Below are 60,948 nucleotides of genomic sequence, written 5' to 3' on the forward strand. Positions count from 1 at the left end.
CGGGGACGGCGTCACCGAGGGGCTCGGCGGGGGGGGTCCCTTCCATCCTTCCCACCCCTGGGGGGATTGGGGACCTCATTGGGGTCGGGGAACTCAATGGGGTCGGGGACATCAATGGGGTCGGGGAGCTGCCCACGGGGATGACCCCAGCCCGTCCCTGAGGATGACGGAGCAAACGTCCCCCCCCCCCGTCACCCACTGTCCCCAGCACCCATGGGTGGCACCCAGGAGGGACCTGCGGGGACAAGGTGTGGGGTGGGGATGGAAGGGGTTGGGGACAGCGCTGCGGGACGTGGGGACACGTGGGGCCGAGTCCCCCCAGGAACCCCTCTGAGGGGACCCCCAAAAAGGGGATCCCCAAAAAGGGGAATCCCAAAAAGGGGAATCCCAAAAAGGGGAGCCCCAAAAAAGGGGAATCCCAAAAAAGGGGGATTCCCAAAAAGGGGGGATCCCCGCCAGGTCTTTTCCTACAGGAACACCCCAAAAAAAAAAGTGAGTTACGAACTTGGGGAGGGGACACCGGCACCTGCTGCCACCTCCCCGAGCCCGCCTGGGCCGTTGGGGACACGGGGACAGGAGGTGACCGAGGCTCTGGGGGGGCTGAGACCCCCCCTGGGGGGGTCACCCCATACCCCAAACCCCTGCCAAAGCAGGGCCAGCACCCCCCAAAACTCTGCGGGGAGGGGAAACCGAGGCAGGGACGGGCACGGGATGCACCCTCTGGCGTTACGGGGACCCTGGCACCCAAATTGGGTGGGGGGGCGCACTCCTGAGCCCCCCCCCTTTTTTTCCCAGAGCCTCTTTGGGTGCTGGAAATGAGCCGTGCAGCAGCCCCAGCTGGTGCGTGGCCGTATTTAGCGACAGGGAGATGCTGGCGGCCCCGCGCTCGCCCCCGCGCCGCTGGCACGCTCCCCTCGGGGGGGGGGCCGCGCGCTCCCCAGAGCCAAAAAAAATTTGAAAAAAAAAAAAAAAAGCCAAATTCCCCACTTTTTCAGCACCCCGGAGCCGTCGCACAGGGCTCCTCGTGCCCGGTTGGTGAGGGCACGTGGTGGTCCCCAAACCCACCTGGCCCCGACGCCCCCCACCCCGTGGGATTTGGGGTCCGAGGGGCACCCAAGGGTGCTCGTTGCGGGGTGGGGGGGCCCACAGAGGTCCCGGGGGAGGGTTCCCAGCCCCGAGCAGCGCGGCCGCGGGCCCCTGGCCATGCAATACCTGCTGCTATTCTGGGGCCACGCACCGAGCCAAAAAGGTTTTGCAACGGGCCCCCATGCCCCCCCCCCCGTGCCGGCCACCCTGTGCCCCCCCCTCAACCCCCAGGGTCACCCCACAGAGCTTGGGGGGGGGGCTGTGGGTGAGCCCCCCTCGCCCTGGGGCCCGTTGGAGCCCCTCCAGCAGGGGTTGAGCAATCTTGGGGGGGGGTGGCGTGGGTGCTGGGGGGGGGGCCCCGTAACCCTACACCCACCCTGCGGGGTGCTGAGCCAGCCAAGGGCTCCGGGACGGCACCCTGAGCCCCTCACCCCCCCCCACCACCACCCATGGGTGGCCCCCAGCCCTTGGGGGGGCTCCTTTGGGGGACAACGGGGTGCGGGGGGGGGGTCCCCAGGGTTAGGGCCTGTCACCGGGGTTGGGGGCGATGCGGCCACGCCGCCCCCAGCCCCACGCACCCCAAATCGCTGTGCCTGTCCCACGCAGCACCCAGTGCCCCCCCCCACCCCCCCAGCACCCACACTGCTGCACGGCACCCAAGGGTGCACCGCGCCGTGCCCTGCACCCCCCGGGGACAGCACAGGGTCCCCTCCCTGTCCCCGGGGGGGGGCTTCAAAGCACCCCACGGCCCCCACCCAGTGCCCCCCCAATCTCTCAGTGTCCCCCTCTCCTCGGTGCACCCCTCCCTCAGCGCCCCCCCCCCCCACTCCCCGGTGTCCCCCTCCTGGTGCCACCCCCCCCGGTGTCCCCCCCCCTCCTCCGGTGTCCCCCCCCATCCACCGCCCCCCTCCCATTCCCCCCCCCCCCTCCGTTGTCCTCCCCTCCCCATATCCCCCCTTCCCTGTGCCCCCCGTCCCCCGGCGTTTCCCCTTTCCCGGTGCCCCCCCACCTCCCGCTGTCACCCCCCCGGTGTCCCCGCTGTCCCCCCCCCCCGGTGCCCCCCACCTGCTCCGCCGCCTCGGGGTCGAGGTGCGGCTCGAGGAGCGGCACCGTGAACTGGATCTTGCGGGGGCTGTTGGGCTCCATGGCGGGCGGCTCCTCCGCCGCCTTCCCGGTGCTTTACCGGAGCCTCCCGGAGCCGCCCCGAGCCCGCCCCGGGCCCGCCCCGGTTCCGCTCCCCCCCCAACCCCCCCCACCTTCCACGGGGAGCGTTTTTCCCGGAGCCGCCCCCCCCCAAACCCTCCCCACCCCGCCCCGGTCCCGGTGCTGCGCGCTCTGCGCCCTCCCCGCAGCCTCTCCCGGTGCCGCCCCGGTAGCGGCGATTGGGTGGCGGAGGGACAGAGGGACACCGGGAGGGACAGAGGGACAGCGGGAGGGACGGACGGACGGGCACCGGGACGGACAGACGGACAGGGGCACGGACAGACGGGCAGCGGGAGGGGCAGACGGACAGGGGCGCAGCGCGCACGGAGAGGGGCGCAGCGCAAGGGTGGAGAGGTTGGGGGGGCTGGGACGGACAGACGGACAGACGGACAGACGGACGGACACACGGATGGATGGATGGACGGACAGACGGATGGAGGGGACAGACAGAGGGACAGGCGCAGCCACCGGGGCAGGCGCAGAGGGACGGGGATGAAGGGGAGCGCGGGGGGGGGGGGGGGACAGACGGACACCGGGACGGACACACGGACAGGGCACAACGTGGAAATGGGGACAGACTGACGGATGCTGGGACACACGGATGGTGGGACACATGGACAGAAGGACAGATGGACAGCAGGACACACGGACATTGGGACACAGGGACAACAGGACACACGGACACATGGCACAGACACACGCCCACACTGGACACGGACACCAGGACGTGGCCATCAGGACCCCCAGGGACAGACCCACGGCCACCCCCTCGGAGCACGTGGCCAGGACGGACAGACGGACGCGGGGACAGACGCCCGGACAAGGACAGGCCCCAGCAGCCGGGTGCACAGAGGGCACGGCACGAGCAAAGTCCCCACGTGCTGCGCCCCGGGCCCGCTGCCCACGGGGGCAAATTCCCCTGGGGCATCGATCTCTGCCCCCACCCCCCCAGCCCCCACGGGGACCGTCCCTGCCTGCGGAGGTGGCCCCGTGCCCCCCCCCCCCCGTCCCCATTGTCCCCTGTACCTGCAGGGGGGATGTGGTGTGGTGGCACGCCCAGGGTGGCTGCGTCCCCAAATTTGGTGGCCCAGAAGGGGACGTTGGCAGGGAGGGGGTGGCAGCATGAAAAAAAAAAAAAAAAGTGACAGATTTAGGGACAAGGAGGGGACGAGAGATGCCCTGCACCCAGTGCCACCCCCCCATGGGTTGGGGACACCGGGGCACTGCCATGTGGCCGCCCCTCAAGGTGGGCACAGGGCCACGTCCCCGGTGTCCCCGGTGCTGGGGGGTGTTTTGGGACTGTCCCCAAGCCTGTAGGGGACACGGAGTGAACAGTGACCCCCTCCAGGCAGGGTGGAACCCCCCCTTGGCAAGGTGTGACACCCCCCAGAGCGGTGACAGGGACATGGGTGACCTCTGCTCTGTGCCATCGGCCACCCCGGGGTGGACGAGGACAACCCCGAGCTTCGCCCCCGTGCTTGGAGAGATGAATTTTGGGGCCCCCAGTACCCGGTTCCAGCACCCTTGGAGCCATCGTGGGGGCTTCGTGTTCCGGGGTGGGGGCAGCCGATGGCCCCCGGGGCCTGTCCCAAAGCCACCAGAGCCACCCCCCCGCAGGGTCTCCTCCTGGTGGCTCTCACGGGCTCGTGACCCCCCCCTTGGCGAAGCTTCCCCTTGCTGGGAACCCCAAAACCCCCTCGGCAAGGGGCAGAGCCCCCCCCCAGGACACCAGATCCGGCCCAGGGAGCTGGCTGCCGGGGTGGGGGGGGACAGAAAAAAGGGGAGGGGGGGGGACAGGGTGGCAGCGCCGCAGCCGCAGCCCTAAAAGCGCGTCCCATCACTTATTCATGCCGCGGGAGGCTCCGGCAGCGTGAATTAGCTAACTAGGTCAGGCGGGGGGGGCGGCGGAGCCTCTCCCCCCCCCTCATCCAGGATGCTCTGCCCGTGCCCCCCCGGCTTTAATGGGAAGGGGACCCGGCGCCACGCGTGGTGCAGCCGGGTGGGGACTTTGGGGGCGGTGGCACCTCTGGGTGCTGTGGGTTTGGGGTCACCCCTCCGGGGGGCACGAGGACACGGTGGCAACCTGCACGCGTGGCCTGGAGCTGTGGGAAAGGCACCAGGAACCCCGAAATGCTCCTAAAACCGTGTGCCCCCCCCCCACCCTGCTCGTCCCCTGGGGGTGTCCGGCTCCGGCGTCACGCAGGACCGGCCTCGACCCCGTTAATTATTGATGCACCAAGCGCTCGGTGCAGGCGGCCCCACAGCACCCCGCTGCTCCGGGGGGGCTCGGTGGCCCCCAACCCATCTGTCCTCGGTGCTGGGGTTCAATCCTGCACCACCCCGAGCCCCCCCCCCGGAGGCAGGAGGGGTGAAATGGAGGATGCTGCGTGGTTTGGGGTATTTTTTGGGTACATCTCCCCACACGGGGGCCTCTCCCGGGGTCCCCTTGATTGGGGATTGAGGGGACATCCCCAGCTGTGCCCCCTCCCGGCTGCCCCCCCCTCTCCATCCCTCCCTCCCCTGCATTTTTCCGGCCTCCTCCGAGCAAGGAGGACACAAACCAGCAGCGGGGACCTCGCCCGTGCTGTCAGCAAAATCCCAAATCCCCGCGGCTCCCTGGGGCTGCCCGCAGGGCGCTCTCGGCTCGGCCCCTTTTCCATTTTGCTCCTCGCCGGGCTTTTACGGGAAAAATCCTGCCCGGTTTCGATCCGGCCTCGCTCTCCTCGGCCGCGTCCCGGGGGCCTTGGATGCGGCCCCAGCTCGGCGGCGAGGCGGCGGCTTCAAAGCCCAGGGAAGGTGGAGGGGAAAGCGGCTTCAGGGCCACGCGGCGGAGAGGCTGCAAAGTCATCCTGGAGGGGGGCAAAAATCGGGGAGGGAAAGGTGGAATCGGGCGCGGATTTGGGGTGATGGAGCTGGGAGAACGCAGCAGGGATTTGGAGATGCCACTTGGCCACGAAGCGCAGCGTCCCCTGGCCATCGACATCCCCGAGCATCCCTGGCAGGGTGGGGACGGCGGGCGCTGGATGTGACCCAGGGCTAAAAAAAAAAAAAACCCAAGGGCATCGTGCTGAAAGCATCCTGCGGGAGGAGGAGGCTATTTTTCTGCTCCTGGCCTGGAGGGAAGCCAGGGAACAGGAGATACGGCCGGGATAAATCCCTTCCCTGCACAGGAGGGGACAAAAAGTGGCATGGGGGCGATGCGCCAAGGGGCGCCCTTGGAAAATCGCGCTCCGGGCAGGCGAAAGCAATGGTTAATTTCGGGGCTTTTCTCCACAAACGCTTGCAGGCTAAAAATATCCCTCCTCCGGGCAGCACCATTCCAGGAGAGCGCGTCCTGACCGCCCGGCTCGTTGCCTTTTTTGACGGGCTCCTGCCTTTGGTCGAGCCGCGCTGGCCGGGCTCGCAGCGGGGCACGGTGAGGGCTGGGCCGGGACCTGCCCCATCGCCGCTCTGCTTTTTGGGGTAGAAAAGGCAGAAAAGGTCAAGGGGAGGACGGGGGCAAAGCCATCTTCATCCCGGAGCTCTTCCTCAGCCTCTTCGTCCACCTCTGCCGTTGTCCTAGCAGGGCTGGTGGCCCACGGGCAGCGCTGGTGGCCACGATGTCCTAGATGGAGGTGAGTGCCATCCTTCTGTGCCACCCTGTCCTTGTCCCCAGGCACCTGTCCTTGTCCCCAGGTGCTTGTCCTTGTCCCCAAGTGCCTGTCCTTGTCCCCAGGTGCCTCTCCTTGCCCCCAGATGCCTTCAGCCCGGTGCTGGAAGGTGGGAGCAGAGCCGGGGCTGCGCGGAGAGCAATAAACTTTTGGGAAAAAAACCTTTAAAAAGCCACCTCCAGCACCCGTCCCGCCTCACTGCCCAGCTCGGTGTCCCCACATCCTGTCCCCTCTCCTCCCCGCAGCCTGTCCCCTCTGTCCCCTCTCCGTGCTGTCTCCCAGCCCCTTATCAGAGCCGCGCAGCGCTGGGGGCAGCGGGCAGGGTGCCGATAAGCTCCTGCAGCTCCTTTATCACCGCGCGGCCACCTGCAGCTTGGCACGGCGTGCCAGCTTTTGGGGTGTCCCTCCAGCCTCCCGGGTCCTCCAGGGAGCCGAAAATCCAGCTGGAGGGTGCGGGGCAGCGTGGGTACCCCTGTGTCCCACCAGGAGCATCACCCCCAAAGACCCCTGTCCCGGAGATGGGTGCTCTTGTCACCCCTGGAAAGGGCTCCCCGGGTGGCTCGCTGGGTGCCCGGGCTATTATTAGCCCCCCGTCGCCCACGTAGGCAGCTCATTAAGTTTTTCCCGCTGTGGCAGCGGATGTGGGTCAACGTTTTGAGGTTTCACTGTTGATTTTTTTAATTTCCTCTTCAAAACAGATGAGTTTCCTCCCAGCTCGCTGACGACAGATGCCGCCGGGGGCCGGGCACGGCGACGGTGGCGGTGGCGGCGGGGTGGGGGGGACGAGGCCGATGGCCCCTCGGTGGGGATAAGGCAGCGCCTCGGCGGGCTGCCCGGGTGCCCCCTGCGTGGGTGAGTGATGGAGCTGGGGGGGGTGCGGGGCTGCTTTCACCCCAAAAAGGTCTGGGGGGGGGAAGTGAGGGCTGGGGGGACGGCAGAGGGGGCGGATGAGGGGGAGGTGGATGGATGCGGGGTTGGGGGGCGGAGGTGAGGGGTTGGGGGGTGTCTGGGGGGGGTGGGTCCTGGAGCAGAGAGAAACCTCCCCCCATGCCAGGGAGGTGCTGGGGGGAGAGGGGACTGGAGGGGATGGTGGGGACCGGGGCTGGGGGTGGCACAGGATGGGGCTGGGGCACGTGGCTGGGACGAATGAGCCGCGCTCGGTCCCCGATCCACGGCCCCGTGCGCCGTGGCCTCCTGCTTGGCTCCGCAAAGCCCCCGTGTCCCAGGCTGGGGGCTGGGGGCACTTATCCCGAGATTTAGGGGGGGGCACAGCATTTCCCTGCAGCCCCCGAGGGGTTGGGATGGGGCAAGCCCCGGCCACGTGCCCCCCGTGGGGCTGGATGCGGCCTTGGCGAGCACCCGGCTGTGGGGTGGCCGCTCCCCGAGCCCCCCCATCAATCCCCATCCCGGGGTCTGATCCCGTGTGGGGTGCTCCGGGATCGATCCCGAGCACCCCGAGGTGCCTGGGGGGGACGTCCCGGCCCTGGGGGCTTCACCCGTCCTGCACCTGGCCCGGCGGGAGGAGAAATGGGGAAATGGTGACATGGTGACAAGGACGAGCTGCGCTGCGCCCTCCCCCCGCTGGGGACTTTCGGCACCGCTGCAGCTCTGGGGGTGCACTGGGGGGGGGTGTGCCAGAGATTGCACCCCCGGCTCACATCACCCATGGGTGCAGGGGGCTTGGGGTGCCCCCGGGGATGTGGTTCGGGTGTGGAGGATGCTGCGGGGGGGCCCTAAATCCAGCTGTGAACCAGGACCCCATGGACCCCGACCCCATCCGTGCCATGGCAAGGGGCGAGGGAGCGGGGTCGGAGGTGCTGTGCACCCCCGCAGCGGGATCGCTCCCCAGGAAGGACCAGCAGCAGCTATGGGGATGGAAACGAGGTCTCCATTTGCTGCTGCCCCCACTCCTAAAAAGAAAAAAACCCAAAGGGGACCCCAAAATGTTACAGTGCCGCGCAACGCGGCCGTGCCAAGGGGCGATGCGGGGACCTGGGGATGCCTTGTGGGGTGAGGAGCCCCCCATGGCACCCACGGCCTGATGCTGGAGGAGGAGACCCCCCCCCCAGACACATCCTCAGGGCTCTCCTGTCCTTGCAGGGTCTCCAGCCCCCCACCCCACCCCGGGAGCTCCCCGGCCCCCCCTGGAGCTGCCATGGAGGGCGCCTCGGTGCTCAGCCCGTCCTCGTGGGAGAAGCGGCGCGCCTGGGTGAGGCAGAGCCGCTGCTGGAGGACCACGGTGGTGGAGGAGGAGGCGGCCGCTGCCATGCAGGACGTCCCCGAGCTGCAGCCCCCCCACCTGGACGACGTCTTCCTTGAAGGTTTTTGAGGGGGGGGGCACAAATGGGCAAACGGATGACCCCGTGCACGGGAACTGCTCGTGAGCGCGTGCCCGTGCGCGTGCCAAGCCACCCGTGAGCACGTGCAGGGGCGCAGCGTGCCCGTGGGCACTTGCCCGTGGTGGTGGTGATGGGGGGGGGTTGCACACTCTCCCCCCCCACCCCCCCCCGGGGGTTGTGCTGGGCTCAGCGCCGGTGGCCGCAGCGCCGCGGGGCCCCTCGTGCTGGGCTCGTGCTGCTTTATCTCACGCTGCCTCTCCGCTCCCCGCAGGAAGCTCCTCCAGCAAGATAGAGACGTGGCTGCAGCACTGCGGGTGAGCTGCTGGGGCCACAGGGCGCACGCTGCCACCCCGCTGTGCCCCCCCCTCGGGGGCTTTCTGCATCCCCCCCCCCCCCCCGGCACCGTCCCCGTGCGCCCCAGGGGTGCGGGATGATGCTGGCGCCTGTGGCTCACGCTTGGTCCTTGCTGGAAGTGGCACAGGAGCCACAAGCACGTGTGTGCCGAGGGGGGGGGACACAGCGGTGTGTCCCCCCCCCCCAGTCCCTGCTCGCCCCCGCACAGGAAACGCAGCTGGCACCCGGCCCCGGCGCTGCCACCGGGTCCCACGCCGGGCGTCACCAGGAAACCCCCGGCTGGCTTCGGCTTCCCCCATAGGGCCGGGCAAGAGGGGTGGCATTGGGGGGCCTAAAATAACCCCCCCACCCCAAAGCTGGGGTCCCCTGGGTGCTGGGCATCCCCCCCCACTGTGCCATGCTGCCACCTGCAAGCTGAGCCACCGGTGCTTTGTCCCCCCCCTGCTTTGTCCCCGTCCCCCAGCTTGTGCCACGCTGCTCAGGACCCTTCCCAGCCGCAGCCCCCCCAGGATTGGGGGTGGGCAGCCCCCCCTGGGGGCTCACTGGGGGGGTCTGCTCTGGCCTCAGGTCATCCGTGGAGGTGCTGCCGGAGGAGCTGGGCTTGCTGGGTCCCTACGGTACGTGGGATTTGGGGTGCAGCGCGGATGGGGAGGAGGGGGGTGGTCCCCATGTGTCCCCAAAGCCCCCCCCCCGGCTCACGGCCGCGCTCTCTCGCAGGCTGCAGGAGCAGCAGCGCCAGCTTCGAGGACGATCTGACGCTGGGAGCTGAAGGTAGCGCCCCCCCCCCCCCCCGGGCTGTCCCCTCCTGCGGTGGCACTGTCCCCAAGGGGCAGAGCGTCCCCCGGGGGGTGCAGGGCACCAAAACCGTCACCCGTCCCCAAACCCTGCACTCTCTGGGGCTGTGACGGTGTCACCGCAGCACGGGTGGCGGGCGGGGGACCTGTCCCCAGCCCCCCATGAACCCCACGTCCCCCCCCCAGCACCTCTCTGCTTCCCTCCTGCAGCTCTTCTGCTCCCGGGGAATGACAAAGCCACCGGCAGGTGAGGGCTGGGTCCCATCCCCATGCACCCTGGGCCGTCCCCAGGGCTTTTGGGGTGTCCCCAAAGGCTCTTGGGTTGTCCCCAAGGCTCTCACGTTGTCCCCAAGCATGGGCCAGGCTGTGCCACCTCCTGCCATCTCCCCCCCTTCCCCCCCCAGCAGGGCTTTTCAGGGCAAGCAGCTCCACCTGGGGCACAGCATGGCATCCAGCGCCCTCTCCAGCCTCACCAACAAGACCAGCTCCAGGTAGGGGCTCCCCGAGGGGGTTTTGGGGCCACCCCCTCACGTCACCCATCCCCATCTGGGTGGCACTGAGCCGGGGCTGTCCCCCCCCGCAGCATCTCCGAGGTGCTGGAGTGGCGGCAGGCGGACGCCGAGGAAATCCTCTACAACCTGGGCTTCGTGCAGAGCGAGCCGGGCGCCGTGGCTCGCATCCCTGCGCGCTTCTTCTCGGCGCCCTCGCAGGCCAAGGGCATCGACTTCCAGCTCTTCCTCAAGGCCCAGGTGCGGCGCATGGAGATGGAGGACCCCTGCCTGATGCTGGCCAGTGAGTGACACCTTATCCCCGAGTTTTTTTTTGGGGGGGAAAAGGACGTGGGGAGCTGATTTCCCACCCCCCAGAGCCGGGGTTTATCCGCTGCGCTGTGCTTTGCTCCACGGGGATGGTGGCAAGGATGCTCCCATGCTCGGTTTCCCCCCCCCCCGAGCCATCTGGGGGGAGCACAACCAGGCTGCTGCAGCCCCCCGAGCACCCCTCACCCCCTTTTTGCCTCCTCTTTCCCCCCCCCCAGGTCGCTTCCAGCAGGTCCAAGCTCTGGCCGCCACGGCCGACGCCTTCTTCTGCCTCTACTCCTATGTCTCCAAGACCCCCGTGCAGCGCATCTCCCCCTCGCGCCTCGCCTGGGCCGACCCTGACGTCCCCAATATCCACCTCCCCCCCACCCAGCCCGCCGTCCTCTCCCCCGGGGACCGCCTGAAGAAGGCCGTGGCCAAAATGTGCCTGTACACGGCCCCCCGCGCCGGGGAGAGCCCCCGGGGGGCCGGAGCCCTGGGCAGGGTGGTGCAGGAGGTGCTGGAGAGGGCCAGGGAGGAGAGGTTTCGCTTCGACCCCCCCGATGGGGAGGGTGGGGAAAGGGACATCGCTGGGGTGCCCCTGGGGACGTCACCGCAAGGAGCCCGGGGGTCTCCACCGGCACCCCCGTGGCTGGAAGGGGGTGTCCCCAAGTGTCACCAGCAGCTGGGGCTGTCCCCAAGGCTGTCCCCAGAGGGGATGGACACTGCCGAGGAGCACCCCCGTTGCCTGAGCCCTTCGCTGGGGGGTCTGCCGTGGGCTGGGGGTGCTCCGTGCCCCGTGGGGACAGGACAGGGTGGCACCGAGGACGGGCAGCCATGGGGGGACCTCGCCTCGTCCCCAGCTCCGTGCGCCACGGCCACCGGTGGCGGGTGGGTGTGCGCCACCCCCGAGCAGCCGGGAGCCGAGGGGGACTCCGGGTTTGGCTCCAGCCCCTGGGGGTCCTCCCCCGGGGGGGGGAAGGAAGGGGCTGAGCCCCCCGGTGAGCCCCTGGACTCCTGCGGGGCATCGTCCCCGTGGTCCCACCAGCCGAGGGATGGAGGCCAACGGGCCCGGCGGAGCAGGGGACGGCACCGAGGGGGTGACCTGAGGGACAGCGGCCGGTGGCAGGGGGACGCACGGGGGCTGCACCCCCAAGGGAAGGCTCTGGTACTGGGGGGGCTCTCCCCCCATCACCCCAGCTGGGCAGAGACGCGCTGCGGAGAGGCCCCGGACTCCTTCGAGATGGAAGAGGTGAGGGGCAGCGGGGGGCTGGGGAGGGGGGGCGAGGGGGCGGCGGTTTAAGGGACGAAGGATTTGGAGCCTCTTGCACGAGGGAGGATCCTTGCACGCCCACAGCCACGCTCGTGCACGGAGGCATCTTGGTGCACACTCAGGAGCGTGCACAGTGTGCACGTGCATGGATGCACCTTGGCGTGGGTGCTCGTGCACGCACGGGGGCACCTTTGCACAAGCACCCGCGTGTGCTCACACGCACGCACGCCCTTGCACACGTGTCTCCAGCCCTCCCCTTTTTTGCACAACCTCCCCCCGTGCAGGTGCCGAGCGCCGGCGAGGACGACGACGATGCCCACGAGGAATCCGGCTGCTCCCTCCCTCCCTCCCTACGGGTCCGGAGAAGTAAGTCCAGGGGGGGGCTCTCCTCCGGGGGGGGCAGGGGGCACGCTGGGGGGGTCGCAGAGGTGCTCAGGACCCCCGGGGGCTTCCTCCGGCCCCGCTGCCAGCGCGCCCCCTCCCCGCTCTCCAGGCTTGATGCTGCAGGGCTGCAGCGGCCACTCCGACAGCAGCGGCTTCGTGGAGGAGCCGCTGCCCGAGCAGACGCCGTGAGACCCCCGAGGGACCCCCTGCTCGCCCCCACCGCGGTGCCAGCACCGGCTGGGAGCCACCGAGGGGTGCACGAGGGATTTTGCCCCCCCCATCCCAGCGTTTCGGACCCCGGAGCCCGTCCTCAGCCGAGAGCTGAGCACCGCATGGAGCCGTGGGGCTGGGTGTGAGCGTGCGTGCACGTGTGTGTGTGTGTGTGTGTGTGCGTGTGCTGCACCAGGAACCTCTCAACTCAGGACTTTTACCCCCAAAACCACCAGCATCCCCCCCCCCACCCCCACCCCCCTTTGCCCTGTTTTTGTTTTCAGGGCTTCACTAGCACTTTGGAAACGCTCTGCTCCCCGGGCGCGTGTAACACTAGGACGGGGTTTTTCGGGGCAGAGCCCACAGCACACTGGAAATAAAATTCCCCAAGGGATCAGGATGTGGCTCTGCCTTTTTTTTTTTTTTTTTTGGGGGGGGGGGAGGAAGCCAGGACACAGATGGGGGCTGTGTGAATCTCTCGGGGTGTGCAGAGCTGGAGGAGGTGCTGGGCTTTGGCACGGCTCGGTGCTGCTGGGCGTTTGTTTCGCTCCCCAGCCTTTCTCAGCCCCCCCCCGAGCCTCCCTCCCGTTTCCTTATCTGGCTGTTTTATGGCTCGGGGCCTGCTCCTCGTCTTCCTGCCCCCTTTATCTCCGTGGCTTTGCCGTTCTTCCTCACCTCGCCGTGGTGCCCTGCAGCTCCCTTAACCCCCCCTGTGCCGAATAATGGGGGGTGGGCAACCTCGGCACCTCCCGTGGCCACCTCCCCGGCGCGGGGTCCCCTTTTTGTCCCCTGGTTTGGTGGCAACCGACCCCATCTCCCTGCCCCGTGTCACCCAGGGCCACCTCTCCATCCCTGCCAGGTCCCAGCCGGTGTCCCCAGGTGTCCCCATGGGCCCCCCACCCCGAGGATGTGGGGACAGAACCGTGGCACCTGCAGTTGGCACCGTGGCGCCTCTGGGTGCCTCGCGGTGAGGAGGAGGAGGAGGAGGAGGAGGAGGAGGAGGAGGAAGGCCCCAGCCCCAGGGCAGCAGCGTTGGGATTAATGGGGAGGGAAAGTCCGGGTGCAAAAATACCCCCCCAGCACTTCCCGGTGGAGAGCAGCCAGGGGTGGGATTATCCCGGATTAACCACGCAGCCCCTCCGGGACCCAGCCCGGTTCCCACCACCGCTGCGCCCTGGGTGCCACGGGTGCTGTGCAGGGGGGGGGTCTGCATGGGGTCCCCAAAACTGGAGGCTCCCCAAAGGGGCTGGGACCCCCCCCAGTGACCTGCAGGCACCTCCCCAGTCCCCTCTCTGGTCCTGGTTCCTTGGACGAAGAGAGGAATAAATCCTCATCATCCGGGCAGGTTAAGGATGGGACAGGGAAAGGGTCCCCAAAAAGCCTGGGGAGGGGGCTCAGGGGTGAGCTGTCCCCTGTCCCCCTCTGGGGACACCCATGGCCAGTTTCATCCCACCCATCGGGCGCACTGGGCTGGGAGCAGGGTGAAAACCAGCGCCCAGCACCAAGGAGCTACTGGGAACAAGCCCCTCACCATGGGGACTGGGAACGGACGCCCACCCAGGACGGACCCAAACTGCCCGAGCATCTCCTGGGCGACCCCCAGTGCCCCCAAACCCGCTCTCGTTACCACCAGGATCCCTCCTGGGGGGTGGTTCATCCCCCTAACCCTAACCCTAACCCTAACCCTAACCCTAACCCTAACCCTAACCCTAACCCTAACCCTAACCCTAACCCTAACCCTAACCCTAACCCTAACCCTAACCCTAACCCTAACCCTAACCCTAACCCTAACCCTAACCCTAACCCTGGGTGTACTGGGGTGTACTGGGAGGGGTATGGGGTGTACTGGTAGGGGTGTGGGGTGTACTGGGATGTACTGGGATGGGTGTGAGGTGTACTGGGAGGGATTTGGAGTGTACTGGGAGGGGTATGGGGTGTACTGGGAGGGGTATGGTGTGTACTGGGGTATACTGGGAGGGGTAAGGAGTGTACTGGGAGTGGTATGGTGTGTACTGGGGGAGTACGGTGTATACTGGGGGGGGTATGGTGTGTACTGGGAGGGGTGTGAGGTGTATTGGGGTATACTGGGAGGGGTGTGAAGTGTACTGGGAGGGGTGTGAGGTGTACTGGGGTGTACTGGGAGGGGTGTTAGGTGTACTGGGAGGGGTGTGGGGTGTACTGGGATGCACTGGGAGGGGTATGGGGTGTACTGGGATGTACTGGGAGGGGTGTGGGGTGTACTGGGGGACGTGGCATGGAGCCACCCAACCAGCCCAGGCTTTGGGCACGGCTCCATCCCATGGAGCCCGGGGGGGGGGACTGGGACCAGTCGCGGTTTGGCTGGGACTGGTGGCTCCCGGAGGGGTTCGGGGCTAAGCCGAGCTAATCCCACACTGGCCCCGTGCCCGGGGGGGGGGCACCTTCCCCCACCCACCCCCCCCAGCCCCCCCGAGTGGTGCCCGCTGCCTTTATAAGGGCCGGGGCCGGTTGTCCCCAAAGTGCCACCACCCCAAAATCCCCGGGGACGATGAAGCTCTGGGCTCTCCTGGTGCTGGTGGGGCTGGTCTGCAGCCTGGCTGCTGGCTGTGAGTAGGGCAGCTCTTTTTTTGGGGGGGGGGTCCCGGGGGGGGGGGTCCTTCCTGGGGGGGTTAAGGTGTCCCCATGGGGCTGGCTGGCTCGTTTTTGGGGGGCTCTGTCCCCATCCTGACCCCACAAGGGGGTCGGTGCCAGCCCCTCTCCCTTCCACCCGCAGTGCCGACCGACGTGACGCCTTCCATGGGCACCGGTAAGCTGGGGGGGGGGCGTGGGGGGGTCCTGATGGGGGTCTGGGGGGGGGTCCTGAGGGACCTGGGGGGGGTCCTGAGTGGGGACCCCACTCCCCACATCCAAACCCTGCTCCCAGGGGGGGCTTCTCCCTTCTCCTGGGGGTGGCTTCTCCCTTTTTTTTTTAGGGGGGGGTCGCTCCTGGAAGCCCCCCACATCCCCCCCCTGCTTCCCAATCATCAACCACGGTGCCCCCCCCTGAAAAAAAACCCTACAAGAAGCAGCAGCTCCAGGGCTGGAGCAGCTTTTTTGGCCAGGGTACAAATTGGGGTGGTGAGGGGAGGGGGGGGCAGCACCAGAGCCCCCCCGAGACCCCCCCTGTCCCCCCCCCAGATGCCGAGGGCAGGGACCGGGCTTCGGAAGGAGCGCTGGTGGACGCCACCGACCTGCTGGAGCGCCTCGTCAGGTCCCTGGGGGACACCCTGGCGGGGGCGGTGCGCCTGATTTTTGGGGGAAAAAAGGGTGAGAAAGGGCTTTTGTGTTTTTTTTTTTTTTTTGGGGGGGGGGTTGGGGGGTTGCGGCCGATTCTCAGCTCTCTGTTTTGCCTCCTCCAGAGGGATAGCGGGGCGAGCGTCGTCCCCAAAGCGGTGGCCTGGCTTTGGGGACGTTTGGGGACGTTTGGGGACACCGGGGTCCTGGCCCAGGGCTCTGCGTGCCCCCACTGCAGCCCCCCCCGTGCCCGAATCCCAGTGCCACCAGCTTGTCCCCTGCTGAAAAAGGATGGACCTCGCCGAGGCAGAACCCCAATAAAACCATCCCCAAACTGCTCCCTGCCTGGTGCTCGCTGTGGGATCAGGACCTGACCCAGTTGTGCCCTGGCTCGGGGGTCCCGGGGACCCTCCTGCCTCTCCCCCAAAACCACGGTGCTCCCGGAGACCCCCCCCACTGCTTTTTGGCCCTACAAAGACAGACCCCAAGACCCCATCCCATGGGACCTCTCTGCCCCCGAGCTCTCCATCGCCTCCATCGCCTTTGGGTGCTGGGTGCTCTGCTCACCGCCTCCCCCGTCCCCCCTCACCCATCTCTCCCGTGGCTTTTTTGGGGTCCGGAGGGTGCAGCAGGTCACCCCCATCCCACAGCACGGTTATGGGGTGACCCACTGGGATTTTGGGGCTGGGGTCCCACGGGAGCACCCCGTGGCCCCCAGGAGAAGAATTTTGGCCACCACCACCCTGCGCTTGCTCAGGGCTGTGGGGTCTCCGGGCGACCCCACTGCCTGTAGGACATTTTGGGGCATCCTGGGCTGGGATTGAGTAGGGCTGGTGGCTTTTGGGGACAGGGGGTGACACAGGGAGGGGGGACAGGGGGTGCGGGGGGACAGGCCGAGCTCCCCAGCCCTGGCACAAGCTGGCACCCCCTTCGCTCCGAAGCTGGGGGGAGGTGGTGGGGGTGCCCCCTTCCCACCACGCTGGCCCCTTCGCCTTCCCCTCCAGGAGCACCCAAATCAGCTCCCGCCGTGCAGGAGGGGATTTGGGATCAGGATGAGACGGAGCTGAGATAAACGGGCTGAGGACGAGTGGGATGGGGCCAGGAGGAGCCGAGTGGGCTGAGCTGGAGATGAGTCGAGCGCTTGTGATGCGCGGCACAAATCCATCCCCAGACCGGGCTCCCGTCCCGTTCTGCCCCCAGATTTCGTTTTCCCACCTCTTTCCCTGCTGCTGCCCGAAATCGAGCCCCAGCCGTGCCGCTGAGCCTCACGTGGGGGTCCCGGGGTGCCGAATTTGCGGCTTTGCCACCCCCCCCCCCTCACCGCTCTGCCCCAAAAGGCGTCAGCATCGGGCCGTGGGGATGCCCGGGGGGTGTGAGGATGATGATGGCAGCGCCGTGGGATGATGCTGATCCCCCCGGGGTGGGGGAAGAAGCTGGGAGAAGACGAGGAGAGGTCACCCTGGGGGGGCACGGATCTGCCCGGGAGCGCAGGAGACGTGGGGTGGTGGTGGGGAGGGTCCAGCTTTGTGGGATTGGGGCATTAGGTGTACCCCGAGACCCCAAACCGGGGACCCACACTGGTGGACCAGTGCCCAGACCAAAAACCAGTGCCTGCTGGTGGCCCAGACCAAAAACCAGTGCCTACTGGTGTCCCAGCCCGAGGATCCAGCAGGATTTTTCTTCAGCTCGGAGGACAAACCAAAGCTGGGTGCTCACCATCCCAAAACCTTTTCCGCAGCGGTGCCGCGCTGCCCTGAGAGATGCCAAGCCATGTGTGATTTTCCCCAAAACGGGCTTTTTTCCAGGAAAAAAAAACACCACCTCTCCGGGCCAAGCAGGCTGCGGCACACCAAGTCTTGCCCCCGCTCGAGGAGCTGCCAGCTCCAGCGGGGCTGACGCTCGCGCCACCACCGCCTCCCCCCCTCCCAGCACTTCTGGGCAGTTTTGGGCGAAAAACGAGCAATTTTCACACTTCCAAGGGGCAAGGTGTGAGCCGTGCCACCACGCAGGAGCTCTCCCGTGGCAAAACCCGGCGCCGAGGAAGGCGCAGGGGGTGGCTCGATGAATGCAGCGACGAGCGCAGCAGCAGCAGCTCCCACCTCCGAGCTCGCCGCCGCAGGTGAGAGAAATCTCATTTTGAAAAACATCTCTTTTTTTTTTATATATTTTATTTTTTTTTCCACGGGAGGAGGCTGCTGGGAGCTGCCGCAGAGTGGGGGCTGTCCTCTGGGAGCCGGCACGAGCTCTTCCTGACAGCTCCTCGCCGCGTAATTGTTTCCCCGAGGTGGGTTTTGGTGTTATTAACCACGGATTTCGCTCGGGATGGAGAGGAGCTGCAATTAGACGGCGGCTGACAGAGCCCTCGTGGTTTTGTGCCGGGTGCTGTAATCCGGCGTGAAAGGCTGGCCCCTGGTTGCATCGTGCACAAAGGAGCGGGTCTGCACCGGGCACAGCATTGTCCCCAAAAACCTGGGGATTGACCCCAAAAAGGGAGCCGTTTTCGGCGCGCAGCCCCCGAGCCTGGAGCTCGGTGAGGGACCCTCGGTGCCCTGGGGAGCTCGAGGTGACGGGGTTGGGACACCCAGGTGGTGGCACCCGGCGTCCCCAAATGTCCCCAGTGCGTGAACTGGGAGACACTGGGAGTTACTGGAGCCGGGGACCACCCTGCATCCACCACGAGAGGGTGCAGGAGCGGCGTCGCCTCGCCTGGAGCCTGAATTCACCCCCAGCCCCCCCCCGGCACAGGGCTCTGAGGCTCCCGGGCACCCTTTTCCTGGCCCTGGAGCAGCGATGGGGACAGCCACAGCCCGGCTCGGGGGGGTTCTTTGCCCCCATCCCCTCTCAGAGCATCAAGGACGAGGCCCAGGACCTCTCCCCAGGAGCTGCAATTTCCAAGCCGGGGTTAATTTGGGGAGCCATGGGGCATCAGCCCTTGGAGGACCCATTTCTAATTAGCTCATCCGGTAATGAACGGATTTGCTTGTAAACTCTCAGACCCTCAACGAGCCGTCCTCTCCCAGCAGGGATGCTCCGCGACCACCCCCAGCCAACGTGTGTCCCCCCCCCTTTTTTTTTTGCCCTCCAGCAGCCCGGAAAATCGCCCTTGGCCGGCTCCAGGTGCCCGCAGAGGGGCTCGGGCTCCTTTTCCCTGGGGCTGCTTCCCCCCGAGCCGCACAGGACCGGGCGATCTTCACGCCTGGCCGCTGACTGGGTCGGGGCCAGCTGGACCGGGGGGGGGTCTGTGGTTGTTCCCGGGGGCCGCTGGGGGAGGCAGCTGGGCCAGGAGGCTGCCAAGCGGGCAGCGAGCGCCGAGCCCTGCCCGCAGCGCAACATCTGGGGCCCGCCGTGGCCGGCCAGGCAGCAGCGACGCCGCCTGTGCCAAAACAGCCTCCTCTTCCTCCTCTTCCTCCTCTTCCTCCTCCTCCTCTTCCTCCTCTTCGCCAGGTCCAGCCAGGGCAGGAGCCCCCAGCCCCTGGGGATGCGGGGATAAATCCCAGCTCCCCACTGGGATAAATCCGGTGCCAAGAGGCAGGAGCGCCACGCGGGGCCCCTGCTGATGCCAGGCTGGCTCCTTTCATCCCCCCCGCGATGATTTTGGGGGCGCAGAAGTGCCTCAGACAGCGGGGAGAAGCCCCGGGGGCTGTCACCAGCTCGCCCCCAGGGCTGCGTCCCCACGCACAAGGCGCCGCCAACCCCAAATTTCAAGGCACCGCTGCCTTGTGCTGGCCCAACCTGGGGACCCCTGCGCCCTGCAGCACCCCGGATTTGGGGTGGGGATGGGGAGCATCCCGCTGCGGGACGAGGAGCCCCGCGGGGCTGGCAGGCTGCTGAGATTTCTTACCAGCAGATGTCAGCTCCCGCCTGGGGATGCGCGTCCGGCTCCGGCTGCAGCTCGGCACACTCGTGCCGGGGGGCCGTGGATGTCCTGGGGGGGCCGTGGCTGTCCCATGGGGCTGTGGCTGTCCTGGGGGGCCGTGGCTGTCCCATGAGCCAAGACGTGATGTGGATTCTCCTCACCTCTTCCTCCTCCCGTGCCCTTTCCATTTTGCGCCCAGGACCCCCCAACTCCCACCAGCTGCACCCCCCTTGGTGACGCTCCCCAGGGACGCGGAGGTGATGCTGAGCACCCCCCACCCTCACCCCGTGGCCACCTCAGAGGCTCCTCCGGGAGGTTTTTTTTTGACGTCCAGCTCGGGTCAGTTCAGGGTCATGCAAGGCAATGCGCCCTGACCAAAATTACCGCGGGAAGGGGAAGGATTGGGTGCTGTGCTGAGCATCCCAGGGCAATTTTGGGGCAGGAAAAGGAAAAAAAAGGGGATGAGGGATCTGCTGGCTGCAGCCTGGGCCGTGCCCCTGCTCCAGGAGGGCCAAAGCTGCTGGAAAAGGATGGAGCGGGGCTGGATGAGGCCCCCAGCCCCCTCTGCTCCTGCTCACCCCAGCCCCCAGCAGCGGCTCGGGGCTTGGAGGAAGCCTTTTGGGGACCTTTTTGTGTGCAGGGTGCTCGGCGGTGCGCCCCTTTTCCATGCCAGAGGGCTCATGCAATGGGGTCCTGAGGTCCTGGGGTGGTGCCGAGCAAAATTGCGCCGGGTTACGGCACGGCAGGGGCACCGCTCGCTGCCCCCCGTGTGTGACGCCTGCCCGTCCCAGTGTCCCCAGCTCGGGGGTGTCCCCAAACCCCCCTCTCCGAGGCTCAGCAGTGCAGGACGCCCGCTCCCTGCCAGCTCTGTGGGGCGTGTGGGATTTCCCAGCTGTGCCATCAGGCGGCCTGCAGGGAGCCAAGAGCGGAGCGAGCCAGCAACCGCGCTGGCCCTGAGCCCCTTGTGCTCCCCGGGGGGGGTAAGGGGAGGGGGGGGGACACGGCAGGGCTGGGTGCTGAGCCCAGCTGTGCCCCCCCAGCCCATCTGGGCGCTCGGCTGCGTGCTGGCTGGGGGGAAACTGAGGCAGGGAACGGGGAGAAAAACTCATCCAGGGGCAACTCCGGAGCCCTGCGCGGCATCGGGACGGGCTGGGTGCCCACGAGGGTGATGCTGTCCCCATCCCAGTGCCGGGGGGGGGCTGCAGAAAGGGATGAGGGTCCCACAGGTCCCCCAAAAGCACCCCCAGTGTCTGACCCCTCCCAAGCACCCCGGAGGGTCCCTTCTCCCCCAGCCAGCAGCCACCGCACGGTGACGACCCCTGCGGCCAGCCCGACGTGCCGTGGGGCCACCAGGGTGCTCAGGAGCCCCCCCAGGGCTGAGCCAGCGGGGTGTATGGGGGGGGGGGCACCCCTTTGTCATGCAGAGCGTGTCCCCCTCCCCAGCCACCCCCCAACCTCTCCGCGGTGCCACCATCGCTCAATTTGACAAACACGGGTCAGCGAGCGCCTGGCCGTGCCCGGACCCCCCCTTACCCCCCCTGCCACAGTCCAGGCGGGCCCCCCAGCCCCTGATTTCTCTTTAATTGCATTCCCCAATGTCATGCAAATCAGGCGGCCCCGGCGCAGCTGCCGGGATTAAATTAGACCCCGTTAATACGCGGTAATTGCGTTTCCGCACGGGCCCAGGAATTCCAGCCCCGGCGGCGCGGGGCGGTGGGCAGCGGGGGCCGGGGCGGCGGTGGTGGCGTTGGGGAGGGGGGGGGGACTTTCACAATATTTACTCTGGCAATTACCCTCCCTTCCAGGCCACGGCCCCTCCGGAGCAATCAGATTATGGGATGGGGAGAGGAGCCGGGCGCTGGGCAGGGGTCCTGGGGGCTGGTCCCAGGCTTGGGCGCACCGGTGGGATGAGGGGAGGGGGCTTTTGTCCTCCTCGGACCCCCCCATCCTGCTCTGAGCTCCTGGGTTGTGGATTTTCCCCGTTATTTGATGCTCAGGATGGGGCAATGTTAAGGTGGAGCCCCCCCAAACCCAGCCCTAGCCCCTCCTGCAGCAGCAGGACCTGCTCCGGGTCCCCCCAAATCCTTCGGCTTTTTGGGATCGTGGCGTTCCCAAATCGGGGGGGGGGGGGGTCGCAGGCAGCCCAGGGGGTGTGGAGAGGGTGGGGGCGATGCGGCCAAGGCCAGGACCTGTCACCTCCTCTCCAGATGTCACGGGGATGGTGAAGTCGCCCCCCCCACCAGGAGCTCAGAGGGAAACTGAGGATGGGGAAGGGGGGGGGGACACAGGATGGGGACAAGCTGTGACACCAAAGGAGATGTGGGGAGAGCACGGGAGGGATGGGATGAGAGGGGGGGGGACCTACAGGGAGTGGGGGGGCTGCTGGAGATGGGGACCCCCAGGGGATGGGATGGGAAGGGTTTTTTGGGGGGGTGAGGATGTGTGGGAGGAGGAGCGGAGGGATGGGGGACCCCTGGGGGTGAGAGGACACCCAGGAGGTGGGAGGGTTTTGGGTGGGTGGGGGGGACACAGCTGGGCACAGGTGGGCTCCAGGGACCGTGAGCCCCCCCCCAGCTTTGCCAGGGGCTGGATTTTCACCCCCTGCCCCTCTCCTCCCCGCACCCAGCGGGCAAAATCCCCGCGGCCCCGTGCAATATAAATGGAAATAATGCCCGGCGCACGGCACAAGGAGGGGGGGGCCTCACCCTCACCCCCCCACAAACACCGAGGACCCCATCCCAGTGCTCCCAGTGGCTCACTGGTGACGGGAACGGGACGAGGGGAACATCTTGCGAGAGAAATCCCTGTTTGTTTTTTTTTTTTGGGGGGGGGGGGGTATGGGGAGGGGGCGATCCCCCATCAGCGAACAGATGCCAAGCCCCCCGCACAATGGGATTAGCGTGCGGCACGTGGCCGGCCCTGAAAGGCAGCGGGGCCGCCAGACAATGAAGCTCGAGGGTCACCCAGGCGTTGGGGGGCCACCGAGCACGGGGGGACGTCACCGCGTGTGTGTCCCCCCCCCCCACCCCCAAATGGTGCCCGACGCCCCTTTTGTGGGGCCGAACCTGTTGGAGCCATCTGTCAGGGAGGGGACGGCGGCGCGGGGCAGTGGCAACAGGCAGATTTATTGGCCTCAAGCTGTTCCCCCTGCCCAGCCCAGCCCGGCGCTGGGAAGTAAGCCACGAAGCCCCTAATGAATTAATTTAATGAATTAATTAGTATGCCCCCCCCCTTCCCCCCCCCCATAATCCCAGGCTGCCAAGGGACGTGATGGCGAGCGCCCTCGATTAACGCGGAGGGTCCCCGAGAGGCGATGGGCAACGGTCCCGGCAGCAGGGGGGTGGCTTTTGGGGTGCCACCCCCTGGCCATGGGGTGAGCGAGGAGCCCAGTACCAGAATGGTTTGTACTGGGGAGCAATGGGGGAGAGGGAAGAAGCGGTGCTGGGGGAGGCGCTCACTGCCCCAGTGCCTGCCCGGCGCAGGTGAGGTCCGTGCGGGGCTCCCCGGCTCTCTCCTCTTTAATTAATCCATTTTTGTGTTTTCTTCTTATTTTTTTTTTTGTTTTTTCGCCCCTCTCGCCGTCCGGAGCTGGAGGCAGAAGCCCTGGGCCCCTTCCCTCTTGTCTGAGCAGCAGCGAGCTCAGACGGGCCCCTTCTGGCCCTACCAGCAATTAATTACTCCCCCTCGCACTCTCATTACAGCCGGGGGGGGGAACGCAGCCCCCAGCGCCCACCCCGAGCACCTGTGTCAGAGCCAACGGCACCCAAAGCCACCCCCAGCTCCGCTCCTCAGCCCAGCACCCGGCCACGGGGGGGGGTGACACCCAAGGGTGAGCCCCTGGTGGGTGCTGGGGGAGCGTGGGGCAGGGTGCAGGGCAAACTGGGGAGGGCATCCGGGGGTGCTCATCTGGGGGTGCTCGTCCAGGGGGTGCTCGTTTGGGGCTGCTAAATTGGGGGTGCCCATCCTGGGGGTGATAATCTGGGGGTGCCTATCCAGGGGTCCATATCTGGGGGTGCCCATCCAGGGGTGCCCATCCTGGGGTGCTTATCTGGGGGTACCCATCCAGGGACGATAATCTGGGGGTGCCCATCCAGGGGTGCTCTTCTGGGGGTGCTCATCTGGGGCTGATCAATTGGGGGTGCCCATGTGGGAGTGCTCATCCAGGGGTGCCCACCCAGGGGTGCTCATCTGGGGGTGCTCATCCAAGGTGTTCTTCTGGTGGTGACCATCTGGGGGTGCCCACCCAGGGGTGCCCATTTGGAGGTGCTCGTGCAGAGGTGCTGGTCTGGGGGTGCTCACCCCAGGGGTGCATTTTTAAGGGTGCCCGTCTGGAGGTGCCCACCCAGGGGTGCTCAACCAGAGGTGCTCATCTGGGGGTGCTCACCCACAGAAGCCCACCCTGGGGTGCTCTTCCAAGGGACCCCCCCCCCTGGGGTCACCCACCCTGGGGACCCCATCTGGAGGCACCCATCTGGAGGCACCCATCTGGAGGTGCCCATCCACAGAAGCCCACCCTGGGGTGCTCTTCCAAGGGAGCCCTCCCCCGGGGACGCCCACCCTGGGGACCTCACCCTGTACAACCCACCCTGGGGACCCCCCCCCCCCCACATCCCCACCCCCGGCTGCTCACCCACAAACACCCACCCAGGGATGCTCAGGGACCCTCCGGGGAGCACCCACCGGGGGGGGTGCCGGGGGTTGCCGTCGGGGTCCCGAGGGTGGGGGGGGGGGGGGACAGCGGGAGGAGCCGGGCTCTGTCACCTCCCCAAGAAGGAGGAGCCACCGGGGGGGGGGGAACCACGACCGTGCAGGAGCCGCCGGCAGCGGGGAGAGCTTCAAAACCGCCCGACAGCGGAGCTGTCCCCGCTCCCGGTGCCTCTCCCGGTGTCGCCCACGGTGCCCCCCCCGGTGCCACCGCCCGTCCGCCCCCCCGGGGTCGCCACCACCATGCGCCCGGGCAAGTGACAGCGGGGACTCGCTGCGGTGCCCAGGTAAGGGCGCACCGGGACCCCACCGGGGGACACCCCGAGCATCCCTCCGACCCCTCCGACGGGATTCCGTGCCCCCCCCCCTCGCCACCCAGCCCTGTGACCCCCCCCCCTTGACTCTGTGGCCGTCGGGGTGGGATCGGGTCCCCCCCACGCCCCCCAAATCTTTTCCCCCAAGCACGTCGGGGCCGCGCTGTGGATCGGGATGGAGGTGGGGGGAGATGGAGGAGATGCCCCAGCCTCCGGCTTTTGTTTCTCGGGTCCTGGGGGGGGAACAGAGCCCGAGGGGGGAGGCCGGGGGGGGGTCCCAGTGCTTTTTCCCAGCGAATTTTGCCCGGGGCCAGGAGCCCAGCGGGGAGGGAGCCTCCGCAGCTGAGACCAGGGGAGCTCCTGGCTCCCCCCCAGCCTGGACCCAAAAACTTGCCCCCTTCTCTCCCGCAGCCCCACATCCCAGGAACGGGATGGATTTGGTGGCTCCCAGCACCCCCCGGCCCCCTCCCACTTTTCCAGGGGTGTTTGGGTGCTGCAGGGATGCTCTTGAGCAGTTTTAGTCCCCCCCAAAAAATCCATCGCATCCCTTCTTCTCTGCGCCCATTTGGCTAATGGTTGGACTGGGACCACCAAGAGTGGGACTGGGCTGGAGAAGCTCCTGGGGCCAGGACTCGGAGGCACCAGTGGTCCCATGGCCATACTGGGGCTGAAGGAGCAGCCGAAGGGTTTTTAACCTCCCTGGCAGCCAGAGCCCAGCGGGTCCACGGAGAGCCGGACCCCATCCCGCTGCGTTCCCAGGCAGGGCATGGTGCAGAGGTCTCGGGTAAATCCTAATTTTCCTTTTCCTCTTGCCTTGCCTGGTCCCTCCTGCCCCCTTCCGTGCTGAGTTCCCGTTTTGTGCCTGGATCTTGTGCTCCCAGACCTTTCTTCTGCTTGGAAAGGAAAAGGAATTGATCCTACTTGTTTTGGGATGAGAGCCCGGTGCCCCGTGACACAAAGGGAGAAGCAGGAGAGCTCAGGAGAGCCGAGCCGTGGCAAACTGAGCATCAAGTTTTTGGCTTTCTCCTGCAGTGGGTTCCTGGGGGTTTGCTTGTTGTGGGGTGGAGATGTCCAAAAGGAAAGGTGTCCCAGCAAAACAGGCTGGAAAAGCCTCCCACCCGCAGTGGGTTCCTCATCTTCCTTGGGAAACTGGGAAGTTACTCCACCAGGCAATTCCCTTTTTGTCTACCTTTCCCCCCATAATTTATTATTATTTTTTTAATTATTTATTAAATCTATAGTCTGGAGAAAAAACGAGAGCAAAATCCCCGCGAGCTCAAGCTGGAAATCGTTTCCAAAGAGGCAACCTCCTGCCACCCCCCCGTGGGAATACTGCCCTGCGAAGTGCGGGGAAGGGGGGGACCAGCTGGTCCTGCCTCTCGCACAAAGCCCCAAATCTGGCGATTTTTCACCCATAGCACCCGACTGGGAGGGAATTGTGGTGCAGGGGACGAGCGAGGGATGGGTGCTGAGGGCAGGGGAGTTCTGAGAGCCCCAGAACCGTGGTCTGGAGGGGGGGTCTGAGTGGACCTACAGCCCTTTCTGGTACAAAGCTGTGGTCCTCCCAGGGTGCTGGTAGAGGATATTTGGCCCCTGCTCCCTCCCGGCTCGGCCAGCCCCATAAATTCATCCCCAAAATGTTCCTTCACCACCTTGGCTCCCCGGATCTCCGAGCATCCGACCGCCTCCGCTTGCTTTACCCGAGAGTTAATTGGGGCCACACGGTCCTCCCGGGATGCGGTGGCTGGGCAGAGCAATTAACACCCTAATCCAGCCCCCGAGCCCCATCACGCATATTAAAAGTGGGATTTTCCACGTGGGGTGGGCTCGGCCAGCACACTTTCAGCAAAGCAGCTTAGAGGCTAAGCTTTATTAAATGAGGCAGGCGCGGTGACAGGATCTGGGGGGGGGATTAACATGAAACCCTGGCTGCTTTGTGCAGCGGGACGGCGCTTGTTAGGGCAGAGGGAAACGAAGGTGAAGGCAAATGTGCCCAGGTTAGGGCAGGAGAAGCTCCAGGGATGGCTCAGCAGAGGGACCTTGAGTTTTTCAGGCTTCCTTTTGCAGCCCACAAGGTGGGATCGGGGCTGAAGCCACGAGGATGGGGCTGGACCAGGGGGAGATCAGGCTCCAAGGCAAACCCCTGGGTGGGAACAACCCCAAAGGGAATTCCTGGAAGTCCCCAGGATAAAGCTTCGGTGGCTCCTGGCTCAACGTGTCAGCTACGGGACTGAGAGCCCCATAAAGGTTGTCTGAAACTAAGCCTTTTGGTAGAAAAATCATAACTGTGGTGCCTTGAGCTGGATGCCACACATCACAACGATGGGCACGTAACAAAAATCCCTAGAAATTGCTGTAGGGACAGACAAATTCCACAGGCACCATTGGAGGACAGACAGCAGTCGATGCCCCCGGCAGATGATTTTGTGCTGGGTTCCTAAAGCTCCTGCTGGGATTCGTTAACTTCTTGTCCCCTTCTTGCAGAGCTCAGGGATGACGAAGACGTACGCCAAGCCCAAGGAGATGGCGGAGCTCCTGAGCACCCAAGCCTGGATGGGCGAAACGCTGAGCTCCAAAGGCGAGCTGAAGGAGGAGGACGGCAGGCAAGCTCCCTTCGGCTTGGTGCCGGGCTTGAACGAAGAGCACGACAGCATCGAGGAAGAAGAGGAGGAAGAGGACGATGGGGAAAAGCCTAAAAGAAGGGGACCAAAGAAGAAGAAGATGACCAAGGCGAGGCTGGAGAGATTCAGAGCCCGGCGGGTGAAGGCCAACGCCCGCGAGCGCACGCGGATGCACGGCCTGAACGATGCCCTGGACAACCTGAGGAGGGTGATGCCCTGCTACTCCAAAACGCAGAAATTATCCAAGATCGAGACCCTGCGGCTTGCCAGGAATTACATCTGGGCTCTGTCGGAGGTGCTGGAGACGGGGCAGACCCCCGAAGGCAAGAGCTTCGTGGAGATGCTCTGCAAGGGCTTGTCGCAGCCCACCAGCAACCTGGTGGCTGGCTGCCTGCAGCTGGGGCCGCAGACCCTGTTCCTGGAGAAGCACGAAGAGAAATCCCCGGTGTGCGACCCAGCCATTTCCAGCCACTCCTTCAGCTACCAGTCCCCGGGGCTCCCCAGCCCACCCTACGGGTCGATGGAAACCCACCTGCTGCATCTGAAGCCCCCGACCTTCAAGAGCCTGGTGGACGCGTCCTTCGGCGCCCACCCCAATGACTGCACCACCCCCCCCTACGAGGGGCCCCTGACGCCGCCCCTGAGCATCAGCGGGAACTTCTCCCTGAAGCAAGACGGGTCCCCAGACCTGGAGAAATCCTACCCCTTCATGGCCCACTACCCCTCGGTCGGCCTGGCGGGCGCACACGGACACGGAGCGCACTTCCAAAGCGCGGTGCCCCGCTACGAGCTCCCCATAGACATGAGCTACGAGTCCTACCCGCACCACGTGGCCGGGCCCCAGCTCAATGCCATCTTCAACGAGTAGCCAAGCAGGGGCAGACCCAAATTCTGGGGACAGGGAGGCGTTCGGCCGAGCTGTTTTTGGAAGGACGCAGCCGGAGCGAGACCCCCGAGCATCTCCGCAGGATGGCACTGCGCAAGGCGCCGCTGGCCCTCCCGTCCTCCCCCCAGCCCGTGCCACCTCGCCGAGTTTCCGAGCTGCCCCCAGAACCCTTCCTGAGATCTGAGCCCGGATTGCAGACCCGTGAAATGCCCTCAATGCCTTCTCCAGGCGTGGTGGGAGAGGGGTTTCAGGCACCTCCAGCTGGGGACGAGGCTCTTGTCCACACAGCTCTCCTGCTCCGGGCTCTGGAGCCAAATCCTGCTCGTGTTTCAGAGCCTGGGAGCTGAGCTCCACCACCGGCCACAGCCGGGCTGCTGCTCCCCTCTCCTTCACCCCCAGAGATGCTCCCGGAGGTGGCTTCGCCCTGCACGTTTCCAGCACCAGGGACAAACATTTGCTGAGCCCCCAGAGCTCGGCTCGCACCCTCCTCGGGGTGGGAGCCCCAAGCCCCTCCGGCCCCTCAGGTTGCCCAGTTCCCCTCCCAGGGCAGCTCCAGAGGTGGGAATGATGTGGGCCACCCCCAGAAGACCCCCGGGGCTGCTTCCCACCCGAAGGAGACCCGTGCCACCGTATCTGCCCTATTAAGATCTCCGTGATGGTCCCTCCTTGGCTCATCCCCGCTGCCCTGCTCCTCAGCCGCAGCCCTCGGACCCAAAACCAGCAGGCGATGGTCACGGATCGTGGCACCTCGCTGCAGGATGCTCGGCCCTTCAGAGCACAAACATCCCGGACTCGAGAGCTGAAACAGGAGCCACCGGGGCCGCGTCTTCTTCGGGTTTGTAGGGTACCTGCCACGATCCGCGTTCCCAAGACATCCTGCCAAAAGAAGCGTGTCTTAATTCCCTGTTTTATTTATTATTTACTTGGGGTGGGGTGCGTGGGGGGGTGCGTGTCTAATTTATTTCCCTCTGTTTTTTTAATGTGCTGAAGAACCTCCTCATTTTCCGGTTGACTTCCAAGTGCTTAGTTGGAGTTAGCTTTGTGGAGACGTGTGGTTTTTGCAGTGCCGTTGCTCCAGGATTATTTATTAGCCATTATTTATTTAATTTATTTCCCTCCTGCCCCGGCGGTCTGTCTTCTGGTGACTGAACCAAGTACTTTAGCCGAGGGCTTGCATATTTAATGGTGAACTCCGTATTTAACGTTGCCATTTCTCGTCTTTTGGATGGTGCCCAGCAGCTCCCGACTCGTCCCCTGTATTTCTATGAGCAATAACTTTTAAAGGCTATGCAACTATTTTTGTTTTCAAGAAAATGCAGGCAACTATTTTTGAAATCCCCACTGGCCTCGCGAGCCCGGCTGGCCAAACCTCACTCTTTTACCGAGGTGTTTTGTACAGAGTTGGGAATTTGGAGATGATTTGCGCTCCGGAGGTCCCTGCCCAGCCCCTGGATCCCGGGGCTTGTTTCCTTTTGTACTGAGAGCAAATGTTTATCCTTTTGTAAAGAAAGCAGAATTGGGTTTTTAGCTCAAATAAAGTCGTGGTCTTGTTTGAAGCAGCATCACCGCGGGGCTGTCGTCTCCTTGTCTGTGGTCCTCAGCGTGGCGACGCGGGCTGCCTGGCAGGGAAACCAGAGGGACATGGGGAGTTTTGATCCTAAACCCCCCATGCTGGGGTCCAGCTGGGATCCCTGACCACGGGGTTGGGCTCCGTGCCCTGCTGGGAGCCGGGAAGGTCCCCAGGGGTGGCAGGAGCTGGGTGGCACCGGGCTCCCCTGCAGGGTGGTGGCATTTAGCATCCAGCTGCTGCTGCTGGCTCTGCCCCGGGGCTCTTCTCACTGTCCCTGGCACATCGGTCATCTGCAACTGGTTTTCACGGGCTGCACACCACAAACAAGCTCACACATGTTGGTGTGTGCCCAAACACACGTGTGGACTCGCACACACATGGGGACCTCTCCATGCGCCCCAGCAGCCACGCGTGCGCCCCGCAGCCGCGCTCACACACAAATCTCACGTGCGTGGCAACACTTTGCACGCTGGCACGCCATCCTCTTGCTGCATGTGTGCACACGCAGGAGGTCACCCAAATTTGCACACACACGCAGGTGTGCACGCACCAACGTCCCGGTTTCACCCCAGCCATGTGCGAGGCGCGCATCGCCCTGCCCGCGCTCGGCGCTGTGCTCGCCGGAGCCTGCCTTGCCCAGCTGTGCTCAAATCCTGGAGCAGCTCCTGGCTGCCGCTGGGGCCTCTCGTCCCCGCCGTCCCCTCGCACGGGGACCTGAGTGCCACGTGTCCCCGTGCCGCTCGGAGCCTCCCCGTCCCCCCCAAGCCCCACGCCGGCTGCTGCACGGAGCCCGGTGGGAGCCGCCGAGCGCCTCGTCCCCGCAAGCTGTGCACGGCGAGGGGGCTCTCCGGGGGGGCCCGCAGCTGCAGCTCTGCTGCTAAGGGATGGGGGGACGTGCAGGCAGGCGTGGAGGCCTCCTGTGTCCCCTAAGCAAGAGGGAACCCCCCCACGCAGGGGTCTTACCCTGCCCCAGGCTGTGCGTGCCGTGGGCTGGGGGTTATTGCAGCCGGCAGAGAGTGTGAGACCCCCCCGCGGTGACCCCTGCAAGGATGCCGGGGCAGCAGTGGAGGGAAAAAACAGCCTCTGGCTGTGGCAATGCTGCCAGCTCAGCGCTGGTGCCCGGAGTCCAGCTGTGCCCTGGCCCCCCCGGCCCCCCTCAGCACCCTTCGGTGGCCAAACTCATCTCCAAAACGCCGGGAGCTGCGCCAGGCTGTGGCCGAGGCCACCGTGCTTGTGCATGGTCCCTTGTGAGCTCACGGCCGTTCCCTGGTGCCTTGGGGGGGCTCTTGGACTTGTGGGGACACTTGGGGGGGTGCCCTGGTGTCTCTGCAGCATGCAGAGGCTTCGCCCTCTGCTCAGGCTTTGGGGACAGCAGTGCCACTTGTCACCATCCCTGGTGAGGACGTGAAGCCACGGTGGGCACCGTGGTGCGAGGAGAGCAGGGTCCCTGCCCCATGAGTTTAGCCCATCAGGAGCACTTACCCGGCCTTAATGACTAATTAGCATCCAGCACAAAGGCTCCTTTGTTAAAAACTCCCCCTGTCCCATGCCGGGTCGGGTCGCAGCTGGGGCTGGAGGATGCTCCTTTGGGAAGGACCAGGGAGGCTGGAGCAGGGGGGGGTCCGTCCTCTCCTCCTGCATCTCCGCGTGATGGGAGAGCATCTCCCATGGGAAACGGCTCCGTGTGGGGTGGTGGGACCCCAGGTTTGGTGTGGTGGAGATCACACACAGGTGCCAGGCTTTTTGGAGGTGCCCCAGCTGGAAGCACCTGGGGACGGAGATGTCCCAGAGCTTGGAGACCGCGTGTCCCCCAGCGTGGGTCAATAACGGGGCGAAAGGAGAGGAATTCGGGAGGGAAATAAGGCTCAGAAATGGCCACAGCAAACCTGGCGGAGCTCTGCACACCTCTGGGACTTCCAAAGCTTTGCTTGAAGCCCACTTGATCTCCGTCCTGGGGTCAGTGGTGCTCGGGGATGGGGACACCCCAGCTCGCCCTGGAACAGCCGTGGTTGGAGCAGCTCCGAGGGTCCTGGCTGCGAGTCGCCCTGGTTTCCCCAGCGGGGTGGGAGAGCCCCGAGCTGTATAATTGCTAAGCCTTTTTAAAACCCAGCTTTAAAAGCTGTAATTCTGATATTGTTTGTAATCTGATAACGCCGTGAGCCACTGAGCTCCTAATGTGGCCGGCTCGGGAAGCCACGAGGCTTTTCCCACTAAGCCGAACTATCAGACGGTCGGTTCTCGAGTTAATCGTCTTTCCCCCCTTGGGGACATCAGATTTTGGCAACTAACTTTCTTGCTGATGAGTGCAGGGCCGGTGGGCGAGGAGCTGCACCAAGGGGACAAGGTGGTGGCACCCCGTTGAGCCCCGGGGGATTTGGGACGTGGCTTGTCTGTCCCCAAAATGGCACTGAGGGTTCGATGGGGGCTTGTGCAAAGCTGGGACCCCCGGGCACACGTGCGTGGCACAAAGCAACCCAAAAAGACGTTGTTTGGACGTCTGTCCAGCAGCCCAGCAAGCCCTGGAGAAGCTCCAAACGGGGTCTGGGACAGGCAGGAGGGACCCCAAAAGCCAGGCTGGAGGAGAGGAGCCAGAGAGGGGCTTCGTGCCGAGCACCTCACAGCATGGGCGAGGGGGCTCTGCGGGGTAGATGTGTCCCCAAACCCTGCAGCTCCCATGGGTGTTCTCCCAGCTGGTGGGCTCAAAGGGAACGGGACCCGAGGGGTTTGGGAACAGGCCAGCCCCTGGAGGGATCTCATCTCCCTCAATTCGGGGGTTTGGAGAGCACCCAGAGCTCCTCAGGACCTCCCTGCGGCTGCTCCCCGACCCCAGACCCTCTCAGGGCTGCCCCACTGCCCTGCTACGTCCCCCTCCATGCCCAGCTTTGGGGCCAGGTCCCCTCCCCGTGTCCCCCCAGCCCCATGGGGGTCCCCATCCTGCTGGCTCCTGCCAGCGCGGGGCGGGGAATTCGCGCAAATCCCGGCGCTGGCTCCTCTGAGCCCCTAAGCTCTCCGCCGTGCTCCAGATCAGCCGCGCTTCAATCTGTTTGCAAAGCTGTACAGAGTGTTTACGCAGCGGGGCCGGGGCCAGGGGATTAGGGCCGGCGTTCCCCCGGCATCTGCTCGGTCCATCCCGCATCTCCGGAGCATCCCGCATCCCGGGACCGTCCCGCATCCCCGGAGCATCCCAGCTCAGCCAGCATTCCCAGGGCTGGGGGCACCTCGTTGAGGGAAGTGGGGAGCTCCGGGGGTGCTCCGTGTCCTCCTGGAACCCAAAGGGATCGCCCTGTTAGGGGACCCCACGGTCCTGCCCCAGTGGTGCTGTGGGGTGGCCGTGGGGGGCTCTGGGTTCCGAGGTTGCAGCGTGCAGCAGCTCCTTCACCCCCAGCTCCCTCCATCCTCCCCCATGCGGGAGTCTCAGAGCCCGTGCTTGGACCACGAAGGACATTTTTGGGGTGTCCCAAAAGGGCTCAGGTCTGGTGCTCCACATAGGGCGAGGAGAAAACCTGCCCCACGCAGACATTTCGGACAGCTCCAGCCCCGACGCCTGCAATGACAGCTGCCACGCACTGCCCAGCACACAGGCGCTTTTTTATTTATTTATTTTTTATTATTATTATTTTATACAAGTTCGGGAACCTCCCCGCTTAATCCCCAGCAGATAAACTAACAGCGGAGAGATTGGGAGTTATTGATGAAGTCTTGCTGCTCGGCTGAGATTAGAGCTCTGCTTAATCTTGTAGCAGGAGGGTTTGGGGATGGTTTAATCAGAATTTGTACAGCAATAATCCCGTCTTTAAACTCGTCCCTGGCCCAGTCCCCCCCCCAAATTGTAATCGGGCGGGGGGCTCTCCCATGGAGAGGCCCCCGGGGGTGTTTCCAGCCGCAACGATGCTCGGGGGGTCCCAGATTTGGATGCCCAGGGGTCGGAGCCGAGGAGAGGAGGGTGCTGAAGCACCTTTGCGTGCACCTTTGGGTGCTTCTGGCTCCTCCAGCCCTTCCCAGAAGGGGAAACTGAGGCACGGAGCCCCACAGGGTGGTGTGGGGGGGTCCCGAGCTGCCCAGCACGAAGCAGAGCGGCTTCCCCCCGCCAGGGGATGGGGACTGGTGCTGGTACAGAGCGGTGGGAAGAGGCCCCCAAAATGCAGGATGCTGTGGGAACGGGGCAGAGCGACCCCAAAAACCAACCCAAAGCTCGGGGTCTCAGCTGGGCGATGGGTCCTGAGCCAGCAGCCGTGCCCGGGATGTCTGAAGGGCTGCAGGACGTGCCGAAGACCCCCCCCAACTCAGAAATAAAACACAACCCCCCCGCAAACCAGCTCGCCAGCAGCATCCAGAGACCTCCAAACTTTGCCGCGGCGCCCCAAACCGCTCCCCGCGCCCCTCCGTGCCTCAGTTTCCCCCCCAGGGAAACGGGCGAGCGCCGGAGCCTCGCTCCTGGCGGGGGCTGCGGCCGCCTTTGTGCGTCTCCATCCCTTTCAGGGAGCACAAAGAGGGGAGCCGGCGGCACAGATGGACCCTTTCAGAGGGGAGCGGGCTCCTTTCTCCGTCTGCCACGCCGGGGCTCTGCCTTCCGTCGCAATCCCCCTTAATTGAATCCGCACTTTCATAGCTCATTACCCCCCTGATGGATTGGATTAGCCGGGGCTGCAGCCCCTCCGCCGCCGCCGTCACCGCACGGCCTCGCCGGGGAACAGTTGGCTGCTCCGCGGCCCCCGCGGGGAGCCCGTGCGCCCGGCTTCGGGGCGAGGGGCTTTGGGGGGGGGGGCCCGAACCCACGGGCAAGGGACGCGGCCACCGCGTGGCTCCCCAACGGCCAGGGCCAGCTGCGGGCCGGCAGTGCCAAAATCCTCGCCCTGCTCGCCGTGCCGTGGCCACCTCTCCGCTTGGTCCCCCCTGATCCGCTCTGAATCGCCCCCCCCCGGTGAAGCTCTGGGGTCTTTTTATCAATTAGTTCATGGGGAGGGCGTCCCAGGAGGGGCGAAGCAGCTCCGAATATCTCCGGGTTTGGAGCATCCACCCTGCACCTCGGGTGGTTTGGAGATGAGGGGGCTCGGACCCGCACGTGGGGCAGGGTCCTGGCACGTGCCGGTCCCCCCCCCCCCCCATATGGGATAACCCCATAAGGGACAACCCCATATGGGATAACGGCCTCGGCTGCCGCTCGTTAACCCCTGCTCCGAGGGCGCCTGCCCCAGCCCAGCTGTCAGCGATGCCCCTGCTCCGGGGGGGGGGCTTGGTTCTCCCCCCACCCCATCGCTCTGTGTGCCCCCCCAAGGGGGAAGCACTGCGGCTGCAAAATGAGGATTTTCCACCCTTTCCACCCTGGCTAAGCTCCTGGCTGCACCCCAGCAGGATTCGACCCCACTCCTTCATCCCCAGGTGGGCTGGGGGAGAGGGGGGGGACACCACCCCCAGGCCCTTCTAGGTGGTTCCTTTATTTTTTGGGGGGGGTCATTTTCCCATCTGCTTGTGCTCAGCTCAGGGACAGTGAATTTCTGAGCCCTCCCTGAGCTTCCCGTGCTCGGGACATCTCCCTCCGGCACCAGCCTTGGCGTGGAGCCTCAGGGATGGGGCAGAGCTGCTGGGGGGGGGTCAATTTCCGCCCCCTCCCCAAGGGGCTGAGGAAAAAGAGATGGATGCAGCACCCGCAGGGCTCGTGGCCGCATCCGTGCTGGAGTTTTTTTTCCAGGAGGGTCCCAGCGACGATGAGGAGGGGGCTGCCGAGGTGCCGCCCGCCCAGCTGGAGAGCCGGCTCCGACATCTGATCGCCGCGGATGAAAAAAAGAAAAAAAAAAAAAAAAAAAGAAAAAAGTGCCCGAGGCATAAATGGTTTAGCATTTTCCCCTCCGCACCCTCATCCTCTTAGCGAGCCGCGGGCAGCCCCGGCGGGCTCCCCGACCAGATGTGGCCGGAGTCCCATCGGGGCAGTTAGCGCCGGATCGCTTACGGGAGGGGATTAGAGAGCCTCCACTTAGAGTCCCGGTCCCCACGGCCTTTGGGATTAGGATATAATGCAGCAGGCTTTGCTCCGGGGGGGGAATCGGGTGGAGCTGGGACCCTCCTCATCCTCACTTTGCCCTGCCCGAAGACGCGGAGGTGTCGGGCTCCTGGTGCCACCCCGCGCTCGCCCCCTCATCCTGGCCTTTTGGTGGCGGGGAGGGGAACGGAGAAGCAGCTCCCGGCCATGGATGAGAGGATTGGAGACCCAAATTTGCAGCAACCCTTCACCAAAATTTGGGGAGGGGGGGCCTTTTGAATCTGAGCAGCTCAGATCACCCAGGGGAATGGTTTGGGCACGGGCGTCCCATGGGGGAGATGCTCCAGCAGCCCCTCCGGAGGATGCCCATGCCCAAAAAACCTCACTGCAGGGGTTCACCTCCCCCTTACATCAGGAGGGGGCACCTCTGCCAAGGAGGGATTTTTGGGGAGGGGGGGGACACGAGGGGACAGCCCCTTTCCTCCTCGCTGCAGGGAGCAGAGCGCAGCGGAGCCCCGAGCCTCTCCAGGAGCTCAGCTGCTGCGCCCCCCAGCCCACTTTGAGCCCCCCGGCCGCGGCTGCGCTCAGGTGGGGGACGCTGCCGTGCTGCCCCCCCCCTGGAGAGCATCCATCGGCCCCATCGGACGCAGAGCTGGGGTGGAGGGAGGGGGGAAACCGAGTCCCCGAGCTGGCAACAGATGGCTGGAGGCAGCTTGCTGACACCTGCCCCTCCTCTCCACCCCTCTCCTGCCCCTTCCCTTTCTTCCCCGCTCGTTTTGTTCGGTTTCCCAACGCTCGGGGGGAAGCTGGAGGGTCCCCCTGTGCCCCCCCCCAGGGCAGAAGGGGCAGGAAGATGAGAGGAGATATGGTGGTGACCCTAGGGAGGGGCTGGGGGTCCTCAAATTGGGGGTGACACCGCCGTCCCCTCCTGCAGCGCAGGGTGCCCGGTGGGGTGGACCTGGGGGACCCCTTTTGGTCCCCAAGGGGTCTGCTGGGTCCTCGGCCGCATCCTGCTGGTCCTGTGGGTGCAGAAGGGCAGGATCGTGCCCACACCAACCTGCTGGGGGTTTTTGGGGTCCACTCAGCCCTCCCAGCTCTTCCCTGGAGCCTTCCCAGCTCACGGCCCGAGACCCGCAGCCAGCCGGGTGCGTGCCCACCTCGTTCCTCCTCGCTCCCCTCCTGCCTGCAGCAACCCGGGGATCCCAAATCCTTCTGGAAGCAGCTCCTCAGCACCACCCGAGCATCTCCCAGCCCCGCACCCACCACCCCCACAAAGGCACAAGGTGGGTGACCCGTCCCTGCGGGGTTTCGCCTCCGTTCACCCCAAAAACGGGTGCAGGGAGGGCAGCCCTGGGGTGCCCAGCAACCGCGGGGGATCTGAGCTCTCCGTGCCACCTGGGATCCTTCTGGATGGAGAGGGAAGAAGAGATCCTGGGGTGGAGAGGGAAGGGGAATTGGGCAGCCCAGAGGCTGCTGTGTGGGGTATCGAGGCCAGCGGGTGGGCACGAGTGGAGGATGGGGCTGGGGGGGGAGCAGAACCAGGAGGAGGAGCTGGGTCCTGTGCCAAGGCAGCCCCGCAGCGAGCAGCCCCCCCAAAAAAAAACACCAAAAAGCTTCGGGACGAGCTCCAGCGAGCATGAGGGTACCGGGGGCATCGCTGTCCCCCCCCCGTGCCCTGCCCCACACAATCTGCCCCTTGCCACCCACCCCACCAGCACGGCACCTCCCCGAGCCCCCCGGGCTGCTGCGTGCGTCCCCTGGGAGCGGTGCTGGGGTTGGGGGGGGATCCAACAGTGAGGAGCCCACCCGCACCCATCCCAAACGCATTTCTGTAAATCAAGCTCTGGCATGCCCCCCCCCCTCCCCCCCCCAACCTCCTCTCACACCCCTCCTTTTCCCTGCGGCGGGGTTTGGGGGTCACCCGTGACCCCTGGCAGATGGCGCGGGGACGCCCACCCCTTCCCCAGCCGCGGTCGCAGCCGGCCATCTGTCGGGCAGCTCAAATCTCAGCGCTCCTCAGCATCCCCTCCCCAGGCACCCACCGGCGCTGCTGCAAGCCCAGGGGGTGCAGGAAGGCAGCCGGGGGGGGCACAGATAAAATGACAATTGATCCAACACCCCCAAGAGGGTGGCCGTCCTGCCCACGGCGCCCGAATCGCCAAGGGGAGGAGGAGAGGGTGCATGGGTAGGGAAAAGGATGGGGTCTGGGCAGCTCAGGGGGCTCAAGCAGCAAGGGGGTGGTAGGGGTCTTTGTCAGCCCCCCCCCGAGGGTGCTGGGACAGCGTGGGGAGGTGGGGAATAGAGCTCCATGGGTGCCATCTCCTTTGGTTGAGCTGCCCACAGGGTTTGGGATTTGTGCCCCCGAGCGCAGGAGATGTTGGGGCGCCCGTGCTCAGAGAGCCCCAGGAGCCCGGAGCAGCTCCAGTTCCGTGCTGGGAATGGGGGCCACTGGGGAGAGCCCCCACGGAGAGCACAGCTGGGCTCTGGGAGGAGGATGCACCTTCTGCAGACCCCAATTCCCCTGTGACGGTCCCCAGGGACGCAGCCGCGGGCACACGGCAGCCCCGTGGGTCCCCCGTTTTGGGGGGCACTCCACAGGGTGAGTGGCATGGGTGGGGGCACCGAGCCTGGCTGGCAAGGGCTTGCTCTGCCAAATGTCCTCGCCCCTCTGGTGGCCCAGACCCCGGGCAACAAGGAGGTGCCCCCAAGAAGCCGTGGAGATAAATGGGGAAGGGGTTCCTGCCATGGTCCTGGGGGGGTTCTCAGCCATTCGCTGTCCCCTGGGGTCCCCAAAAGAGCCGGGACTTTGCGCATGTGTGCACCTGCGTGGGAAGGGGATATTAAGGATATTTCCCTGCACACATTTCCCCCTGCAGACTTTATCTCCAGGAGGATTGTTCAGGCGTTGGATTGCCATGGGATGGGGGAGCCAGGACCATGGGGGGGTCTTTTTGGGGTCCTTGATGGAAAGGAGCAGCCCCGCACTCCTTATCCGTTTGCACACACATTTATACACGCACTGATGGGGTAAAATAAGAGCAGGGGACGGGGAGGAGGGGGTGGCCCCAGGGGAAAGGCAATTTGGGGAGCACCTGGCAGCACCCAGGGGTCCCAAAGCCCACCCTATCCATGGGGCTGGGGTGTGGGGGGGGGGGGCTGGCAGAGCTGCTGATGCCCACGGCACATCCCTCGGGGCACAGCAGCAAGAGCAGGGTCTCCAACACCGAGGAGGTGACCGCATCTCCGTCCAGGGTCAGTATTTATTCCACTCGGGGGGGCCTCTTTCCACTGCAGGTCCCTCTCTGCCCCCTGCTCTCCTGCCACAACTGGGCGATGCATCACTGGGAGGTACTGGGACTGCTGCCTCCCTCCCCTCGCTGCCTCCACGCGGGCCACAGCCACCTCCGTCCTGCCCCACGTCGGTCCCGGGGCTCCCCCCCTCGCACGGGGGGACAAATCCTGCCCCACACAGGGGGGCTGCAGCGAGGGGCAGCCCAGGGCCCCGGAGCAGTGGGGCTGCGGCCGCCCCGTTCCTCCCAGCCGGGATGGGGGCAGCCTCAGGGCGAGATCACGTAGGCGGTGGCGATGTATTTCTTGCCAGGGCCGTAGGTGGACTTGGTCCAGGTGTAGGTCTGGATGCTGATGCTGTGGCCACCCAGGCTCAGGTGGCATCTGTGGGGACACACAGGGGACACACGTGCCACCCTTGAGCCCCACGTTCACTTCTCCCCCCTCCCCAAAGCTCTCCCCATGTCCCCACATCCCAACCGTGCGCCCCACGTTCACCTCTCCTCCCTCCCCAAAGCTCTCCCGGTGTCCCCATGTCCCCATCCCATCCCAATCCCACCCCTGAGCCCCACATTCACCTCTACCCCCTCCCCAAAGCTCTCCTGGTGTCCCCATGTCCCCATCCCAATCCCACCCCTGAGCCCCATGCTCACCTCTCCTCCCTCCCCAAAATGCTCCCGGTGTCCCCATCCCATCCCAATCCCAACCGTAATGCCCCCAAAAACCATGCTGAGCGCTCAGGGGCTGACTCAGCTGCTCCGTGGGGAGCAGGAGGGCTCGGTGGCAGGAGGACAGACGGACGGACGGACGCGGCGCCGTACTTACGCCCTCCCAGGACGGGCGATGAAGCACAAGGTGTAGACGCCGAACTCGAACTCGGGGCTGCAGCCGATGAAGGCGGAGCCCACCTCCTTGTAAAAGCCGTCCCAGCTGAACTGCAGCCCCAGCACGTCGGGGTAGGAGTCCCACTGCAGGGCAGGGGAAGGGGGTTGGGGGCTGAGACCCTTGGAAGCCGAGCAAAACCCTCGTGCCCTCTCCAGGAGGCTCCCAGCCTCACTCCTGCTCCTGTCTGGGAGCTTCTTTTGCCCTTTGCAACCACTTTCTCCAGATCTCCCCACCCTGCTTCCACCCCAAAGTCCACGTAGGGGGGCAGAGGGGTGAGCACCTCTGCCCCATGCACCGGGGGGTCCCCGTTTGCCCCCCTCGGGACACAGTTGATGGAGCGAGGTCGGGGCTCCCTGCCCAAACCCTCCCATGGTGGCAGCACTCACCGGCCCGTTGTAGTTGTGGCTGTAGTAGTTGACGAGTCCCTGCTTTTCCAGCAGGTAGAAGCGGATCCAGTTGTGAAACCCGCTCACTTGCCCTTTTTTAACCTCCCCTAGGCACAAACGAGACCCTGGGGTGAGCCGGGCACCCTCCGCTGCCCACCCCCTAACCCCATCCCACCGGGACGCGCCGGCTCTACCCGAGAAGACGTGCTCGAAGCCGCTGGAGTCCTTCTCGCCGTTGCCTCGGGAGTAGAGGCCGAACCACATCTCCTTCAAATCCTCGAGGAACTCCTGCTCGGAGCCGTAGCGGTCTGCGGGTAAAGCAGAACGGGGAGGGAGGCAGGGAAATAGGAGCTGGGGGATGGACACGCAGGGACCCCGTTCCTCCCAGGATCCACACTCACTTTTCTGATGGAGGAAAGCGAAGAGTTTCTTCATCAGCTCGGTCTTAATCACCTCCCGGAGGAAGGTGTCCTGCTCCCTCAGCTCCTCCGCTGTCACCTCCTCCTCCCGACCCGTCGCCCGCTGGTAGTTGTCCAGCAGCCTGATGAAGCTGGCGTAGGTGGGTTTGGAGAAGAGCTTCTCATTCACGAACGCGTAGAGCCTGGGGAGGGGAGGAGAGGAACCTTTTGGAGACCCTTTTGGACCCCTCTCCAGACGGCCAGGTCCCTCGGCACGTGGTGAGGGTGCTGGTGGCAGTGCCGGGGCGCACTCACGGCCGGGGGGAGCGATCCTCCTGGTCATCCGTCTCGTCGGGGGCAGCCCGGTACTGCGGGTTGATGGTGATGTCCTGGGGCCGGGCTTTGTTGTGATCGGCCCCGTAGAGCTGCTCGGAGACCTGCAGGAGCTCCTGGTCGCTGATGGCATCGCGGCTGCTGGAGAAACCCTCTGCGGGGAGAGGTGCGGGGTGACCGCGGGGCGCAAAGGGTGCAGGGGGGTCCCAGCCAGCACCAACCCCACATTTTGGGGACAAGAGCCTTCATTAAGCGAGAGGGGGACATCAGTCCTCGACCCCCAGGCTCAGCACCAGCACACAGAGGCTTTGCACAAACGATGGCAGCACCTCAAAGGTGCCAAAACAAGAGGTGCCAAGCAGCCCAGAGGCACACAGAGGGGACCCAGAGCCACTCACCGCCAGCATGCCTGCGTGCTGCTACCTCGCCCCGTTCCCCACCTGCACAAAAACAAGAAAAAGGGCTCAGGGTGCTGGAGACGCAGGCTGGGGCTGCCCAACACCACGCGCACAAGTGCGCAGCGGCAACGGGTGGATGCCCGCACGGAACCAGCCCTTGGCACCCCAAAGCCGGGCTCCAGCAGCCCCACGGAGCCCCCTCCTCAGGCAGCAGTGCTCACCGGGTCGGCAGTGCTCGTAGTAGTCCTCGCAGCAGTTGTAGTGGCTCTCGCACTCGGCGTCGCAGTGGCACTCGTCCTCCTTGCTGTAGGGCTCCTCGCAGCGCCCCTTGCAGGAGTCGGGGGCCGTGTACAGCTCTTTTGGGGGAGAGAAACAACAGCGTGGTCTGCGGGGTGCTCCAGGAGCCCTGCATCATCCATCCCCAAATCTGGGAGCATCTCTGTCTTCTGCCCAAGCTGCTGTGTGGCTCTGGGTCCTGGCTGGTGGCAGGGGACAGCATGGGGACACCGGTGCTGAGGGTGTCCAGGAGCGAGGAAAGGAGCCCCAGCTGCTCCGGAGCTGGGCCAATTCCTCATTCCCCAGCCCATGGGGATGCTGCAGCACCCCAAAACCCATAGCTCAGCGCATTCCCTCCCTGCTCCCATCCTGGGGGAGCCAAAAGGACCAAGCTCCCGCCGTGAAGCTGTCCAGGATCCTTCCTTTCCCAACATTTTGGGGTGGCATTTGGACCGGCTGAGTCCCCAGGACGCATCTCCATGGGTCACTCCCCTTCGGCCACAGCCACGTGCCACACCGGGGTCCCTGGCAGGTCGCTTGGCACGGGGAAGCACCTTTTTGGCTCCCCACCACTAATTGCCTGCTCTGATTCACCCCGTTAACACCAGGCTTAGAGGCAGCGCCCCAGGCCCAGCCGTCCCCAGCGCGGAGGAGTGCCACATTCCAGACGCCCTCATTTTGTACCCGTCCACCAGTCCTTCCGCCACGCCGGGCAAACTGGGGCCTCCCCGCCGAACTATTTATGTGATGAATACATCGGGCAGCCCGCGCTTTATTACGCGTTGTGGCAAAGCTAAAAATAACTCAAGCCGTGCTCTGAATAGCACAAATGCCACCTCTCCGAGGGGCAAGGGCCACCTGCTGCCAAGCAAATTGGGCTGTAGGGGACCGAGGTGGGAGCAGAGGTTTGGTTTTAATTAAGGCACAGCCAGGAGGCATCGTGCTTGGGGAAGGTGACTTTTTTCTGCCCACGATGCTCCTGATGAACGGGGCAGCCTGGGCACGGCTTCCCCGACACCCCCTTGGTGCCGTCACCCCAAGGGATGTGCCAAGAGGCCATGCCCCAGCCGAGCCAGCCTGCAAAGCGGTCCCTGGAGGAGAGGGTGTTGCTTTCCCTTGCAAACCTGCAATCAGGCAGCAGCATAAACACGGCGAGCAACACCTCTGGGTGGCCTGCCTTCGGTTCCAGCCAGCGAAACGTGCCCACGGGGCAGATCCTGATCCAGCAGCGCGCAGCCTGACCTCCGAGGTCACCCTGGGTGGCTCCTCTCTGCAGCCACTTTGCTTGCTCTGCTCTTTTCCGTTTTCCCCCAACTATTTGTCGGTTTTGGGGACAGCAGAAACGTGGCCCTACAGGTGATGATTTGGGAGGAAGAACCTCTTTGCCCCAGCAGCCCCTGTTGGTTGGTCTTGCTGCAAGGACAATCCTGCTTGATTTCATGGGGTGCTCCTTGAGGAAATTCACCCTCAGTGCTATTTTTGTCCCATTTTCACCCATGCTGATGCAGGAACAACTGGAAAGGGCTGCAGAGGGAAGGGCCACCCGATGGTTTTGGGGACAAGCATCGCTCGTGCACCCTGGTGTCACCTATCCGTGCAGCAGGACAGCCAGGTCTGGAGCCCCGGTGGGTACAGCAGCTGCAACCCCCATGGCGCAGCACAGCACCCCTCTCCATCCCAAAAGCAGCATTTGGGCTAAGTCGGGCTGGATGACACATCCAGGCTCGTTTTCCAGCGGGAGGGATTGCGCAAGGCACAAAGGAGCTGCCCACACACCAGCCAGCACCAAGACGGTCACGGGGCGCGTGCTGCCCGAGCATGTCGCAGCAAAACCCAGCACCAGGACATGCAGTGACTCAGCTGAGCCTGGGATCTCTGCAGATCCCTTGGAGGAGCGAGTTCAGCATCAGTTTCTACCACGAAAAACAGCAGCAGCAAGTCGAGGCTTCTCCCAGCGCAGGGCACGGGGCTGACTGCAAGAAGCTGCTCGCCTTGCGGAGAGGTTCAAACCTAAACGGAGCTGAGCAGCTGCAGGGCAGCCTGGCACTCCTGGTGGTCAAATTAGAGGAGCTGCTGGAGATTTTGGGGAGAGAAGAGCTGGTGGGAGAGCTCGCAGGGCTGGAGGAGGGCAGCTGGAGCAGGAGGACGTGGCCAGCCGTGCCCAAACGCTGCTGGTGATGGGGTCTGGGTGGGGGGACCCAGGACCATCCTCCTGCCCTCTCCTCCGAGCCATCGCTCCCTGGACCAGCCCCTGGTGTTCGGCCCTTCCCCAGCAGAAAGCTCCACTTGCCAGATGAGGCAAGTGGAGGCCAGATGTGGGTTTGGCAACCAAACCCTCGGAATGGCCCCTGGTGAGACGGGGCTCGCCCAGCCCACGGATATTCTCTGGGAGCACCGAGCCAGACAAAAATCACCGTCAAATATCTCATTTTCAGCTCTCCAGCCAGGCCAGTCCCTGCCTGAACGCAGCTTTTGGATGGGAGCAAACGCTGCTTCGTTTCTGCCAGGAGGTTTTGATGGGGAGAACGTGGGCTATTTCCCGAGCAGCTCTGCTCCCCGAGGTGAGGGGAAACATTTTGGGGGTAATTGGGCAAAACCTCCACCACCGTCCTGCCTGGATGAGGATCGGGGTGGTTGTTACACCGCAGAGGTGCGCCATGAGCAGCCAGAGATGCTCCCCAGCTCCTCGCTCCCCCGGGTAGGGGCTGGGGTCCCACCACCTCTCCACATTGCTCCAGAGAGAAATTTGGGGTCCAGTTAGAGGGGGCTGCTCATCTCATCCCAGGTCCCTTGTCCTGCCCCGCCGGCTGCTCCCCAGCTCCAGCACACCCCGGTGATGCTTCCAAGCAAGGACGGTTTCGGTGCTTGCATTAAGCAAGACAAGAATACATCAAAGTGTCAGGGCAGCCCACCAGCTGGATTGCAAAAGCAGCAAGGATTGCAGCAGCAGCTCCTCTTCTGCACCTGCCTTGCAAAAATTCCTCTCCGCTCACCTCCAGGCCAGATCCAGCCTGCTGGCGACGTCAGAAAAGTGATGAAACTCCCTTCTTGAGAAGGGATTACAGCTCGCGTTTTATGTGAGAACACGGCCAGGACAACACCCGGCCACGTGCAGGATGCTTGGAAACAAAAAGCCCCAAAGCCGATGCCCAGAAGCTGCTCCTTGGCGCAGCATTGTGCCAAAACCATTTTTTTTTTCCTGCTCACCCACCCAAGCCCACCTCCAAACAGCCTTGGCTGAGCTCCACCTGCATTGTGCTCCGTCCCCAATGCCCCAGGAGCCCCGTCCTGGGCTTGCTGCTCTGCCCCATCTCCTAAATCCCTTACCCCACACGAACCACGTGCCCTTCTCCAGCCAGAGGCCGTGCCACACGCCAGCCAGCACCCGCGATGACGATCTCGGCGTGACGGATGGGATGACCAAACGCCGCCAAATCCACTTCCCGGAGCCACCCGACCTGCCCCACAGGATCCCAGCTGATGACCTGGGAGCTGCCAGCACTTTTGGGGCTGTGCGGGCAGATCACAGCTCTCACTCAGCACCCCTGAGGCTTTGCTCACCGACCAAAAGCCGGGACCTGGCTCAGGATGAAACCAGGGCGAGAAGCAACTCGGTGCTGGGAGCCCCAGTTAATCCCAGTGCGCTTCCAGCCCGGACACTGGGGCTGTGCCAGTATAGCCACCCCAACCAGTCCATGCCCAGCCCCAGGGCTGTGGGATGGGCTGTGTGGATGTGCTGGGCTGTCTGGGAGCACAGCGGGGCTTTGGTGGCTTTTTTGGGCAGTGTTTGTGATGGGGAAGGCACCCCAGTTCGTGCCGTGCTCTCCTTGCAGCCGACGAGCTCCCCTCCAGCATCGGCCGGGAGGACTGGGGGTAAGGTAGCGGGGAAATATCGCCTCTAATCCTCCCCCAGGATGCAGAGGAAGGTGAATTTGGGTGAAGAAAGCCCAGCGGAACGCAGAGGGGAGCAACTCAGGGGGGTTCACAATGCAGCAAAGAGAAGGACGAAGCCCCCTCCTCTCCAGCTGAGCCCCCAGAGCCGGAGGAACCCCAGGACCACCACCCTCCACCCATTCCCCTACAAACCTCTGCTGGATCTGACCCTCAGCGAGCCCCCAGCCCGCTTCCAGCCCCCTCCCCAAGCCAGGCCCTGCTACTCACGGCCGGCCACGCAGCCCAAGGCCATCCCCACCCCGACGAGGAGCATCCAGGGCTTCATCATCCTGCAGGAGCTGAGCCGGGCGCTTGGGAGCACCCCGGAGAAACCAGCTGGAAATGTGGGTGCTGCTCGGCGCTCCCTGCTATATGTGGGGCCCCGGGAGCCGAGGGAGGAGCCCGGTGCCACCGAGGAGCTCGCGGGCAGGCTGCGCCCCGACTTTGGCAAAGCTCGTTAGGCGCACGTCCTAATTACAGGCTGCCCGGAATGGGAGGAGGGCTGGTAAATCCAGCTCCCTGCGTTGCTCCACTCCTCGCGCCCGAGTTTCCCCCCTCCGGGCAGCGATGGAGGAGCAAAGGGAAAGCTTCTGGGGAGGGGGCTCCCTGCCTGCCCACAGCCCCCACGTCCCCATGGATCAGAGCCACAACTCGGTGCCTCCCTGGCACCTGGTGCTAAATCCCCTCCTGCCCCCTCAGCCCCCCGTTAATTGCAGGGGTAACGACTTCTTGCGCAGCCCCCAGCACAGCTCAGCACCACAGCTGCTTATGGGGCTCTGCCCCGAGCCCCAGCAGGAAAATATCCCAAATATCCCAATCCCCTTCCTTCTGGGGGCTGGTTGGGTGTCCGCAAGCATCGCCCTTCCAGGAGAGCGATGGGACCGGCGGCACCCATTGGTGTGCACCTCAGGGTGCGCCTCGGCTGCTGCTTTTTGCCTCCTTTGCTTCCCATGTGGCACCGTGGGTTTCTCAGGGAGCCTCACCCGGAGCCTAAACCCCAGGGCCCAGCATTTTCCTGCTGCACAGACAAAAAAAAAACCCTTGCTGTAGCACCTCCCCTGCCCACCCCTGCGCCCTCGCCGCCAGCAGAACCAGGGCAGGACCTCCCCATGCAGGGAGCATTGCCCCCACCCCAAATTAAGGGCATCGCCCCCCACCAACTGCCCCCTCTAGCCCAGAGGAGGGGATTTCTGAGCAGCAAACCACTCGACAGCTGCCTGCAACACACCCTGTGCACGTAGGAGCCTTGCAACAGCCTTAACCCCGCAGGGATGCATCATCTGGCACAGGTGAGCAGCGTTTGGTGTAATAAGGGCCAGGTTTGGCTTCCTCCTCACCCCTCAGTCATTTCCTCCCCCTCCACCCTGGGCCGGTGACCCCGTTGACTTGTCCTTGCTGACAGCAGTTTTGTTTTCTGGGTTGTTTTCACGTCATCCCGCGCTGACTCCGCGCATCGGCTGCCTCTTGTGCCAAGGAGGCTGCTGCCACGCGTGGCTGCTTGAGCCCCATCTGGGTGGGGAAACTGAGGCACGCAGGCAGCTGCGCTCAGCCCAGGCTCGGCTTCTGGGGCTGTGCAGCATCCCAAAGCTGGTCCTGGGGACGTGACACCTCCCGGGGGACCAGCAGGGTACAGGATCGGGGTGGCCCCCTCTGGGGCGGCACAAGCCAGAGCCACGAGGAGCAATGGGCACCCTCCAGCCCAGCACCCCCGGGGCGAGCAGCATCGGTGTGGGGCAGCCGGGGCTCCTTCCCCCCACCCCAGCTCCTGCAAGGGGTGAACCGGGGCTGCTGCGTGGCGAAGAAAGGTGACTGCAGCCGTGCATACAAAAATACCTCTATTGCTCGCTGCGTGGGGGCTCCCCACCCCGCTGTCCGTGGCCTCGCCTGCCCGCAGCCCCCCCCCGGTGGGCTCCTGGCTGCTGTGCTCTGCCAGGGCCGGGGTTTTGGGGTCTGGGGCACGGCCGAGCAGAGGCTCTTGGCCAGCTCCAGGGTGTCCCCGTGCGCCCTGAGCTGTGGGGAGCAGAGCTGAGGGCTGCCCCCCATCCGGCACACACGTGCGCTGTGGCACGTCCCCGCTGCGTCCCTGCTCCGTTCCCCTTCCTGCCCGTCAGGACTCCAGGTCTCGGGAGAGCCGCAGCAGCTCCTTCTGGCTGTCGATGGCTTTCAGGTGCTGCAGGTAGGCCCAGGTGGAGACGGGGCTCCGCACGCTCAGGGACTGCTCCGAGCCTGCGGTGGAGAGCTGGGCTCAGAGCCGGGCTCCCTCAGCCCCCTCCATCACCCCCCGCTCGGCTCGTGCACCCCCCACGGCCGGATTCAGGGGTCCTGCTCCATCACCTCCCGCTTGGTTTTTGGCTCCCCCTCCACCCCCTATTGCCCAGCTCACCGAAATCCCCTCTATTTTTTTCCACCTATTCTCTCTGATCCCCTCCATCACCTTTAGCTCAGCTCCTTGAACCTCCTCCACCACCTCCAGCACGGCACACGGGTCCCCCTCCCTTTCCTCTCACCCAACACACCAAAATCCCCCCCCATCACTTTTATCCCATCCCATGGACCCCCCCCATCACCCCCAGGAGCTGTAGGAGCAGGACCAGGCTTGTTCCACGGGGCAAAGCAACGCCCAGCTGGGGATGGCAGGGAGCAGGAGCTCGCCCTCCACCCCTGCACGCCCCAAGGCTCCACCACCCCCAGCCCAATTTTCTCCCCCTGCAGCCAAGCTGCTGCCCTCAGGGTGCCCCCCAGGGAAGGACGGTGGGCGCCCACGTAGCCCCAACACCCAACGTACACGTGCTCATCCTGACGGCCTTGGGGTCCTCCGGGCGGTGCGGGGAGCGGCTCCGCAGCGGGGACAGCGGAGCTGGGTGCGGAGGGAGAGCAGAAGCTGAGCTATGGCCCCAAGGGGGGGGACCTCAACTCGCCCCCCACCCCAGGGGGCACTCACCGTGCGCCTGACCCCGGCAGCGCTGCAGGACACGCACAGTCTTGGCCATCATGTGCTGTGGGCAATGCACAAAGGTCACTTGCTGCCACCTGGCACCGTTTTGCCCCCCCCCTGCAGCTTGAGCAACAGCCGCCCCGTGACCCCCACCCCATCAGCAAGGGGGTCCTGCTCCCCGGAGGAGAGTGGGGGGGGTTCGTGATGTTGTGTGGATGCTCTGGGTCTGCCTCCCCAGGGGACAGCAAGGAGGGACCCCCCCGGACCCCCCCGGCACTCACCATCTTCTCAAAGTTGATGAGGTTCTCGGCCAGCGTGCGATTGCCCTCGTGGATGAAGGTCATGTCTGCAACAAGGGGGGGGGATTTGGGGATCAAAGCGAGCCCCCGGCTCAGATTCCTGCTCCCTGGGGAGGGCTGGGTGCGTGCAAATGGCCCCCAGAGCTGCGGCACCCACCTTTGAGGAGGAGGGGGACGAAGGGGATGATGGGGGGGCTCAGCTTGGCGACGGCCAGGCGATAGACCCGGTGGTTCCACGACGGGTCCTGGGGACAGAGCGGGAGCTCAGCGGGGTGGGGGTCTCCAGGGGAGGGGGCTCCGATGCCCTGGTGCTTGGCACGGCCCCAAATTTGGGAGAAGGGAATGCCCCCCCACTCTGCCCCCTACTCCAACCCCGTGCCCCCTCCCCAGCTCTGCACAAAGTGTCCGCGCTCACCAGCATCCTCTCCAGCGCTGCGTGCAGCTTGCGGATCTTGTGGGGCAGCCTCTGCGCGGAGAGGGGGGGTCAGGATGGCCCCATGCATCCCCCCAACTACACCTGAACCCCCTCCCTTAAATCTTGGGGCACCTCTGAGCCCCCCATCCCAATGTCCCTCTCCAGGGGAGCTTGGAGCCCGTTTCCACCACGGTGCACGGATTTGGGATCCAACCACGGATGCACGGGCACATCCTGCCCCCCTACACCCCCAAACCTTTTGGGGTCAGCTCGGATCCCAGCAGCCCGGCCACCCCAATCCCTTTTCTAGCCCAGGGGACCCGGCTCTATCCCGGGGGGGACCCGTTACCTCCCAGGTCTTGGCGAGGCGGCTGACGGCCGTGTTGCTGACCCCAAACATCACCGCGAAGAAGGAATTGAGGTTCTTCTGCTCCTTGAGGCTGCGGGCAGGGCTGGGCTCAGCTTGGAGACCCCCAGATGGTCCCGATGGTGACGGGGACGGGGACGGGGACGGGGACACTCACTGCGCAGCCAGCTTGATGAACTTGCGGAGGAGCTGGGCTCTCCTGCCCACCTCGGGGCAGAGGCAGAGCTCCGTGGCCACCCAGTACTGCAGCTCGTTGAAGCGCCGCATGACGCGCTCCAGGTTGGCCGTGGTCACCTCGTGAAACTGCTGCGGCCCCACGATGTAGTGGATCATCTCCACCTGCGGGGCCGGCGGGGGGCCTGAGGGTGACCGAGGGGGTGGCCAAAGGGGGGGGGGGGTCTCGGGGGGAGGTTTCCCCTTCCAGATCCCGATCCGGGCGCTTGCCCCGTACCTGGTGGATGCTCTTGAAGAGGTTCCAGTCGTAATCCGTCAGGTGGCTCGCCAGGTCCTTGGAGCTGATGAGGTCCAAGGTCTCGGAGGAGCCGACGTGGGGGCCCAGCTGCTCGGGGTGGGGGGTCTGCACGCAGGGGAAGGGTGAGGGGCTGGGGTCGGAGCCATGCCCCTTTGTGGCTGGGCTCACCGAGCCTCCTCCATCGCTTCTAGGTAGGCTCGGGACCCCCCTGCAGCACCTCTGGCTTGCCCCATGCACCCCCTTCATCGTCTCCAGCCTGCCTCACTGCTCCTCTTCCTCTGCTGCCTTGGGTTCCCCCATTGCCCGTCGCTCAGCTCACCAAACCCTATCCACCACCTCCAGCATGGCTCATGGATGACCCTATAAAGCTCTGCATGGCTCCTGGATGACCCTATATTGCTCAGCACGACTCATGGATGACCCTATATCAGCATGGGTCATGGATGACCCTATATAGATCAGCATGGGTCATGGATGACCCTATATAGCTCAGCATAACCCATGGATGACCCTATATAGCTCAGCGTGGCTCATGGATGACCCTAAATTGCTCATGGCTCCATCACCTCTTGCTCATCCCACTCAACCCCCCCCACCTCTATCTTGGCTCCTGCCCCCCCCCATCACCCCCAGGACCCACAGAGGGACCAGGAGCGAGCGGGAGCAGCCTCGCTCCACGGGGCCAAGTGATACCCAGCCCGCTTCCCACCCCCCACAGCACCCTAACCACGCCGCTGTCCCCCTCCAGGAGCTCCCAGCCCCGTGCTGACCCCCCCCCAGCACTGTCCCCGTGCTCACCAAGCCTCCCAGCTCCTCCACGCTCACGGCGAAGAGCCGCTCGTTGAGCCCCAGCGAGGTGAACACCCCCACGGCGTCCAGCTGCAGCCCCACTTTATCTGCAGGAGGCAGGGCGATGATCCTGCAGCTCCCCTCATCACGGGAGAGGGACCCCAGGGTGCCCCCGGGGGGGGGGGACACGGATGCTCACCTCCAGCCGAATTCACCTTCACCAGGAGGTGCTCCCGGTCCCGGCCGAGCTGGGGGGCGAGGGACCGCAGGACGTCCCGCACCGAGGCGTTGATGGGCAGCACCGTGACGAGGCACGAGTGGTCGGGTCTGTAGATCTCGTAGGGCACTGCGGGCGTTCATTCTTCAGCAGGGTGGCCGGAGGAAAGGGGATGCCCCCCCCCGGGAGCCCCCCTACCTTTATCCTGGGCTCGTAAGGCACAGCTGCTGCTCAAAGCCGCCTCTTCCTGGCTCGCCAGCCAGCTCACGGAGCTCCGAGCCTGTGCCCGAGGTGGGAGAGAGCGGGCACGATGCCGTCCCCAAAGCCACCCCTCTCCTGGGGGGGGTCCCACTCCCCCCGACCTGCCACCCCCTTTACCTTGGGCTGGGGAGAAACGCTGCCATCTCCGTTCTCCAACCTGCACGGAGAGAGGTGTTAAAACCCCCCCGGAACAGGTGAAACGGCACCCTCCTGGGGACCCCCGTGGGGACAAGGACACCGGGGTGACACCGGGGGTCCGGCTGCTCTCCACGACCCCCCCAGGGGGGAAAGAACTCACACTCGGGTCCGCCGGCGTTCCTGCTCCTGCACCATCCCTCCCAGGCGGGGGTCCCGGCTCGCCAAATCGGCGAGGTTCTGGGGGAGGCAAAGGGGGGGTCAGCGCTGCGTGGCGGTGGCCGGACCCCTCCCGGGGACGCCCCCCCAGCCCCCGGTACCTGCAGCAGAGCCGTGGTGCTGCGGTCGCCCTGCAGCAGGCGGCCGTAGAGCAGCACCCACTGGCTCACCAAGCGCAGGATCTTGCGGCGTTTGTGCAGGGAGTAGGTGGCCTTCTCCTGCTCCGAGCCCTCCAGCGGCTCCGCGCGGAAACTGGGACCAGTTAAGGGCACTGGTTTGGACTGGCGTGGGGCTGGGGGAGGTGGCGCGGAGCAGGGGGAGCGGGCAGGGCAGCGAGGGGACCCCCTCACCCACCAGGATGGGATGGGAACGGGGATGTGCCTGCGGGGTTTGGGGTTCCCACAGCCAAACCCTGGTGTCCCACTGGGGTGGCAGGGGCCAAGCTGAGCCCGCTGGTCCCCAGCGAGGGGGTGCACGCTGTGGACCCCCCCAGTCCAGCCACAGAAGGATATTGGTGCAGCAGGGCTCTGCAGAGCTGCGAGGTCGGCATGAAGACGGTGTAGGTGAGCAGGAAATCCCCCAGGAGGGTGTCTGGAAGAGAGCAGGACAGCCCCCACCACCCTTCGTGACACCCCCAGCGGGTCGGCGACACCCCTGGCCCCTTTGGGGTTGCCCTGGGATCTCCCCCCCCACCCACAGCAAGCAGGCTCCTTGCCGGTCACTTTTTGCTCCTAAATGCCCGGGAAAGGGTTGAGCAAATTTTTTTAACTTTGAAAAGAAGGGGAAAGCTCCGCGCTCGGAGGAGATTCGACTCCAAGCGGCCTCGGCTGGCGCCAGCTCAGCAGCTCGCATTTTTTGCCCGCTGGGGACATCTCCTGGCTCCCAGCTCCTGCCTCACCCTCTTCTGCTGCTCTCCGAAGGGAGGCGCGGGGCCGTGGGCGAGGAGGGAGGAGATGCTCCGGAGCTGCTCCTCTCTCCCAGCCCGGGCGAGGGATTTTGCGGTGAGAAAAGTGGCTTTTTTGGTTCAACTCCTGGAGTGGTGACAACACGGGGAGCAGGGATCCCCTTGCCGGGACCCCCTGTGCCAGGTCCCCACCTACCCACGGGGTCGTAGAGCGTGGCGTCGAGCCTCATGAACTCCAGCAGATGCTCGAGGATCTTCTCCGGCGTCCCGGCCATCACCAGGTACCTGGGGGCAGAGGATGGGGCGCATCGCAGAGTGCCCTCCCCATCCTACCCCTGGAATGGGGCTGCGGAGCCCGGCCACGGCCAGGGAGGTGGCCGAAGGGCAGGAAATGTGGGGTGGCAGCCCCGGGAAGGAGGGATGGGGACAGGAGGCTGTCACCTGCTGCTCCGTGCCGTGGCCGGCTGGCTGCTGCCACCCTGCAGGTTTTTCTGCAGCACCAGCACCACCTTCCCGTGCTCCTTCAGCCGCATGGTGTTGGCCTCCACGTCCTACAGGGGGAAGGTGGCCAAGGGAAAGCACCACGTTTTGGGGAGCGCCCCAAAAATCACATCGGCACGCGGAGAACTGCCCTACCCTACAAACCCCATGGCTCTGCGCATCCCACAGCGCCGGGAGGGTGCCCAGGATGGGGTGCTGGTGCCGTGCCCAACATGGGACCCCCCCGGACCCCCTGCCCACCTTTAGGATGTGGTTGAAGTCCTGCTTGTCCACCCGCAAGAAGTGGCAGTTGTCCTCCCGCAGGATGATGCTGGCCGCCCGGGGCGCATCATTCACCAGTGCCAGCTGCCCAAAATCGTCCCCTTCGTGCAGGGTGGCCACCAAACCCTGCGGGGGGACAGGGATGGGGTGAAAACCCCGGTCCCCTGCTCCGGGTGGGGGATGCAGGGTGTCTGGAGAGCCCCACGCCTCGGCACCCGGTGGTATCGGGGACAAGGTGGCCGCGCAGGGACGCACCCACCTTGCCGTGGGTGACCACGTTCACCGAGCCCTTCCAGACGATGTACCACGAGGTGCCTTTGTCTCCTTGGCTGAACACTGCGGGGAAAAAAAACGATGGGTTTTCTCTGGGGAGACCCCCAGAATCCCTCATCAGCCCCATACCATCCAGCCCCACCGTCCCCGGTCCAAGAAAATCCAGCTGGAGCCTCCGCACCGAGGGCAACGTCCACCCCGCCTGGGGACCCTGTCCTTGGGGACATCCTGTCCTTGGGGACATCTGAGCTACTCGGTACTCACGCACGGTGCCAGCTCGCTGGTGTGACTCGAACATCAGCACGGCCGCCAGCTCCCGCTTCACCTGCGGCAAGAGGCGCCCACCCTTAGGGCCAAGCGAGGAGGGGACACGCTCGGGATGGGGTGACGGGGTGGCAGGGGGCCCCAGGCACTGCTGGAGAGGGCCAGGAGAGGAGGAGGAGGGTGCAGGAGGATTTGGGAGGGGATGGAGGAAGGTGTGGGGGGCACCCACCGAATTGGAGAGGTGAGCCACGGCTTTAATGTGGAGCAGCTCCTCAAATATCAGCTCCAGCTCGTCCTCCGTGCGCTGGGCTGGCCTGGCAGGAGAAGGGCGGGTGAGCGGCCACCGTGAGCACCCCAGGGCCCTGCACCCCTCCCTGCCACCTCCTCGGGTGCCACTTTGCTCCGGGTGGCATCCCCTCAAGTCCTCGACCTGGCAGCTGGGGAAGGGATGCTCGGCGCACCCCATCCGCAGCAACCTTTGGCATCTCCAGAGCTGCGTGGAGCAGGGTCCCAACGAGCCCCCCCGGCCCCCTGGGAGCCCCCCAGGCACTCACGGCTTGCGCAGGGCCATGGTGAGCAGCGCGTCGGGACCCAGCTGGGCCAGGAAAGCCACGGCCTCCAGCAGCTCCTCCGCGTCCCGCAGCCCCGCGCCGGGCTCGGGGCTCAGCTCCAGCTCGGCGAAGCGATAAAACTGCGTGTCCTTGTCCTGGAAATGCCACTCCTGTTTAACTGCGGGGTGGAAATGCACATCAGCTTGGGCGTGCGTGGCACCACAAGCACCCAAGGGAGACCACAGGAGCCGGGTGACCCGGTGCACCCAGCACCCAAAGGCCCAGAGGACCCCCGGTGGTGCTCACCGTGCGTCAGGACCCCTCCGTCCACCAGCACTTGGCCCACCCCGACAGCCTGGCTCCGCGTCTGGACGCCCAGCCCCGCGTTCAGCAGCCAGTCCACCAGCTCCTTCCCCGAGCAGCACTGCCTGCAAGGGGGAGAAGTGTTGAGAAATGCCCCCAAAATGGGGTTGCAGCACCCAGGAGCACGGCCAAGCTCTCCTCGGAGGGTCCTTGGCAGCCCCTCGCTGTCCCACCTGTGGTGCCGCAGGTGATGCTTGTGGTCCCGGATGAGACCAGGGCAGGTGCTGGTGAGGTGGGTGAAGAGGAGCTTCCCGGCTCGCCAGATCTTCTCCGAGGATGCCTGGGGGGGAGAAATGAGGTTATATGGTTTGTGGGGTGGCCAGGAGGGCAGGGGCAGTGACGGACACCTCCACGCCAGGAGGCTTCCTGCTCAACGTCCCCAATTTGGTGCCGGGGTGCCATGCCTTGACCCCATCCCAGCACCCCAAGACCTCCATCCCCAGCCCCAGGAACCCAGGAGCCCAAGGGATTGCCCATCCCACCACGGCCCCCTACCCACCGTAGCCTTGGAGACGTTTCTGCCCCCCCTCGCCCCTTCTCCAAGCACCAAACTCATGCCCTTGGGGGCATCCCCTGTGCACCCACCTGGGTAAGGCTGTGTCCATACTCCAGCGAGGACTCAGTGTCCAAAAGCGGGGTCTGGAAAACCAAAAAAAAAGGGTTTGGTGGCTTGGGGGCCTTGCACACCAGGGACCTGACCCTGCGAAACGCCCCCCCCGGCGGTGATGTTTAACTCCAGGACGGAAAGCGCATTCAAACAAGCGAGCCAGGAGATAAAAGAAGGAAGTTAAAAGTAAAACCCTCACAAACAAGGATCAAAGGAGCCTTATTGGAGCCACGGAGCAAACGCCACTCGGGGGGGGGGACATCAGAAAGCCCCACGGGAAGCCGGAGCGGCCCCAAGGCAGGGAGAGGGAAGGCCCCAAGTTTTTCCTCCAGCTTTGAAGCCGGCTCCAAACGAGGAGGGGGAAAAAGATCACAAACTCCAGAGGAAAGAGCTGGAGGAGCGGACCCGCTGCCAGCAGGACGAGGATGGCAGAGAGCGATGATGAGGATGAGTTTTGTCCATGTCCTTGAGCCCGCCCAAACCCCTTTTTGCAGGTAACACATCAGGGACTGGTCCCGGATCAAGGCACAGCCAGAAAAGCTCACGCAATAAATCCTGGAAACTAAACAGGAGCAGCACCGGGACGTGGTGGTCCCACAACTCCAGGAGCTCAGCGGCCAGACGGAGGGCTGCAGGTGGCAAAATTGAAGTTTTTTGTTTTGTTTTGTTTTTCCCCAAAGGATTTTAGGGGGGACCCTGGAAGCTCCCGTGCCGACACGGTGCGGTCTCATTCAGCACTAAGGTTCAGGTGCACGGGGGGATGGAGCCTCCTGGGGATGAGTTTTTGCGTTCCCAGCAGGGAAGCAGAGCCGTGGGTGAAATTCAGCCCAGACATAGGTGAGGATGGGGTATGGGAGGGAAAAAAGCCCAAATTCCCCTTGTTCGTGGTCAGAGGCTCCGGGCTGATGGTTACTCCTCGAGCGCAGCAGGAGCCCAGGCCCCCGTAGCTGTAAAAAATGCAAATAGTGGGATGGGTGTTGGCAGGAAGGGAAGAAAATAGGAACCCAACCCAATAGGAAGCCAACGAGGGTCTCTTGCAAGTCGAAGGAGCAGACATGAATGAAATGGGGTGGGCAGGGGGGCACAGACCAGGGGCACTCCTTGCCGCAGGGCACCGGGGACGCTGAATTTGCTGCAGAAAGGGGCTGGGTGGGTTAAAGGGAGGCCAAAAATCTCTGTCCCGTGCAAAGGCACCGCTTCCAGATCAGGAGGACCGAGCTGCGAGTCGCTGGGAGGGGGCAGAAGATAATTCCCCTCCCTGGTGGTGCTCGTGAAGCTGAGCCCCAAAGTCATCCCTGGGAGCTCCTCCCTGCCCTTTGCAGCTCTCGTACCTCGGTGCTGAGCCTCTCCCTCCTTCTCCAAACCCTTGCTTGGTAAAAATTCATCTTTTAGGGACGGAAACCCCGGTCACCCGCTGAGTTCTTGCTTTGTTTAACTGACACCGGCTCGACACGCGATGGGCTGACCCAGAGCTGTTTTCTAAAGCAGCTCCTCCAACATCTCCGCCGTTCACCAAGGCCAGTCCCGAAATAGCATCGCCCTGCTGGGCTCGGGGACTCCTTCCTGGAGCAATCCATCACGGCACCGTCGGGAACTGCTGGGAGCCGCCTCCGCGTGCAGGGTGCGTGCTGCGATCCAAAGCCACAGACCCTGCCAGGCATCACGAAAGCGTGGCGTTGCCAAAAAAAAAAAAAAAAAAATCCACTCCGGGCACCCAACGGGGCTGCTGGATGAGATGGAAACGCTTCCAGCTGCTCGCACCATCCTCGTCCGCTCCGAAAACCAACAGCTCCGGTTAAACCTCGAGGGATGTTTCACCTCCCACACGGCCACGGCCCTGAACAAACAACCTGTCCTCTCCGAGACATGTGCTGAATCCGTCCCCAGCGCATCCCAGCCCAGTCAGACCAGTTTTCCACGGAGGCAGCCGCTGCCCTCAAAGCGTTAACCCCAAAACGCAGCGAGGAGCATCCTCCTCGGGTGCTGCGGGGGATTGTCCCCAGGGGGAGGCTTTGTGGGATCCCCCCCTGGTTGTTTCTGGTTGCTTTGAGAAGGGTCCTGAAGCACTCGGGGGTGGTGGTGGAGGGGTGGGTGCTCAGAATGTAATTTTGGCGATTTGGCATCTTCTGGGCCGGATCCTCCTCAAATCTGCTGGCTCCGGGCTGGTGGCGGTGGTGGGGGCAACCCCAGCAAGAGGGACGGCCCTGATGGAAGCCCCAGTGATGGAATTCAAGGGCGACGAGCTGCAGAATCCTCCTCTGCGAGGGAATTCGAGGGGAAAAAAAACACCCAGCAGGGAGCTGAGGGGAAACCAAACGGCCCCGGCACCTCTGGGTGCAGGCAGGTGATGGAGGTGGGCGCACGGCCGGGTGCTCTGCCTGCCTCAGCCCTTCCCAAACCCCCAGGGCTTCTTCCTCCTCCTCTTCTTCCTCTGGAGCTCGAGCCCTCAGGCAGCAGTTTGCAAGAGGCTCGGGAGTAATTTGGGAGTCGGGGGACAGATGGAAAACAAGTGGCAGGTCCCCGGGGACGCTCCCAGCCTGGCCGCTGTCACCAAAGTCGGGGCGCCGCCGCTTACTCACTCTGCAAACTTTCCCGAGTCCCGTGACGCCCCGCGGAGCAGGAAACGCTCAGGCAATCGCAGAGCAAATGTTTGCAAACTGGAGCCCGGGCTGAGGAGCGTGGAGCTGCCTCCCGAGGGACCCGCAGGGCGATGCCACCCGCGCCGGCCCCGCACGGGACGGGCTTCGCCGTCACCCCGCGACGCGGGTCTGTCCTTGGGGCCGAGAGCCAGGACGTGCCACGGTCCTCCTCGAAGCAAGGACGGCGAAGGAGACCGAGAAAAACCCAAGGACGGCTGCGCGGGGAGGTTTCTCCCTGCTCGTTGCAAAACCAGCTCTGGAAAAGTTGGGCAAAATCCCCCCAAAACGCCTCCCCAAGCACACCCGCTCCCTGCGCACGGGAGCTGGGTGAGTTCCCAGGGCTGGCCCCACAGGATGTCCCCCCCCCCCCAGGTCGTCGCAGCATCGCGGCCGCCGTCTCCAAAGCGCTTCCGAAGGAGTTGCCTGTTTCCATCTTCCTGCTTACGGGACACGGGGGCGCTGAGATCCTGCCGGTCTCCAGAAATCCGGCAGCCGCGGGCGAGCGGCCAAGGCCGGCAGCGACCGTTCCGCGCTCGCGCGCCGCTTTGTTTGGGATCCCGAGGAAAAACAACAGGAGCTATTTCAGGCTTTACGGCTCCGGAGAAAGTCCTCGCCCATCCGCAGGCTCCAAAGGCACGGCAGACAGCCAGGGGCTGGCTTCCCCCCCCCCCCCCGGGACCCTCGCCGGGGAGGGGTCTCCAAGGGGACCTCTCCAGGGACGCGGTGACGACGGCGCTTGTGCTGCGGGATGGGTGCAGTTTTTGGGGACGCCGGAGCCTCGTGGCAAAGAGCAGAGCTGGAGGAGAGCTGGTGGCTGTGGGGACAGGCAAGAGGGTCCCCAAGAGGGACGGGACAGAGCCACACACGACAAGGAGTTTCCAGGAGCTTGGTGCCGTGGGGACAAGGGACACTGCGTCACCTAGGCACAGCCAGACGGCTCCCAACCACCCGAGCACCCTCAGACCTGCAAAAACAGGGGAAAACACCCCCTCTGTCCCCCTCCCCAAAAGAATCCCCTCAAATGCCCATCAGGGGGGAGCCACACAGGAGGGGACGCTCCTGCCACGCTGCACGTGCCACCGCGCTGTCAGATTTTGCCAGATTTTTGGTAGCCCGGCACTGGAAACCAGCAGGCGCCGCGACCTGCTGCTGTCCCGAGCCCTCTGCTCTTTAAATAAAAATACCCCAAAGGGAGGCAGTCCCTGCACGTTCTGGGGAGGAAAACATCAGAACGAAGGGGAGGGGAAAGAAAAAAAAAAGAAAAAAAAAAAGAGAATTCTGCTTGTGAAAGAGCTTGCAGACGGCACAAAAGCACGCAAAGCGATTTCTCCTTAGTCCTTAAAAACGTTTGTGCCGGCTCAGGCAGCGTGGGAAGGGGAAGGCGGGCGGCCACGGGGCTCGGCTGGGACATCGGGTGCCTGCGGCCACCTCCAGCACCCGGGGGACAGCGGGGGGCCACCAGCGGGGACCCCAGGGGCTGGCAAAGGGGGTTGGCAGCGGGCTGGGGGGCCGGAGGCCGTGGCGCTGGGCACCGTCCCGCTGCCAAGCGACCGGTTCCGCCTGGAGAAACGGGCTGAGCCGCCAGCGGGGAGGGAACGTGTTGAACCCTGCGTGCCACGGGCACAGGGAAGGTGTTTCCTGCTGGCTGGCTGCAGGTCGGGGTGCTCTGCCCGGGTGCCGAGCGCTGGAGCGCGACGGCCCCGGGCTCGTTTCGTGCCCCCGCTGCGCCCCGGAGAAGGGGCCGGGGCTGGCGGCCACCCAAGGGTGCTCGCCGCACGCCTGGCCCCGCAGGCTGCAAACCGGAGCAGGGTGCAGCTCAGGGCCCCCTGCCAGCCCACCTGGGGGGGCCCTATAAAGAGGGGCTGGGGGCTGCGATAAGGGTGGGGGTCCCGCTCGGCTCCACCTCACAGCCCCCAGCCCTCCGGGCGCAGGGAGGGATGCTGAGGGGTGCTGGGGGCTCCTGCAGGTGGGGTTGGTGACTGTTGTCCCTGCTGTCCCCATGTCCCTGCTGTCCCCATATCTGTATCCACGTCCCTGCTGTCTCCATGTCCCCACTGTCCCCACGTCTGTCCTCATGCCCCCACTGTCCCCATGTCTGTCTCCATGTCCCCCCGTCCCCATGTCCCTGCTGTCCCCACATCCCTGCTACCCCCATGTCCCCATGTCCATCCCCCTGCCCTTACTGTCCCCCTGTCCCTGCAGTCCCCATGTCCGTCCCCACGCCCCTGCTGTCCCCGTGTCCCCGTGTCCGTCCCCATTCCCCTTCTGTCCCCACGTCTGTCCCCACGTCTGTCCCCGTGTCCCCACGTCTGTCCCCGTGTCCCCGCGTCCCCACTCACCCAGCGGATTCCCTGGATGCGGGGCAAGCTTCCCCCTTCTCCCTCCAGCCGGATCTCGTAGCTGGAGCTCCGGAACAAGTGCATCTTCCTCAGCAGCACCGGCAGCCTCTTCCCGTCCCCCCCGAGCCCACCGGAGGGCGGTGGGGGACCTCCGGGACCCCTCTCCAGCCCGCTTCTCCCCGCTTCCAAGCGGCACCGGGGCCCCAGCGCCGCCGCCCCCCGCCGCGCCGCCGCCTCCCCGTTTGCGCCCCCGGTGCCGGTGCCGGTGCCGGTCCCGGCCCCGCGCACCTTCATGCGGGGGCGGCGCGGCGGGGCCGGTGCCGGTGCCGGTGCCGGTGCCGGTGCCGGTGCCGGTGCCGGTGCCGGTGCCGGGCGCGCCCCGCCCCGGAGCGGGGCCGGGAGAAGGAGAGCGGAGCCCCGGGGGGGGCCGTCCCCAGCGCCCCGTCCCGCCCCGTCCCGCCCAATCCGTCCCGCTCCTCCCTCCCCCGGCATCGTTTTTTTTTTTGGGGGGTCCCCCCCCCCCAAAAAAATCACCCTGCTTCTCCTTCCACCGGCATCCTTCCTGCCCCCCCCCCCAAATACCCTGCTCATCCCCCTTCCTCTCCCCAGCATCCTTTTTGGGTATCCCCCCCCCAACCACACCTCTCCCCCTGGCATCGTTTTTGGGGATCACCCCCCGACCACCCCACTCCTCCCTTCCCCTGGCAACCTTTTTGGGGACCCCTCAACCTTCCCACCTCCCATCCCCATCCCTGGGGACCGTGGTGGCCCCCAGGAGCCCCCTGCCCTTCTTGGGGTGCTCTGCCCCTCCTGCCCCCCCCGGACACCCCCAGGGATGGGGTGCGGGAGCGGCTTGTGCCGGGAGGTGGCCCCCCAGCACCCAAAGCTGAGGACTCAGGAGCAGACCTGGAGCAAGGCCAAGGGGTCCTGGGAGTGCCGGGGCTGGGGCTTTTGGCTAAAAGGAAAGGTT

The 60,948-nt window shown here is 65.1% G+C and overlaps 5 protein-coding genes and 1 long non-coding RNA gene across 11 annotated transcripts in view; 3 read left to right on the plus strand and 3 right to left on the minus strand.

Annotated features, from left to right (window-relative positions):
• The window catches only part of PPP1R1A (protein phosphatase 1 regulatory inhibitor subunit 1A), a 6,404-nt gene extending 4,033 nt beyond the window's left edge, over positions 1–2,371 (minus strand). Inside the window, exon 1 of one of the 2 annotated variants that reach the window (XM_068663404.1) lies at positions 2,152–2,371. In XM_068663404.1, the coding sequence (XP_068519505.1) occupies positions 2,152–2,232 (81 nt within the window). In that variant the 5' untranslated portion in view covers positions 2,233–2,371. The remainder of the gene's footprint in view (positions 1–2,151) is intronic. The other variant, XM_068663403.1, reaches the window with a different exon arrangement.
• Positions 2,372–5,284: 2,913 nt separating this feature from the next.
• Positions 5,285–12,484, plus strand: TESPA1 (thymocyte expressed, positive selection associated 1). Of its 4 annotated transcripts, none has more exons than XM_068663399.1 (12): positions 5,285–5,903; positions 6,638–6,791; positions 8,040–8,260; positions 8,550–8,592; positions 9,200–9,249; positions 9,350–9,403; positions 9,637–9,673; positions 9,831–9,917; positions 10,010–10,218; positions 10,463–11,475; positions 11,781–11,862; positions 11,967–12,484. In XM_068663399.1, the coding sequence occupies exons 3-12, from the start codon at positions 8,095–8,097 to the stop codon at positions 11,993–11,995; spliced, it is 1,770 nt and encodes a 589-aa protein (XP_068519500.1). In that variant the 5' UTR covers positions 5,285–5,903; positions 6,638–6,791; positions 8,040–8,094; the 3' UTR covers positions 11,996–12,484. The 4 variants fall into 4 exon arrangements, with proteins under 4 accessions (XP_068519500.1, XP_068519498.1, XP_068519499.1 ...); XM_068663397.1 differs by having other exon boundaries at positions 5,291–5,903; positions 11,990–12,484; XM_068663398.1 differs by having other exon boundaries at positions 5,294–5,903; positions 9,834–9,917; positions 11,990–12,484.
• A 2,358-nt stretch (positions 12,485–14,842) lies between these two features.
• On the plus strand, positions 14,843–15,669 carry LOC137845877 (uncharacterized). The gene is made up of 3 exons (XR_011090302.1): positions 14,843–14,875; positions 15,247–15,375; positions 15,468–15,669. It is a non-coding gene; the product is annotated as an uncharacterized lncRNA (long non-coding RNA).
• An 11,040-nt stretch (positions 15,670–26,709) lies between these two features.
• Positions 26,710–29,252, plus strand: NEUROD4 (neuronal differentiation 4). The gene has a single exon (XM_068663573.1). The coding sequence runs from the start codon at positions 26,710–26,712 to the stop codon at positions 27,703–27,705; it is 996 nt and encodes a 331-aa protein (XP_068519674.1). The 3' UTR covers positions 27,706–29,252.
• Positions 29,253–37,323: 8,071 nt separating this feature from the next.
• On the minus strand, positions 37,324–46,853 carry ENDOU (endonuclease, poly(U) specific). The gene is made up of 9 exons (XM_068663427.1): positions 45,396–46,853; positions 41,180–41,314; positions 40,959–41,000; positions 40,543–40,714; positions 40,231–40,430; positions 40,024–40,137; positions 39,830–39,936; positions 39,384–39,526; positions 37,324–38,942 (listed from the first exon to the last, which is right to left on the minus strand). Exons 1-9 carry the CDS (start codon positions 45,454–45,456, stop codon positions 38,828–38,830), a joined length of 1,089 nt encoding a protein of 362 aa, XP_068519528.1. The 5' UTR covers positions 45,457–46,853; the 3' UTR covers positions 37,324–38,827.
• A 132-nt stretch (positions 46,854–46,985) lies between these two features.
• On the minus strand, positions 46,986–60,366 carry RAPGEF3 (Rap guanine nucleotide exchange factor 3). Of its 2 annotated transcripts, none has more exons than XM_068663425.1 (27): positions 59,979–60,366; positions 54,979–55,032; positions 54,567–54,673; positions 54,337–54,458; positions 54,034–54,208; positions 53,709–53,793; positions 53,480–53,540; positions 53,202–53,278; positions 52,922–53,068; positions 52,622–52,731; positions 52,377–52,465; positions 51,789–51,867; positions 51,378–51,528; positions 51,221–51,297; positions 51,040–51,079; positions 50,860–50,941; positions 50,644–50,790; positions 50,454–50,551; positions 49,635–49,760; positions 49,341–49,522; positions 49,166–49,256; positions 48,817–48,867; positions 48,559–48,646; positions 48,384–48,448; positions 48,109–48,163; positions 47,953–48,024; positions 46,986–47,393 (listed from the first exon to the last, which is right to left on the minus strand). In XM_068663425.1, the coding sequence occupies exons 1-27, from the start codon at positions 60,270–60,272 to the stop codon at positions 47,275–47,277; spliced, it is 2,844 nt and encodes a 947-aa protein (XP_068519526.1). In that variant the 5' UTR covers positions 60,273–60,366; the 3' UTR covers positions 46,986–47,274. The 2 variants fall into 2 exon arrangements, with proteins under 2 accessions (XP_068519526.1, XP_068519527.1); XM_068663426.1 differs by lacking the exon at positions 59,979–60,366 and adding an exon at positions 56,332–56,463.
• Positions 60,367–60,948: the final 582 nt, after the last annotated feature.

This window comes from Anas acuta, chromosome 29 (assembly GCF_963932015.1).
Source record: "Anas acuta chromosome 29, bAnaAcu1.1, whole genome shotgun sequence".
NCBI classification, from domain to species: domain Eukaryota; kingdom Metazoa; phylum Chordata; class Aves; order Anseriformes; family Anatidae; genus Anas; species Anas acuta.

Coding starts and splice junctions, on each gene's coding strand:
- NEUROD4 (XM_068663573.1), top strand. CDS start 26,710: ATGACGAAGACGTACGCCAAGCCCAAGGAGATGGCGGAGCTCCTGAGC.
- RAPGEF3 (XM_068663425.1), bottom strand. CDS start 60,272: ATGAAGGTGCGCGGGGCCGGGACCGGCACCGGCACCGGCACCGGGGGC. Junction 51,298..51,377: donor GCACCACGGCTCTGCTGCAG/GTACCGGGGGCT, acceptor TGCCTCCCCCAG/AACCTCGCCGATTTGGCGAG. Junction 48,164..48,383: donor TCATCAACTTTGAGAAGATG/GTGAGTGCCGGG, acceptor CATTGCCCACAG/CACATGATGGCCAAGACTGT.
- ENDOU (XM_068663427.1), bottom strand. CDS start 45,456: ATGATGAAGCCCTGGATGCTCCTCGTCGGGGTGGGGATGGCCTTGGGC. Junction 41,315..45,395: donor CTTGGGCTGCGTGGCCGGCC/GTGAGTAGCAGG, acceptor CTCCCCCAAAAG/AGCTGTACACGGCCCCCGAC. Junction 40,138..40,230: donor CGCTTTCCTCCATCAGAAAA/GTGAGTGTGGAT, acceptor CTTTACCCGCAG/ACCGCTACGGCTCCGAGCAG.
- TESPA1 (XM_068663397.1), top strand. CDS start 8,095: ATGGAGGGCGCCTCGGTGCTCAGCCCGTCCTCGTGGGAGAAGCGGCGC. Junction 8,593..9,199: donor ACGTGGCTGCAGCACTGCGG/GTGAGCTGCTGG, acceptor CTCTGGCCTCAG/GTCATCCGTGGAGGTGCTGC. Junction 9,404..9,636: donor TCTGACGCTGGGAGCTGAAG/GTAGCGCCCCCC, acceptor TCCCTCCTGCAG/CTCTTCTGCTCCCGGGGAAT.